Source organism: Trichosurus vulpecula, chromosome 6, assembly GCF_011100635.1.
Source record: "Trichosurus vulpecula isolate mTriVul1 chromosome 6, mTriVul1.pri, whole genome shotgun sequence".
Classification (NCBI taxonomy): domain Eukaryota; kingdom Metazoa; phylum Chordata; class Mammalia; order Diprotodontia; family Phalangeridae; genus Trichosurus; species Trichosurus vulpecula.
In genome coordinates this window covers 132,562,762-132,634,850 of record NC_050578.1, presented here as the reverse complement: position 1 = coordinate 132,634,850, position 72,089 = coordinate 132,562,762, and the positions used below count along the sequence as shown (strand labels likewise).

General features: G+C 41.9%; 1 protein-coding gene across 1 annotated transcript; it reads right to left on the bottom strand.

Annotated features, from left to right (window-relative positions):
* Nucleotides 1–32,421: 32,421 nt before the first annotated feature.
* LOC118852579 (sulfotransferase family cytosolic 1B member 1-like) lies at nt 32,422–62,848 on the bottom strand. The gene is made up of 7 exons (XM_036762225.1): nt 62,595–62,848; nt 59,008–59,136; nt 51,974–52,071; nt 49,655–49,781; nt 44,373–44,467; nt 36,317–36,497; nt 32,422–32,731 (listed from the first exon to the last, which is right to left on the bottom strand). The coding sequence occupies exons 1-7, from the start codon at nt 62,740–62,742 to the stop codon at nt 32,619–32,621; spliced, it is 891 nt and encodes a 296-aa protein (XP_036618120.1). The 5' UTR covers nt 62,743–62,848; the 3' UTR covers nt 32,422–32,618.
* Nucleotides 62,849–72,089: the final 9,241 nt, after the last annotated feature.

Sequence of the window (72,089 nt, the reverse complement as noted above, 5' to 3'; positions counted from 1 at the left end):
ACACTAGACATTTAATAAGCCTTTGTTGAGTTGAATTAAATCAAATCTGTAAGGTTCCTTCTAACTGCAAACCCAGCCTTCTTTGAAATTTCATTAATTCTACAATCAATACCACCCGTCCAATCCCCTAGGCTTACAACCTTGTGGTCCTCTTTGAATCCTGACTCTCTTACCCCACATATCCAGTCAGCTGCCACATCTTGTCAATTCTACCTCTTCATCATTTCTCAGACTGGTCCCTACTTCGGGTCATCCCCTCTTGGCAGGGCAGTTAGGTGGGCACAGTGGGTAGAATGAGGGACTTGGGGTGAGAAAAGCCTGAGTTTAACTCTTTCCTTACACAATGACTAGCTGTGTGATTCTGGGCAAGCTTTATCTGCCTCGGTTTTCTCATCTGTAAAATAGGGATGATAATAGCACTTACTTTATATAGAGTTGTGAGGATCAAATGATATAATATATGCAGAGCATTTTGCAAATCTTAAAGTGCTGTATAAATGTTAGCTATTAATAGGCTTTTAATTGGTCTTCCTCCCTCTCCAAATCGCCCTCCACATGGCAAACAAAGCAGTATCCCTAAAGGCCAGTTTCCCCCATTATCCATCTGCTCAAGAAGCCATAATAATTCCCTGTTGCTTTGAGGATCAACTATGAACTTCTCTGCATGGCCCTTTATTCTTGGACTTTATTCCATTTACACATCACCATTCCCATTCCAGATTTATGCGTTCCCCACCTTCACTCACTCTCCTTCCTAGGCAGACAGACTTTCTTGCTGTTCTTCACACTCAATGCTCCTGCTTCCATGCTTTGGAATAGAGAGTTCTGGATGCCTGGACCATACCTCTTCCTCACCTCTGCCTGTCTTAGTGATCCAAGGTTCCTTCAGATCTTACTATTAGCATCTTCTTCCACATGGGGTTTTTCTTGCTCCCCCTGGATGCTAGTCCCTTTCCCCACAATTACCTTGAGAAATGTAGGGGAGAAAGATAGAAAGGAGAGAAGAAGAGAAGAGAGGAAGGTAGGGAAAGAAGAATGGGGGAGAGAAAGGAGAGGAGAAGAGAGAGAGGAGAGGGAGGGTAGGAAGGAAGAGTAGAGGAAGAGAAAGGAGAGGAGAGAAGGAAGGGAAGGAAGAGTAGGGGAAGAGAAAGGACCCTAACCTCTCTGCTGGCCTCCAGTCTTACATCTCCAACTGCCTACCAGATATCTTGAATTATATGTCCAATAAACATCTTAAACTTACCATGTTCAGAAATGACTCCCTATCTTTCTCCTCAGTTCCTCCTCTTTTCCTAACTTTCCTCTAGTAATAAGGAAGGGTCCCACCAGGCTATCTTCCTAGGTCATTCTCACTTTCTCTCTCTCTCCCACTCCTGCATACAATCTTTTGCCAAGACCTATTGATTTGGCCTTTGTGACATCTGTCACACATGCCCTCTTCTCTCCTCTGACACCACCACCACTCTGGTGCAAGCCCTGGTCACCTCATACCTGGGCTACTGCAATAGTTTGTTCATTGCTCTGCCTGCCACAAGCCTCCTCCCACTCTGATCCTTCCACCACTCAGCTCTCAGTGATCTTCCTAAAGCTCAGGTCTGAACTTGTCACCCCTCCAGCACTCCCCACACTACTCGGTAAACACTGGTGGCTTCCTGTCCACTTACAGGATCAAATACAAAATCCTCTGAGGTTCAAAGGTCTTCATAACTCATCCCAACCCTTTCCAGTCTTCTTACACCTTACAACCCCTCTGCCCCATCTACTCTGCAATCAAGGAACACTGGCCTTGAACTTCATCTCTTAAGCTCTAGGCCTTCTCTCTGGCTGTCCCCCATGCCTGGAATACTCTCCCTCCACATCTTCTTCCCCTGGCTCCCCTGGCTTCCTTCAAGTCCCAACTAAAATCCCACTTTGAGAGGAAGCCTTTCCCAGGCTCTCTTAATTCCAGTGCCTTCCCCATCTTAATTACTTCCTATTTATCTTGTATATAGCTTGTTTGAACACAGTTATTTTCCTGTTAAATTGTAAACCTCTTTGAGGTCAGGGACTGTCTTTTGCCTTTCTTTGTATCCCCAGGGCTTAGCCCAGTGCCTGACACTTAGTAGGCTTAATAGATGTTTATTGACTCAGTGGCTATGGGTGGAGGAGGAGAGAAGAGACCTTTCAGTGACTGGGAGCTAAGTAGCAAACATTCCATTGGCTTTTTCATTATATCCATTCCTCTCATTCTTTCTTGACATTCTCACCACTTGCTCCATGTGGTGTCATCAGGCCTTTCCAGTGCAATCCCTTCATTTCACGGAGGCAGAAACTGAGGCTAGAGAGGGCAAGTGACTTAGCCAAAAGTCACACAGCAAGCAAGGAACAGAACCAAGACTCAAATTTGGTCCTTTGGTTACAAATTCAGAGTTGCTTCCTCATTCTTGCTCAGTCTCATGTTCATTCTTCTTCCATAGTAACCCATAGAAGCAATATTGTTGATGGATGGTCTTATCATCTCATAAACAGAGATTGATTTCCTCCCAGCAACTTGAGGAGCTACATGCTGGGAATATTAATTGGGAGATTCTTTGGGCACTAGCAGCTCCCAGATCCTTCTAACTCACATTGGTATTTGGGCTTGAATAAAAACCAGGCCCAGCATTTTCTGCCAAGAATATTCATTTTTACAAGTTGACTGAAAGTGCTCCGGTCTTATTTTCGTCATTTTATTGAAATATTATTTATGACCAGAATTCCACATGACATGAGCTAGGAAAAAGATGGTGATAGGCTCAGGTACAAAGTCTATCTATCCTTCATGGTCATTAATATTTTGGTAGAGATTCTTGTAAGTTCTTTAGATAATAGTCTACAAGCAACACAATGTAGTGTGTAAATGATGGAGAGTTGGACTCCTCTCCTTTCTATCTCTCTCTCCCACATCTCAAGAAGACTCGGATTCAAATCCTACCCCTGGCACATACTAGCTCTATTTTAATAGCCAAGTCACTTCTATTCTCTGACACTCAATTTCCAAGACCAGTAAGGACTGAGTGGCATAGTAGATAGTGCATTGGAGTCAGAAATGCTTGGGTTCAAATCTTGTCATTGATATTTACTGTAAGCATGACCTTGGTCAAGTCATTTAACCTGTACACCCTTCATAGGGTTGCAATATGGTTCGTTGGATGAAGTGTCCACACTGGGAGTCCTCTAAGCTAAAGAAAGAGATCTCATATTTTTTGGACGCTCTTGTATCCAAAGGATATGTATCTCTTTTTTTTGTTTTTGTTTTGTTTTGTTTTGTTTTTGGATATGTATCTCTTTATGGAAAACAAATCTTATCTTCAGGTATTTGGGCAAAATGGAAGCAATAAAATCTGTCGTTCTTACCTCATAGAGTTGTTTAGAGGTATCAGTGAGATTATTTATCTAACATGTTTTGCAAAGTGATATATAAATGTCGGAATTGAATAATTATAAACCTCCTTTCCATTTAGGGAACTTAGGGCGGCAACCAATGTGTCTCATTGATCTTTACACGATCTTATGAAGTGGGCCAAATCAGACTTATTGTCATTGCTGTTCAATCATTCTGTCAAGTCTGATTATTCGTGATCCCATAGACCATGGCCTGGAATGCTATGGCCCATGGGGTCACAAAGAGTCAGATGATAACAGGGTGGAAATGCAATAAGAGTAGAAATAAGATCTCAGAGATGCTTCTGTGGAATGAGTCCCTTGATTTCATGGCTAAGAACCTCCCATTTCACAGAGAATGGCCTGAAATTGCAGGGAGTGTTGAAAATCGAATGTCCCGTGACCAGGTGGACCAATCCCATCTTGAAGGTGCATTTTTCATTATGAGGACAGTAATAAGAAAACAAATATTCCATAGCAAATGGGGTGCACTCTCCCACAAGAATACTCCCAGATCATGATGAAGAGGGTAAGCAGAAACAAGTACAAGGTACTTGAGGAGCATATGGATGGAGTCCATGTGGGCAAGGCAGCTTAGAAGTCCAGAAATGCTGAGCCTCTATGGCCTGACTCTCTCCACAAAGTCTGTGTGGAAGTTCCATGTGGAGTTAGTGATGGACAACTGGCTCTGTTTCTCAGCTGGGCTGACTCTTTTCGGGGAACTGCATCTTAGCTGTGGATCCACCTAGTGTTGGGCTGGTCTAGGTTGGGCTAGGCAGGTCTCTTGGCTGTTTCACCCTTCACAGGATGCAGTGTCTCTGCTGGATGGGTCAAAAGATTCCACTAGACTTCCTGGGCAGCTGCAAATTTCGTCTCTGGCCTGTGGATTGGTTGGGTTTTTGGCTGGAAAGTTATTGTGCTCTTTCAGAAAGGTAGGTGATCATTAGCCTAGGACCGGTAGAAGTCCTTCCTCTTTGAAATGCTTGGGACCTCGGCTCTGTCTGGCAATAGCTTTCTGATGACAGAGAGGCCTGGCCAATGCCATCCAGCAGTCTCTAGTGACTGTTTGGTCCAGCACCATTCAGAACCCACTGCCCAGCAGGAGAGCAGAGCAGCTTGCCTGGTCCAGTCTAGCAAGAGTCAAGCCTGATGAGGACCCCACGCCTGTGAATAACCCACTAAATCTAGCTCAACAGTGGATCTGCAATCCAGCTGAGACATTGTACCCTATGAGGAGATGTCATGACTTGTGAGGAGCCAGTTCAGTTGAGATTGATTTCTCCATCACTGATCTCATTCCTTCCAGCAAACTTCATGAAGACCTTCCAGTGAAAGAATCATCACGGAGGCCTCATGCTTATGGAGTTGTGAGTTGATGTGGATACACGTGTACCTTACTACCATATTACTTTAAGTTCATGCCTGCCTTTCTCTCCACAAGCTTTGTGTGTATTTGTGAGGGAGTATATTCTCAATTTAGAGGGAAATGTTTTATAACTATGCTATTTGAGTAAATGTTTTTGTTAAAGAACTGAGTCTACTGGTTGTTGATGGCACGTGGGTTAGGGCTCATGAGCTAGTGTTAGGAGAATAGGCACCAATAGGATTACCCCTAAGTCTTGAAAATAGCAGCAGCCAGTCTTCTGAGGACCCAACCTGCCAATGCCATCCTGAGTTGGTTGAATGAGCCTGAGCATGGGGGCAGGGAGTCTTACATAATCTATCTCTGACATCACCCTACAGAAAATACAAACTGTGGCATCTTGAGATGCTTAGAGAAAAGGATTTTCCTTTAATGTAGAGCCTTCTGTGTGCAGGATGAAGTTTGCTGAGACTGATAAAGCAAAAGATTTCATAGGCAAGTTTCTACAGCAAGGGTGAAGGAAAGTGTTACTGAGTTAGGGGGGAGTAGGTGATAGGTGAGCAAACAGCACTGAGCCTCGTACAAGAGGTGGCACCTGATAAATGTTTGTTGTTTAAGTAGGGCTCGTGGCAGGGGTGGCAAATAAGGACAGAAATTCAGACCTACCAAAGGAAGAAATTTAGGCCTTGTGAAGGAAAGTCAAGAGATTTGGAGAGTTAGGGCGAATTTAGCGAGCTCTCTGCAGAACTTTGGTGCCCCAGGAATCTCTGGAAGGAGTACTTCTTCCCTTGGGCTTTCCCAGGCTAGGCCCAGGTTTGTCCTCCCTGTGTTCTGTGTGACCCCCATGTTGAGTGGCCAGTATAAAGGCTGCCTTCTCCCTATATATCCAGGGAGGAAGTATGTACTGGGCCACAATCAAGTTCTCAGCACCAAATTTGCTAATGGAAAAATTGAGGCACCAATAAATTAGATAATGTTGACTTCGAGATATTCAATAAGCTAGTAATGATAAAGAATAGTACAATCTACCCTGGGCATGTAGGGCACCAGACTATGCTATGTCTATAGTTCAGAATGATCAGATAGATCCTTTAAGCTATGCAATAGGATGACCAAAATAAGGAGCCCCAATACCCTTGAGGTGTTAAAGTGACGTGTTTGTGGCTATGACTGACTGACTTTTTCCGTCCTGTGTTTGTGCAGTGAGTTAGGCGTAGCTACAGGAATGTAAGGGGCAGCTAGGTGGCACAGTGGATGGAATGCCAGGCTAGAAATCAGGAAGACTTGAATTCAAATCTGGTCTCAGACACTTATTATGTCTGGGCAAGTTACTTATCCCCTTTTGCCTCAATTTTCTCATCTGTAAAATGAGCTGGGGAAGAAAATGGCCAACCACTCCAGTATCTCTGCCAAGCAAGCCCCAAATGGGACGATGACTAAAAGATAACAACAACTGCAGGGATGTAGAACAGAGGCCTTCCAGCTCTACCCCACCCCACCTCCTCCACTCTTGCAAAATTAAGCTCTAGGGTAATTTGTATGTCCCAGTGACATCATGGGGATTGAAAGGCACTCATTGCAAACCAACTGCTAGGACGGACTGAAGGAAATGCTGCTGGAGGAAGCAGTTGGACAAAGACAGATTAGATCTCCCAAAATGAGGTGAAATAGCCTCAAACTCTGGGTTATTCTGAAAAAAGAAACTTAGGGAAGAGATTATGGAGAATAGCAGCTCAACAGAGAGCCAGCAGAGGGCAGTCAATGGAGAAAGTAGACCAGTAGGCCAGAGAAGGCAGTTCAATTATGTCTGACTCTTTGTGATCCCACTGGTAGTTTTCTTGGCAAAAATACCAGAGTGGTTTGCCATTTCCTTCTCCAGCTTATTTTTAGATGAGGAAACTGAGGAAACAGGGTTAAGAGACTTAACCAGATTCACCTAGCTAGCAAGTGTCTGAAGGCAGATTTGAACTCACAAAGAGGAGTCTTTCTGACTCCAGGCCCAGAACTCTATTGGCCATGCCCCCTGAAGTAAGGATCAGCTTAAGACACAGAGATAATCTAGGTGGGATTCAGTCTTAGGAATGAAAGACTAGATGTATTCCCTTTTCTACGGGTTGCATGGGAACCTTTGGAAGAATGTACTTCCTTGTTTATGTCTAGATAGTTAATTAAATTAAATTAAATTTTGCTTTGAGTTAATGTTGCCTATGGTTTGACCAGGTCAGATGAAAACTGGGGATTTTGAGCAGTGGATTTCAATAGACGCCTACTCAAAGCATGCTTGGAACCTGGATGTGGCTTTGAGGCGCCCCTGATTGAGGATTTGTTGTGGTCATCATTACTAAAGTCCTCCCCCAATACCATGTTGCTGCAGGGAAATGACTAGACCAGTCTAGTTCAAACTCTGGTGGTCCAATGCCAGAAGGGCTCAATAACCAGCCCAGGGGTAGGTGGCCCGTCTGTCCTCTGCTGACAGTCCTAGCGAGGGGCAAATAGGTTCATTGCCAGAAGGCTAACTCACCTTTGGTGGATGGACATTTTTGGGGACAGCTCATGGAGAGTGAATAATAAGGCCTGGGATTTGCCTCGGTCAGGATCTAGAATCACAGAGCTTTTGAAATATGGCAGCTCTTGGCAGTGTCACAGGCTTTCATCACTGCAATTTGCCTGTGACTGTGTCATGTGATGTTTCAGACCTCCTATGGTATTCATGGTGTTCTTGGGAAGCTTCAGAATTCCTGCCAGCTTTGCTTGCTCTGAGGGAGAGAATCACAAATTCTAGCTATCCTGGGTTCAAATCTTGAATGAATAATGCATTTATGAAGCACTTACTATGTGCAAAGCACTGAGAATACAAAGTATATGAAGCTGTGTGACTTTGGATAAGTCACATACCTCTCCTGGGCCTCAGTTTCCTTATCTATGAAATGGGAGAGCTGGACTAGATGACCTCTAAGTTCCTTCTGACTCTGAATCTTTGATATCTGATCCAGTTGGGCATGACTGCAGGGGACAGCTGTGACATTTGATGGACTTTGAGGAATTTGAGTGGATGATCGGGGTAGGGAATGAGCAAATGATTGAATAAAGCATTTATTATTGGGCCCTAGAAAAGAAAGGCAGTGGAAAGAGCTCTCATTCTAATGGAGGAGACAACACATCTGGAGATTTCAGCTGCAAGTCACCTGGGAAGGTTCCAGGGTCCTAAAGCACATGGTTATATCTCCTTAATGGCATTTCCATTGACGCAAATTGTTTGTTTCTGATGGGGACAAGGACTTTGGGGACAAAATGTTCCTTTCTGGGTCTCAAGTAGCTGAGGCTTTAACACCTGCCCAAGCAGTGGCCGGGCTGCATCTCCACAGGCGTCGCTTCCTAGGATGATGGCTGAGGGCACTGGACTGGAAGCGCTGCTCTTGGGTGCAGGATCTGGGGCTGTCCATCGAGTCTGAGGGATGATGATGGTCAAGATGGTAGTGTCGTTTTCACTTGCCAGGCACATGCTGCCTCCCCTCTCTCCCTCTGGTTATCTTCCAGTTTCTGCCAGTCTAGTTGGTCTGCCCTCTGAGTGGAAATTGGTTGGCACTTGGTGAGAGTGACTGGCTGCTTCTCTTCTGTAATTATTGGCCATGTAACCTTGTTTAGGTCACTTACATTTCTTATTGATTTAAATTAGATTGTTACCTTTGGTTTCTACGGGTGGTCCCCCCACCCCCACCTCTGAACCCTTCCTTATAACAGGACAAGTGACCAGGTTGACCACGTTCCACATTTGCAGTCCCCACCTCTCCTAAGAGGAAGAATGTCTGTTTCCTTTTTGTTTCTTCGGGATGGGTTTATTCATTACGATTCCCCACAGTTCATAAGCAAACTGATTTCCCTGGCTTCAGTAACCTCATCTGTAATAACACACTCAGTGCCTGCTTCCCAGAGCAGTTGGGACATTTGGACCCTTACTCCAGATTTCTGATGTAGTCGCTGAGTGTAATCAGATGATGAGGAATTAAAGGATTCACCAGGTCTTAACACCATACTTTACAAGGATGGACACCTTTCTCTGAGAAAAGAAAAGAAGCCGGTCATGCCTTGGGGTTGGGGTGGGGTAGTTTGTTAATTAGCTTAGCCTTGGAGCAGAGAAGTTTATGAGACTAAGAGAAAGTCTAGGAGACAGTTCTTGAGGTAAGGGAAAGGGGATTTTAACTCTGCCCCTCCTCCCTATAGGCCACGGCCTCTAGCAGGGGAGATAAATTCCTGGAAGGAGACCCCCCTATCCAGCACTGGAAGAGTTGGTTCAGGAGAGTCCAGGTAGGAGACAACAGTCAAGCAGAGACACACATTCGGCTATGGCTATGGCTGGTCACTTGAGGCTGGAAGCAGTTTCAAGGGTCATTTCCCCTTAAAAATATACAGAACTACCACATTTTGTGTATTCATAAGGACCAAGCTTGGCCCAATGTACCTACTTCCCTTCTTTGCAAAGGTGGGGACCTATGGGTGTGAAACATTGCATATGCTGTTAGACTCGGCCGGTGTACCGCTTAGTTTTGCTGCAATTATGCCCCTTCCCTCCATTTTTATTCTGTTTCAATGCATGGGTCAGGGAGAGAAATATATTTGGAAATGAATGTGATGCAAAACCAAAAATATATCAATAACATATTTTTTAGAGTGAATTATTGAATGCTGACTTTAGTGAGAAGGGAGGAAGACTCTAATCCTTGGGACGGGGGCTCAAAGAGTACAGATGACGGGGATTTTATATTTTGGTCAGTTTTGAGGAGTATTCCAGATTATATCATCAGCCCTTTATTGGGGGAGGAGTGAGAGGGAGAAGCGATCAGTTCAGCTTCAGCACCGGCTCTTTCAGGATCCAGGAGGAAGAATCAGATTCTTGTGCGCTCAGAGCGCCATCTAGTGGCCAAACACGATACACGCCTTTAGGTTACTTAACGGTTCTCACCTCCATCACTGAAGCATCGCCTTACTTGGTGGCCCTGTCCCAGGTCTCTCCCCACTCGGTCCATCGCCCACACTGCTGTAGAGTGTAGAGCTGACCATGTGGCTCTCCTACTCAGTGAATTCTAGTGGCTCCTGCTGCCTCTAGGATAAAATATAAACTACTCTGGTTAGGTTTTAAAGCCTTTTTAAACCTATCTTGGGCAGCTGGGTGGTGCAACAGACAGAGGTCAACGCCTGGAGTCAGGAAGACCTGAGTTCAAATCTGGCCTCAGACATTTGCTAGCTGCGCGACCCTGGACAAGTTACATAACCGTGTTTGCCTCAGTTTCTTCATCTGTAAAATGAGCTGGAAGAGGAAATGGCAAACCCCTCCAGTATCTCTGCCAAGAAGAGTCGGACCTGACTGAACAATACAAACAGCAACTTATCTTTCCAGCCGCATTGCAGGCTTCTCCTGCCCTCTGCAATCTGGAGTAACCTCTGTACCCTCTACTGCACCTCCTAGTTTTGTGCCTGGCCATCCCGCATGCCTAGAATTCACTCCCAGAGTTGCTCTTTCCCTTTAAATGCAGCTCAGTGTCACGTTCTATATAAAGCCTTTCCTGATCTTTCCAAATGGAGAAGACACAGTGGGTGGGTTACAGCTTTGCACTTGAGTCAGGAAGACACCTACCTCTCAGGGTTGTTGTTAAGATTCAATGGCATAATATTTGTAAAATGTTCAGCACAGTGCCTGGAACATAGTAGACCCTATAAAAATGCTTATTCCCTTCCCTTCTCTAATTGCTAGTGCCCTCCTTTTCCGAATACCTTATTAACTACTTTGCATACACATATATATTTATATTTACGTATTATAAACTTTATATTTATGCTGTATACTCTTGAGTACGGATTATTTCATTCTTTGGATCTCCAGTGCCTAGGACAGTGCCTAGCATATAACAGCCATTATTAAATACTTATTGATCCATCGCCTAACTGGTCTTTATCAGCCATGGTTACATAACTTGCCCAGAGTCGCACAGCTAGCAAATGTCTGAGGTCAGATTTGAACTCAGGTCTTCCTGACTCCAGCTATCATATTCACCCACGTAATATCATTGTAATATTTTATTGTTGTTCAGTTGTTTCAATTTTTGTCGACTCTTCATGACCCCATTTGAAGTTTTCTTAGTAAAGATACTAGAGGGGTTTTCCATTTCCTTTTCCAGCTCATTTTACAGATGAGGAAACTGAGGCAAATGTAGTTAAGTGACTTGCCCATGTTCACACAGCTAGTGCATGTCTGAGGCCAGATTTGAACTCTGGAAGGTGAGTCTTCTTGACTTTAGGCCCAACACTCTATTCACTGTAGCGCCACCTAGTGGCCCCCATAGTAATATACTGTATTGGCGATCAAGATGGGCTCTTAGCACTTATTCAACCAAATGCCCTTGAAGGGTTTTGGCCTTTATCTCCTTGATTAAATTAGGTAACTAAGGTGGGGCTCCAGGTGGGGCCCATGAAGGGAGGTCTGATTGTATCTTCGCTCCCAAGTAGGCCCCAAACCCCTAGCTATTAGGTGCTAAGCCTATGTGGGTGTGAAGCCCTCAAGTTCCAAAGGGGAGGTGCTAACTCCAGAGCCAATAGTAAGAGCTTAAGTTCTGGTGGCTCAGATGACGTTTGATGACGGCTAAAGAGTGCAGAAAAAGAGAAGACAGAGCTATTTGCTTAGGGCTAGACTCTGGGCAGCTGTAGTTAAGAGCCCTCCAGCTTGTGGATGTTTGGACTTTGTTAAACTCTGGTAACATGAATTGAGATTTTGAATCAGACAAGGTCTGTCTGTTGATGTTTGTAATTTGTTTGTATTTACTCTGAAGTTCAGGGTGCTGGCTTTTTCCCCCTGAAATGAGTGAATGATATTTGTATGTTGGATTAAAGTAAGATTGTTAACCCTTTTATGTTGCTTTCCTTAGTAAAGCAGATCAAAAGAACCTGGGCTTGCAGCATTCTGTGAGCTGGTTGTTGTTAGTTTTACACCCCCACAGTGGCTGCTAGCTGGATTGTTGAAACATGTACCCACTCCAAGAATTACAATTCCTTGTTCATGGCTACTAAAAAACTAGACAATTGGAAGGCTAGTAAGAGGAGCCCAATATTCTCACCAGGCGGCTAGACATCTGAGTAGAAATCATGTAAAAATTACATTGTCATAATTCCAGCAAGATTCTCACAGAAGGAAGTGTCACCGTTGGTACCACCATGCTTCCCTTCTCTCAGTGTTGCAACTTCAGGGTGGTCTTAGACTTTCTACTCACCCTTGTCTCCCTTCCAATTGTCGCGCTGAAAAAAGCAAGCGAGACCCGGATATAAATTTAGATGTGGATTTATTGAAGCACGCGACTGTTCGGAGTAATTACTCAAATTGAACAGCAACAAGTAAAAGAAGAGAAAGTATTTAAAGGGAAAGAACACAATTAGATTTCCATGGAGATGGGGACACAAACAGTGGGACAAGCTGAGGCAGGATCATTTCTGTGGAGATGGGGACACAAACAGTGGGGTCCGTGGAGATGGGAGTACAGACAGTAGGGTGAGCTGAGGCAAGATGGAGAAACTGGAGGGAGGGGCAGGGCATAACACAATCACTTGTCAAATTGTGTTGATTCTCCCTTGTTAATTCAACATCTCTCCAGTCTCTCCCCTTCTTCCTACTTCTCCCCTCTCACATGTACAATGACAACACCCTTCTAACCACTTTCTATCTCCAGTCTCTCTTCTCTATTTCATATTCTATAGAACTGCCAAAGGGTAGGATGGATGGCTTCAAAAAGCCAGAATGTAGAAAAGCTAAATGGAGAAAAACAATTTTAACAAGATGAAACTGGAAGCCACATGTAACCCTATTAAAAATCCAACTAGATAGATCAAATTAGAACAGAGACATTCTAAATGGGGTGAAGTCTCTCTAGATCTAGCTGACTTGCTATGTTCACTAGGTGCATTGAAATCAGCTTAGAAGAGAAGGGAGCTTGAAGTTTGAGAATGAAAGTTCTGTCGACAGTGGGTCCAGTAGAGATGATTTCCAGAGGAAGTCCCTTGGGTAAGGTCACAGGGCAATAGCAGGTTATGATTTAGTTGAAGAGGTAGTTGACTTGTGGTATAGACATCTTAGCATTGTCCATATCTCTACCAGTCCTAGGTGGAAGGCCATCTTGACCTATGTCTTGCCACTGGACTCTGATGACACTGAAGGAGAGAGTGAGACTGATGACTTTGCACGGCTCTGTGTAACTCAAATCCAATTCACTTTCAAGTCAAGATGTCACTCTGCTGATATCTCTGGTCCTCTTTGAGAATGGAGGGCAAACAACAATTCTAGGTGTTTCCCATGGAAGGTGTGGCACATGATGTGATGATAGAGCTGGTTTTTGTGGTCTCACCAACAGAGGATGTATGCCATCTTTCAGAGTATCTGGACCTTACCTATAAACCCCACCAATAACCTGACTAGAGGTGGGAGGGAAGCAGAAGGAGGGTGAAGAAAGGTCCTGGGCATGGATTGTGCTATGTCAATGGGATCCTGGGGATGGTGACCAGGGACAAATGAGGAAGTGGGCATAGCCTTAAGGATTTGTAGGCCAGTTCTGGGCTGGTGAAGAATTATGAGGCGCAGGGGTGGATAACAGGTCAGGAGATTGCCCCAGGGAGGAAGCGCCTCATTGTCAAAGTCAAAAAACACTTATTAATACATGCCAGGCACTTTGCTAAGTGCTAGAGGTACAAATAAAGAAAAGAAAGACAGTTCCTGCCCTCAAGGAGCTTGCCATCTGATGAAGGAAGGTAATTCACAAAAGAAAGCCGAAGAGGGGGTAGGGAAGGTCCAGGGTATGACCGAGAAGGCAAAGAATCCAAAATGAGTGGAGTCAGGGGATCTCCAAGTCCCCATCACTGGTGGGACCCTTTCTGGTGCTTAAACCTTCTCTTTCCCCCAACATTTTCACTTGATCTCATCACTTTACACAATGTGACAGTTAATCCTGAAGCTTAAAATTCCCTTTGGATTTTCTGACTAGAAGAGCACACTCTTTCCCAGAGAGAGCCATGTGATGCATTGCTCAGAATTTGTGAATCTCCTTTTATCTGGGGAACACAAAGTGCTTTTATAAGATGGGTGAACATGCTCATGTCAACAGGAGGCAAAGAGAACAGCGAGAGAAGTTTATTACTTAATGTTGGCATGTCCAAGTTCACATTAAACAGCTCTATTTTCTATTTTTAAAAGTAAGTGTCTCCAGGAGACAGCCTTCATTCAAAACAATTTCCTTCTGTAGTGGCTCCAATTAATTAATCAATCAATCAATCAATTAATTAATTAAATTGTGTCCTTGATCTCTAGTTAGGTGAAGGAATGAAAACATTTATAAGCACTCAATATGTGCCACACACTATGCTATAGTGCTGGGGATTTGAATACAGGACTATAGTCCCTGCCCTCTAGATGCTTATATTCTAATGGGTGAGATAGCACTCATAGGGAAATGGTGGCCAGGGAATGATATTTTGGCCTGGAAAGTTCTAGAGATGGTTAGTGGAGCCGTAGGAGAGTAGAATGATATGCTCTATGCCATAGCAATGGTAGTATTGACTTGACTGTGTTTTTGGAACTGGGTAATGGGTGCGAGGGACAAGGGTACCCTTGTTGCAGCTAGGTGTCTGGTGCGAAGATAGCTGGGAAGTAAAGGGAAGAAGTATGACTGGGACCTCCTTGGCCTCCTAAGTTTTCCAGGGCATGGTCCCTATTCCAAGTGACAATATGGCTGGTGAGGAGCTGGTCTACAGGATGGGTCACCAGAGGTACTCACCAATCAGCATAGCAGGGCTTTAATGCTGCAGATCTGGAGCTGAAAGGGTTAAGTCCTCTAGGAAAGAGGTGTCAGACACCCAGCCCACCCCTGCATTCCAGCCAGCAACAGTCCAGAGTGCAGCTGAGCCAGATTAAAATGTAATGGGAATATTTAACAAAATAAATGAAAAACAAGAGGATATAGATAATGTTAATATGTGGTTTTCTAAGTTGATATGCTGCCTGTAGGAGTCACTTATGGCTTAGTGGCTCCTTTCTATTTAGGTTTGAAAACCACCCGCATGACTTCATCAGTGTTTGCTGCTTAGTACTCCTAAATAACTAACACATTGGAAGGTGGAATCGGAATCCAAAAAGATCTTGATGGCTTAGAACATCTGACAGAATAGGAAAGAAATGTGCTAGGTATAAATGTAAAGACAAACTTTGTCTCTAAAAACCAATGTCACAAATACAGAATGGGACCGTGGTAAGATAGCAGTCAGTCTGAAAAGGTTCTGTTTTTTGTTTTGTTTTGATTTTGGCAGAAGGTCAACGTGACAGGCAGCTAGGTGGTAAAGTGGATAGAGTGCCTGGCCTGGAGTCAAGAAGACTCATTTTCTTGAGTTCAAATCTGGCCTCAGGCACTTGCTAGCTATGTGACTCTGGGCAAGTCACTTAACCCTGTTTGCCTCAGTTCTTCATCTACAAAATGAGCTGGAGAAGGAAATAGGAAAGCTCTCCAGTCACTTTGCCAAGAAGATCCCAAATGGGGTCATGAAGAATCAGACATGATTGAAACACAACAAAGATCAGTGTAAGTCAACAGTGTTATATGGTGGCCAAAAAAGAGACCATGCTCTTAAACTGTATTAAGGGAAGCCCCATGTTCAAGAGTTAGGAAATGATTGTCCCATTGTTCTCCGCCCAGGTCAGACCAGATCTCAAGTATTGTGTTCAGTTCTGGGGGCCACATTTTAGACAGGAGGTTGGTTGCTGAGTAGCGGAGTATCTAGAGGAGAAGAGTCAAGGTAGCAGCATGGAGGATGAGTCAAAGGAATTGGAGCTTGGAGGTGGGCAGTTGGGGAGGGGTGATGGCTGTCATCATGTATTTGAAAGGTTGACCACAGAACGGGGGTTAGTCTTGCTTTCTTTGACCCAAAGGGCAGAGCCAGGAGTAATGGTTGGACATTGAAAAGAAATCAAATTAAAGTCTTGAAAAAACCTATCCTAACGAGTAGGGCTCTCCCAAACTGAAATGAGTTGTTTCTGGACTGGTGGGTTCTCCCTCCCAGGGGATCTTCAGTCAAAAGCTGGAGGACCATTTGTTAGGTATGTTACAGTGGCCTGTCCAAATTGGACTTAGAGGGTCACTGAGGTCCATTTCAGCTCCATGGCTGAGGGATTTTCTATAAGAACTATCAGGTTAAGCCCTTAAGAATGGCATCAAAAGAAACCGAAAGCCCTAGATTAGGGGCTCAAACTGAGGTCTATAGTCTCAAGGATCTGTTGCTAGCTTTCAGGGGGTTCATAAATTTGGATGGGAAATAGAAATTATATCTTTATTTCAACAAAATTGATTTCCTTTGCACTTAAAAACATGATTTTGGGAAAGGGTCCATGGGCTTTACCAGTCTTCTAAAGGTATCTACCACACACAAAAAAGTTAAAGTGTTGTCTGGGAACCCCCAGGGATCAAAATTATCTTAATAGTTAACATTTATGTAGTTATATTCTTATTTTTACCGTATTTTGAACTCAAGGAGCTCACAAGCTAATGGGAGAAGACAAGATATGAAAGGAAACTGAAAAGGGGAGAGTGTGTCTGCTCTGGGCCCTGCCGAGGATAAAGGATGTGATGGGAACTTTCCTAAGTCCACCCTCCACCCTTTCCAATCCCCAAGAAGCAGAGGGTACGGAGGAGATAGGATTTCAGAATTGATTTGATTTGATCTTAATGGAAGATTTGAATTGATTTGATTTTACTGGAAGATGAGTTTCTGGAATTACCTTAGTCCAGGCAGGAGCCAAGGTCGGAAGGGAAGGGAAATCAGTGGGAATGGGTGGGAGTTGGGATAATTGATCCTCTGGGAGTACTCTACCGCTATTAGCAGCACCAGAAGGGCCCAGGTAAATTCTCAGCCCTCTGGCTGTTTGCCCCTGCCCAGGAAATCTGGAAATACTATTATGTATCACTATTTCATCAGCTGTCAACAATTCCCCTTACAAGCACACTGTTCACAAAACTTGATGATGAAAAAGTTTATTTTCTGGTCAAAGAGAGTAAAAACAAAATCCCCCATCATGGGAAGCTTCAGCAACAATCCACCAATAAGCAAACAGCTCCCAGCAACTTGTGAAGCTTCCATCTCTTTATGGTGAATCTTAGATTGAGCTTCCAGCAGGTTTTACCTCTCATTCTATATGTGGCTGGATCCTCCTGCAGCTCTTTTCAGGTGATATCAATCTTAATTTTTTAAAAATTGTTTCTCTTCTTCAATGTTGGCTTCTGGTAGATGGTATCAATTGTCTGTAGTTTGCCAGTCATTCTCTGTGCTCCATTAATTTATCTCTCATTATTGATTCTTTCCAGCAGGTGGCATCACTAGCCCTTTTTATTCTAAGAGGAAACCCTCCTTAAGAGTCCAGACTCCATTCTGCAGGAGGAAGGGCATTTGAGTTTCCCTATCATGGTGGGATAACTTGGACTATATCCAGAGTGGTTGAGTTCATCACCATCCAGACAGTTAACTAGAGTGCACACAAAGCTAAAATTTTATCCAATTAGCCTCCTATGGTGACTGGCTTTCTTTCCTACTCTGAAGGAGTGGCAAGCCTCATTTTCCCTTTAAATTAAATCAAAAGAAATTAAATTTCCCTTTCTCATATCCATGAGAAGCCAAATTGAAACTAGGGCAGGCTTTGATAATTTAAAAGTTATTTTCAAAGTAAAAAAGATAATTTGAAAAAAAAAATCTCTGATTCTGGCTTGTTTTCATCTCTTATAATTTTCTCTGTGTAGGTACACCTCTTGGATGATCAACCATTGTCAGGGACAGGGACTAACCTCCCAGCATCTTCATTTACTTCCCAAGACTTGTCTTAGGGAAAGTAAAAATTTAAGGGATGAGTGCATGAACCTCATGCCTCAGTGGGACGGCTTCCTGATTCTCTAGCCAATACCTTGATTGAGACTAAGGACTTAAGGCTTCTTATCCTGAGACAAAATAAGCAGAGTCCCTCTTCTTCCTATTAGGCTACTGGGGCCTAACTAGGACTGAATGGGAGATTATATGTGTTCAACCAGTACTAGTCTAGAGTGTAAGAACAATTCCAGGACCCCGAGAGGGGAGGCTGAGGATGGCCTCTGCCTCATCTTTTCATATATTTCTGAGTCCTCTGAGAGATCTGAGGACAGTCTCTGGTTAACCTGAATCATAGGGCAGCTAAGTGTTTTCACTGGATAAACTGCCCTGGAGTCAGGAGGACCGGAGCTCAAAACCAGCTTCAGACACGTGATAGCTGTATGGTCCTGGACAAGTCATTTAACTCTGCTTGCCTTAGTTTCATCATCTGTAAAATGAGTTAGAAAGAAAATACCAAACCACTCTAATATGTTTGCCAAGAAAATTCCAAATAGGGTTATGAAAAGTCAGGCATGACTAAAAAGACAACAAAAACACAAAAACTCCCAGGTCAAACCTGAACCCAAAAGATGATAAATTCATCTCCCGATCTGTTCTGAGGTATTTAGGAATTCTTGGCTTAGCATGAGGATAGACTGAAGCTTCAGATACAGGAAGAGAAGCAAAAATTCCTGGGATTCCATTGGTAAAAATGAATGAAATATTTTTAAAGTTGGCTAGGGAAACTGCAGGATTCTCTTTTAAAGCCCTGATTTTTCTTTGCATTTCCTGAGTTGAAGAGATTATTTCTTGTTCACATTTTTTAAAATTTAATTTCAGTGCTTTCCCTCTGTCAATTATTTGGATTTAAGTGAGGCAGAGCTTTGCAAAATCGTCAGCCTCACTTTGTCTTCTAGACTCATCCAGGTCCAGCAGCGCCTTTGATGCCTGACCAAGCTCTGTGTGCTCCGCTGGGTCTACTTCGTGATGGTTGGAACAAATTGTTCTCATCTGCCCGTCTCACCAGGGGAAGTCTTCACAGGACTGGGGTAGACAGCCCGTCAATTTGCCGACAGGTCTGAGGCTTGTCATTTACCCACAACCTGGTTTAGTCCATCTGCAGAGCCAGTTTTACTGAAGTATGGCCACTGTACATGTATACTGAGTCTTGGAGCCACAGGTGAGAGTTGGGTGAATAGTTGGATATCAAAGGTGGATGGGCAGCCCTGAAAAGGGCTCAGAAAGCCCTCACACCAGAGGTGCAAGTGCCCCCTGCACCCCCCAAAAAAGTGTCTGAGCCTGGATTTGAACTCAGAGAGATGTCTTCCTGACTTCAGGCCTGACACTCTCTCTACTGCTACCTAGCTTCGGTAGGGGCAGCTATAAATGGGGAACCATGCTAATACTTCCTAAAACTGAAACATTTCTCTAGCTTAAAACCCTTTCTGGATTTTTCCCTTTTTGAAAATGGGTAGAACAAAAATGAAGGCCTTTCATATGTGTTAAAGGAGGTCACCACAATTTATAACAGCTTGCTACTAATCTAGATAAAAGAATTTCTCTCCACTCCAGAAGTGATCTGACTCTAGACATCTTTAAAGGCTTCTCAAATTCTTTATCTTGAAGGGATTAACCCAGGATCTACCCAAGGGGAGTACTCTCTGTCAAAGGGAGGCCCCACTGCTGCTTCTTATCTGGAAAGGACTCCCTAGGAGGGGTCCCATTGGTTCTTGGAGGAGAGGGGGGTCCAGGAAGAAATGGGATGATGGGGACCTTCTCATTCAACTCTTAATTTTGAATTAAATAAAATAAATAAGATATAAATGCAAAAAAAAGATCATGTATGTATGATCCACACAAAAAGGGAGTCATGTTTTTAGAGGTGCTTGAGACCCCAAGATACCAGCATGCCGGGTCCTGCTGAATGAATTAAGACTCAAGCTTTGTCACAGCCAAAGAAAAGCAAAGTTTATTACAGATACGCCATAATGGGTAGTCTTAAGAAATCTCGCCCTATATGACATTCATTTTCACAAGCGGGCCAGATCCCATCTGAGGTAGATGGAATCTGAGCCCCTTCATGGTGGCAAGATGAAACTTATATACAGAAAGACTGTGGGAGGGATCTAGGGAGGTCCTGGGATGATGGGAGGAGGGGTTTAGGGAGGGTCTTGAGGAGGAGTCTAAGGAGGAGCTTGATGGGACTGGGGTGAGGTCAGACTCCAGGACCCAAGAGAATGGGATTAAGGATGGGAAGTAGCTGAAGGCTATCTGGAGATGACAGACAATGTAGGGCTAGGCCAGTTTAAGGGTAACAGATTTGGGCATAAACACTTTGATAGGATCAACTGTGGAAACTGGCCAGACAGTGGAGGGCTAGGCTAGGTTGAGAGTAACCTAGCCTAGAGATGTGGGCCTAGCTATAGTGAAAGGCTTATGGTGTCAGGCAAACGCCTCATCTAGTGGGAAGATTTAAGGAAAGTTCAAGGGGGTTCCGAGATCCTGTACCCCATCACTTTCAGTTCTAAATCTATGATCTTACTGAATGGTCTGAGATCTGTGGAAAGACTATGATGCATTATTTATAACATTGATTAGTCCTGAAAAACTGAAGGTAATCTAAAGGGGGAAATCTGAAGGAAACATTCTAATTTAAAACTAACATGACTTCTAGCTACTTTGGCTAATACAAGGATGAGCAGATTCCCTCTTGGGTGCAGCTATACAATTTTTGAGTCACTAGATCAAGGGTGGGGGAGGGGAATCCTCCTGATGTGGATCCCTAAGGGTTAAAAATAATATTAAGGGTTGCTTTTTCAGCACCTTGTGAGGCCCCTCCGGAGCCTGAGGGCATCCTAGAGTCTCTTCCCCTAATCTTGAGTTACTTCGTAACTTCCCCCTTATCCTGGACCATGGAATTCCTTTTCTCCTCCCCCCCCCCCTCCCCCCCGCCCATAAAATTTCCAGTCTCCCTTATCTTGTGTCAATTGTTGTCCTCTACCTCCTGTGTCTTTATCTTGTAAGATTTATCCTATCCCTACATCTCCAACCCCCATGAGAAACCCTAAAATCATCCTACAGGCTGTATAGCTTTTGTCTATAAAAATCTGGTTCCTTCCCTACATCAGTGCCTTTGTTTAGCTCCTTGCTAAATCTCAGGTCTGCTGCTTTTCAGTCAATAAAGCTCCCAGTGGCTACAGAGAAAGTCTAAGTGAATTCTTTCACATTTGATGAACCAGCTCTCCCAACTCTGACCTCATCACTATGGTCTTCAGGCCACAGGTGGCCTTCTAGATCCTTAAGTGCAGCCTTTTGACCGAATCCAGATTTAATAGAACAATTCCCCACCCCAGCACCAGATTATTAAATGCAGACCATACCCTGTCAAAAATCCATGTTTGCAGAGAGGGGTTGAGAACAGGGCTATGTGGGCATTGCTTTCAAGAAACCAAAGATGACTCACCCACCATGATGGGGCCTTTGGAATAGAATTTAGTTGAGGGAGACACATTTCAGAGAAGTGTAAAACAAATTAGGATATGATGCATCAATTAGAGGAGTAGGCAGTGCTTTTGTAGGTGAAGCACCTAACAGCCTCGTGGGTGCTGGCCTTTTAAACCCAAACTGGCAAATGCCACACTTAGTATATAGTTGTTCATGATAGAATACTGGGGCAGGAGACAATCCAGTTCAGGGAGAAGAGAAGCAATGGTTTTTTTTTTTTTTTCCCAATCTCTTTATCCCTTTTCTTGGGCTTCCTGTATACTTTAATTACATCAAAAAGGACTCTGAACTAGATTATCTTATTATGTGAGTCTGGAAGTAATGATCTAGGTTGAAGTTTATTCTCAGTAGATAGCTGATGTGGAAAAATATCGATTGTATTATGTTGGAAATGTTGAGCTCTGATGGAGTGACTTTTAACATTTATCTCAACTGTGTGGGACAGAGACCACTACTCACATTAAAAATAGACAGAGACCATTCTTGAGAGAGGGCATAAAGGAATTGTATTGCTTTCTCATGAGAAAGGATACCACCCAAGCAGGGGCACTTTAATTATGGTTTACATTTACTGGGTCTGAATAAATGGGCACGTCTCCTGAACAGAGTACAGGAGAGTACGAAGGACTCAGATGGACCCCAGTCCTTTTATTGGCTTTCCCTTTGAATCTCCCGCCAGCCTCTTCATTGACCAGATACAACCCCCTGACTGCCTACGTCACGCCGTCCTCAAATGACTTGTTTAAGCATGTGTACAAGCCTCTAACCTTTCACCCCAGAGCTTTGATTAGAACTAGTTCTAACCAGTCACCTGACTTACATTCTGCTAAAGCTGGGGGGAGGGGGAGGAAGAGGAATGCTTTTAATTCCGTGGAAACAAAACTGTTCCCCCATCTCTTACATCAACCATTAGCAGTCTCCCCCAGATTTTACTCTAAGGAAAGACAGGAAGGAAGGAAGACCACCTGGGGCTGGGCAAGTTGAACCACCACCCACCCTTTTGACATCTCCTCTCAGATCTTGGTGGAGAGAGCCCAGAATCTTGACCCCAACAATAAGACTTCCAGCCCAGTGTCCATAGCCATCACCCTGGGAAGCAGCCCCTGTGGAGATGCAGTCTGAATGGTGGGTAATGAGATTGAATGCAACCCAGCTCCTGAACTTTCCCACACATTGCTACCTAGATACTCAATAATCCTTTTAAGTGGCTCTCCCACTCAGCCCAGACCATTTACCACTTTTCTTTTCTTGGTCTGCACCTGGGTTTTTCAGGCTATTTACCACTACTTAATCCAGGCTTCTCACAGCCTTTTTCTATATAAAAGTATCAGCTCCATCCTCAACTTCAACTGAAAGAAGGCTTGAGTGGTCGAATTTTTTTGAGGTGGACCCCACTATACCCTTACATTTTAGGGTTCCCAGAACCCCAAACCGCATCATGGTCACTGTGCAGCCATGGGGGGCCCTGAAAGGAACATTCTTGCCACCAAAGTCCCTGGCACAGTCAACTGATTGAACATCAGAAACTAATAGGGTTTTATCAGTAAAAATGACACGAAAGAAAATGCATTAGCATGTGTTTTCCTACTGTACCATAAGGACCATGACGTGGGATCTCTTCATCTGACTTACAGCTAAAACCTTCCCTCAATGTTGCATCCCAGAATTAGAATGTGAGGACCTCGACCTCTTCCTTTTCTATTTGAAAGCACTTAGCACTGTGCTTGGCTTAAAGTAAGTGCTTAATAAATGTTTTATTCCTTCATTCATTTAGGAAAGAGATCCTCTCTTTTGGGGTGGAAGCTGGCCCACAGCCAGGATGGATTTTTTGCATAGCTTTTGCAGAATGTTAAGGAAATCTAGTAATTACTTCCTGCAATTCAGAAAGCCCGGAGATATATCAACAATCTCAGATATGCAGATGATACCACTTTGCTGGCAGAAAGTGTAGGGGAGAAATATCAAGGATCTCAGATATGCAGATGATAGCACTCTGGGGGGCTGAAAGTGAAGAAGAATTAAGAAGCCTCTGGATAAGTGTGAAAGAGGAAGAGTTTAAAGCTGTCTTGAAGCTTAGCATAAAAAAAACAAACAAACAAAAGAAGAGCTCAATAGTTCTGCCTCCATTCTGAAGTCCATTATCACCGTGCCATCCACCCCAAGCTGGGATCCTATCTTCTCAGCAAGCTAAAAAAACAAAAACTAAATCCAAACCCAAAACATTCCTCTTTGTGATCTAGAACCCGGGCTCCTTTCATGTGGCAAAGAACCTGGTACTGATTCTATTCCAGCTGAGATTTACAAGCTAGGGGGTCCATTGCTCATACAAAAACTGACTAAAAATTTCCAGGTTATATAGCAAGAGGAGGTTATCCTCCAGGAGTTCTAGGGTGCTTCCATTATCCATCTCTATAAAGGTAAAGAAAATAGATCGTCCCATGACAATCCTAGGGGGGTCTCTGTGTTATTCATTGCTGGCAAGATTCTTGCCAGAGTCCTCCTTAATAGACTAATTCTTGACCTGGAAGATGCTCGTCTACATGAGAGACAGTGTGACTTCAGAAAGGGCCATGGGACAGTCAATACAGTATCTGCTGCCTTACGACTCCAGGAGAAATGCCAGGAGCAGAACAAAGGTCTGTATACAATGTTTGTAGATCTGACCAAGGTCTTTGATACTGTTAGTCGTTAGGGCATATGGAAAATTATGATGAAATTTGGCTGCCCAGAGAAGTTCATCAGCATTGTAGGTCAATTTCATGATGACACGCTTGCCTAGGTTCTAGATAATGAGTGGAGAATGCTCTCGTGCCTTCCCTTCCCAGTCCTCACCATATATGCCTAATTGTAAATTCGAATAGTCCAGTTCTTAGCATACAGTGCCTGTCGCATAGTAGGTGCTTAATAAACCTTTACTGACCGACTGACCAACACTCGACCACTTTATGGGGTTCAGCTGTACTTCACGATGCACTTTCCCCTTACTGGGGAGAACAAAGACCACAAAAGCAATTCCTACAGTTGATTCCTCCAGACTCAAAAGGATGAAATCATCATCGAGCCAAGCCAAGAAGCTGTTAGGTACTCTGCTTTTGGTAGAGCTCCAGCAGATGTCTGGTTAACGGAGGTCTTCCCCCATTGTGCCAGACTTAGGATCTGTTTCTCTAGATTCCTCATCTGTTCCTCTAGTTCGAGTGTCTGCCATATACTCCAATGACAAAATCACTTCCGTTTCTGTGTTCGTTGAGTTTCACATCAATGTTCTCCCTTCTCTCATTTTTGGATTTCTAATGAGCTCGTTTTCTTAATACATGATATTACCCACTCATCCTACCTCCTCCACACATGCAAACTTTTACTTTTCATGTTCCTTTTGAATAAAGTGCTCCCTTCTAGAACCATAATCTAGTGGTAGGTCTTATTCCACTAAATCTTAATTATAAAAATGGGGCCATATTTGAATTAGGACCTATGGATATGCATTATGCATTGATATAGAGGTATCTGAGGCCATGGCTTTTATTGCTGGCTACTTTCTTGGATTTTTCTCCTGTGAATTACTGGGCTTCCCTATTGACCTTTTTCTTCCTACTTTTCTTACTGGTTGTAGTTTCTAGATTGGTGGATATCTTGCATCAAGTTTTCTTTCTCATTTTTCCCTCCAATCTAAAGCACCTGTGGCAGAATGTGGTGGGACATACCTGTAATCCCAGCTACTGAGGATGGTGGATCTTTTGAGCTCAGGATTTTGAGTTATAGTGGGCTAAAGCTGATCCAATGTGCACATTAAAGTTAGCATTAATATGATGAGTCTCTGAGAGGCAGGGTATCTAGGGAAAGACAAACTGGTCCAGATTGAAAGCAGAGCAGGTGAAACTCCTAAGCTGATTGCAGTGGGATCTGGCTCTTGAGTATCCACTGTACTTCCAACCTGGGTTGACCCAGTCTTTTATTTATTTATTTATTTTTGCTTTTTTTGATAGGGCAATTGGGGTTAAGTGACTTGCCCAGGGTCACACAGCTAGTGTGTCAATTGTCTGAGGCTGGATTTAAACTTAGGTCCTCCTGACCCCAGGGCCAGTGCTCTACTCACTGCGCCACCTAGCTGCCCCCTATTTATTTATTTTTTTTAGGCAATTGGCATTAAGTGACTTGGCCAGGGTCACACAACTAGTAAGTATCTGAGATCAGATTTGAACTCACCTCCTCCTGACTCCAGGGCCAGTGCTTTACCCACTGTGCCACCTAGCTGCTCCATGACCAAATCTTTTTTTTTAAAAACCCTTTTGATTAGATTTGTATGACTCCAGACAAATGTCTTTTACAAAATTAAAATAGCTGCTGTCAATCTTGTTCCTTCTCTCTCCCAAAGTTTTGTCTTTTAAGTTGTGATCCAGAAATCCCAAACTCATTCTCAGACATCATCTTTTTATATAAGTCACTTGGCCATGGAAGAAATATAACCTGATATTCTAACACCCTACATTTCAGAACAGTTTCCTGTCTGCATTGGCAGAGCTAGTCTCTTCAATCCCAATACATTATACCAATAGAATCTCAAGTTCAAATTTAAAAAGAAAAGTGTATTTAGCAGGTGGTAATTCACAAGCCAAGCTATCAATTATCCACTGAGCCAGAGGTCGGATTAAGTCTGCCATACAATTCACTGCTACTCCTTTCATATGGATAGAGCCTTGCTAGAAGCTCATTTCTCTTCTGAGGCAGGATCTCTTCTTTCCAAGAAGTTCCCTTCCCTCTCCCTTTAGCTTGGTTTTCAAAGACCCATGTGGTGACTGGCCACCACCAGAAAAAAAGGGAAAGTGAAAGGTTCCCACTGCATTTCTCCTTTGCAGCCTGTGATCCTTACTAGCTCCCAGTTTCGTCTTTTGTCCAGGGGCTCTTAACCATGTTTGTGTCATGGACCCCTTGAGCAGTCTGGTAAAGCCTATGGACCTCTTCTCAGAAAAATGTTTTAAAATGTATGAAATAAAACACAAAGGAAACCAACAATAATGAAATACAGATATCAAAACAATAATAAAGAAAAGTTCATGGAGCCCAGGATAAGAACCCCTGCTCTCGGGATTATATGGATTCACAATTTGCCAGGCTTTTAACAGTTGAATACCAGTCTCCGACTTTGCCTGACTTTTCTAAACTATCTCTAAGTCCCCGTGCGAAGCCAAATTTCACTTCTCTGTCTCTCTATTTCTATCTCTGACTCTCTGTCTTTATCTCTCTGTCTCTGTTTCTAGGTCTCTCCCTCCCTCCCATTTTCCATGGTCCCATTGCTTATAGTGGCATCCCTTTCTTCCACCCTCTTGCTTGCTCCTTGTGTCTCACATACTCAGCTTTGGCTTCTTGCATCCACAAACCCCACCCTAAAGATCAAGATTGGCCTCTGAAGTTCCCTTGGGGCTTAGGGAAAAAAAGCTGTCCCCAATGAGAGACATCTTGGTTTAAGGCTTGGTCTTTGAGAAAGCAATCTAGCCAGTAAACCCTAAGTTAATGAGGCACATTTTAGCCAACAAAATGTACCTTCTTTTGGTCAGAGCACCCTCAGGTGGGGAGAGGGAGAAGGGAGAAGGGAGAAGGCAGGGGGAAAGGGGGAGACTACTGATAGATTGTGTTTCTCCTTCTCAAAGAAGACCATGACATCAGGGAAATGATGACATGACTTACCATTGACTTTGATTTGCATGAGGGAGGGCTGAGCAAGGTCACCAGCCTCACTTTCTCTTCCCAGAACTGTCTGGGTCCAGTGGCCTGATATTCATCAGGATGATTGGAGATGGCCCAGGATGCGTTGGGAGACCCTGGTGCTTTTAGGCTAAGGCCTTTTCAGGTTCTCACTTTGAGTGAGGTAATGCCTGTTTAGCGAATGGGCCTCTTTAAGAAGTGAGTCAAGGGATGGCCCCTTTAAAAAAAAAATCAAACTGGGAGAGGAAGACCCTCAGCTTGCAATTTACTCTGGAGCTCATAGATTGGACATCAATAGGTCTCTACCCTCCTAGCACAGAATGAATGCAAATACTGAATAGGAAATAGGAACTGTTTCTCTTTTAGCCAGCAACCCTGAGGGTCCTCCCCTCCCAGTTTGATTTTTTTGGGGGGTGGGGGCTAAAGGGGCCATCCCTCGACTCGCTTCTTAAAGAGGCCTGGACCCCCCTGCCTTGTAAATTTTAAAGAGGCCTGGGGTGTAGGGTGTGTTCAGGGAGGACTGGTACTTCTGGTGTGAGGGGTTGGGGAGTCCTTTTCAGGGCTGCTTTCCACCTTTGGTGTCCACCTGTTCTCACCTGTGGCTCCAAGAAGCTGGAGCATGCAAAGCAGCCACATCCCGTAAACGTTTTCTGCAGATGGGCTAAACCAGGTTGGGGGCAACCAAGGGGTTTCAAACCCATTGGCGAGTGGGGGGGTGTCTCCCCAAGCATGTGAAGACTTCCCCTGGTAGAATGGGCAGATGAGAACAATTTGTTCCAAAGGCCATGAAGACAGGTGAAGCAGGCACTACGGATTAGAGCTTGGTCAGACATCGAAGACTCCAAGGTCATCCACTGCATCTGGAGCCATCTCCACTTATCTTGATTCTGTTCTGCCACTGGACTGTGGAGACTCGGGAGGAGAGAGTGAGGATGGTGATTTCTTGCTTCTCCCTCCCCTCCTCCCCATCTGAGGGTGCTTTGGCTAAAAGCTGCCTCACTGACTTGGGGTTTACTGGCTACATTGCTTTCTCAAAGACCAAGCCTTAAACCCAATTCACTCTGGAGCTCATAGATTGGACAATAGGTCCTTGCCCTCTTAGCACGCAGTGAATGTAAATAGTAAATAGTAACTGGTTCTCTTTTAGCCAGCAACCCTGAGGGTTTTCCCTTCCCAGTTTGATTTTTTTTTCTTTTTTTTCTAATTAAAGGGGCCATTCTTTGACTCACTTCTTAAAGAGGCCTATTCACTGAATGGCTGTTACCTCACTCAAAGTGAGAACCCGGAAAGACCTTAGCCCAAAAGGGCCAGGGTCTACCATCACATCCTGGGCCATCTCTAGTCATCCTGATGAATATCAGGCCACTGGACCCAGATGGCCCTGGAGGAGAAAGTGAGGCTGGTGACCTTGCACAGCCCTCACTCAAATCAAAGTAAACTGCAAATCATGTCATCATTTTCCTGATGCCATGATTCTCTTGGAGAAGAAGGACAAACACAACCATCTTGGCCCACAGTGAAGCCTTTTGGTTGTGCTCCTAAAGTAGGTCACAAAAGTAAATACAAAAAAGAAAAAACAAACAAAATCCTAACAAATAAGGACCTGATATTTACACAATTTGGTAATCCCCAAAGGATTCAGGTTTCTCATTCTGAGTTGTCATTGCCAGAGATTTCAGGACCAGGTTTCTCTGGTAATTGGATGCATATTCTCAATGTGCTGCTTTATCCAAAGATTATAAGGATCAATTTCTATTTTGTTCTCAGTCACACATAAATAAAATGGCATGTTGTCCCGTACCTTTATCCCTATTCTAATTCTAGTATCTGAAAATTCCTCCTCTTATTTCAGTTTTTTCTGAAATGCATTGTATCCCAGTGATTTCAAGCACTGACTTCCCCCCTCCATACTCTTATATTAAACACAGGCCATAAAGAAAGTTCTGGTTCAAATGAACAGTATCTCACATTTGCTTGTTATCGTTGTTCAGTCATTTATCAGTCTCTGTGATGCCATTTAGGGTTTTCTCAGCAGAGACACTGGAGTGGTTTGTCATTTCCTTCTCCGGCTCATTTTATAGATGAGGAAACTGAGGCAAACAGGGTTAAGTGACCTGCCCAGGGTCACACAGCTAGTAAGTACCTGAGGTCAGATTTGATCTTAGGAAGATGAGTCTTCCTGATTCCAAGCCCAGTGCTTTATCCATTTTAGCGACATCTAGCTGTCCTTATTCCTCTTGAATGTCACCTTTTTCTATACTGCACAGTGCTTCAGTCCTTCAAGGTCTTTTCCAGTCTCCACTCTTATCCCGGATGTTAAGCTAGCCTTCCTAGCTTTGGGGAGATTTATTATCTGCTCTCCCTTTCCTCCAATAAGCAATCTTTGTCCTTTGTTAAGTCTCTGCCAAGGACAGCAGATAACGACCTGATGTTTACATAACTTGGTTGTTCCCAAAGGTTTCAGATTTCTAATTCTGAATTATCAGTCACTCAGCCAACAGAGGGAAAGGGAAAGGAACAACCATTTATATTAAGTGCTACTATATGCTGGGCACTGTGCTAATCCTTTTATATATATTATCTCATTTGATCCTTATGAGAATCCTGAGAAGTAAATACTATTGCTATCCCCATTTTATTTTAGAAATAAGGAAACTGAGGCAGACATAGGATAAGTGACTTGCCTAGAGTCACACAGCTAGTAAGTGTCTGAGGATGGATTTGAACTCAGGTCTTCCTGACTCCCTAGGGGCAGCTAGGTGTATAGAGTGCCAGACCCGGCATCCAGAAGACTCATCCTGCTGAGTTCAAATCTATTGTACTTTCCTAGAGACAGTTTCTATGTGGATGTTCTCCTTTTTAAAATATTATTTTATTTCCCACCCCCCAATTATATGTCAAGATACTTTTTAGCATTCATTTTTACAAGATTTTGAATTCCAAATTTTTCTCCCTCCCTCCCCTCTCCTCTTCCTAAAAATGGTAGGCAATCTGATATAGGCTATAAATGTGCAATTATGTAAAACATTTCTATATTAGTCACAGTTGTAAAAGAAGAAACAGATCAAAAGGGGAAAAAACCATGAAAAAAATAAAGTGAAAAAAGCATGCTTCAATCTGCATTCAGAGTCCAACACTTCTTTATCTGGATGTAGATAGCATTTTCCATTGTACGTGTCTCGGATCATTGTGTCGTTGAGAAGAGCTGAGTCTTTCGTAGTTGGTCATCATACAGTGTTGCTGATACTGTGTGTGATGTTTTCCTGGTTCTGCTCATTTCACTTTGCAGCAGTTCATACAAGTCCTTCCAGGTTCTTCTGAAATCTGCTTGCTCATCATTTCTTATTGCACAGTAGTATTCCATTACATTCATATGCTATAGCTTGTTTGGCCATTCCCCAATTGATGGGCATCACCTCAAATGTCTAATATCTTGCCACCAAAAAAAGGGCTTCTATAAATATTTTTGCACATGTAGATCCTTTCCCCTTTTTTTATGATGTCTTTGGGATACAGACTTGGTAGTGGTATTGCTGGATCAAAGGCTATGCACATTTTGGTTGCCCTTTGGGCATAGTTCCAAGTAGCTTTCCAGAATGGTTGGATCAGTTCACAACTCCACCAACAATGCACCAGTGTCCCAATTTTCCCACATTCTCACCAATATTTAACATTTTCCTTTTTTTTTCATATTAGCCAATCTAATAGGAGGCAGGAGGTATCTCTCTAATGAAAAGTGGTATACAGCACTTCTTCATATGACTATAGATAGCTTTGATTTCTTCCTCTGAAAATTGCCTGTTCATATCCTTTGACCACTTATAATTGGAAAATGGCTTGTATTCTTATAAATTTGACTCAGTTCTCTATATATTTGAGAAATGAGGCCTTTATCAGAGATACTTGCTGTAAAAATTGTTTCCCAGCTTTCTGTTTTCCTTCAATTCTTGGTTGCATTGGCTTTGTTTGTGCAAAAGCTTTTTAGTTTAATCAAAATTATGCATTTTACATTTTGTAATGCTTTCCATCTCTTGTTTGGTCATGAATTTTTCCCTTTTCCATAGACCTCACAGGTAGACAATTCCTTGCTCTTCTAATTTGCTTATGGTATCACCCTTTATGTCTAAATCTTATACCCATTTTGACCTTATCTTGGTATACGGTGTGAGATGTTGGTCTATACCTAGTTTGTGCCCTGTTGTTTTCCAGTTTTCCCAGAAGTTTTTGTAAAATAGTGAGTTCTTATTCCAAAGGATAGGGTCTTTGGATTTATCAAACACTAAGTCACTCTTGGTTTACTACTGGGTCTTGTGTACCTAATCTATTTCACTGATCCACTACTCTATTTCTTAGCTGGTACCAGATAGTTTTGATGGTTACTGCTTTATAATATAGTTTGAGATCTTGTATTGCTAGGCTACCTTCCTTTGTATTTTTTTTTATTAATTCCCTTGATATTCTTGACTTTTTGTTCTTCCAGATAAATTTTGTTGTTATTTTTTCCTAACCCTATCAAATAATTTTTTGGTAGTTTGATTGGTATGGCACTGAATAAGTAAATTAGTTAGATAGAATTGTCATTTTTATTATATTGGCTTAGCCCACCCATGAGCAATTAATATTTTCCCAGTTGTCTAGATCTGACTTTATTTGTGTGAAAAGCATTTTGTAATTGTGTTCATGTAGTTCCTGGGTTTGTCTTGGCAGATAGACTCCCAAGTACTTCATGTTGTTTACAATTATTTTAAATAGAATTTCTCTATCTTTTGCTGCTGGGCTTCATTGGTCATATGGTTGGTGGTTGTCCTTTGTCCTCAAAGAGGATCAAAATGACATAACTATGCTAGAGTTAAGTCACAGTGTGTCTGACTGTGGCTGATCAAACCAAAATGAGCTTGGGATGCTCTACCACAGGTCGGGCACAAATAGTCCATGCAAACATTTGGGGTGGATTCTCCAAATTTGCACATTGGTATGGGTGATGTCTTTTGATTTGTATGTAAATTGGATTTAAGTGAGGCAGAATTACATGAAGTCACCAGCCTCACTATCTCCTCCAGAATCACAGGCCAGTGGCAGGTCAGAGTCAAGGTGATTGGTGATGGCTCCAGATGCAATGGATGACCTCAGTGTCTTTAATGTCTGATCAAGCTCTAAGTGCTGCACAGTGCCTGCTTTAGTGGCAAAGATACTGGAGAGGTTTCACCATTCCCTTATCCAGGTCATTTTATAGATAGAAAACCAAGACAAACCGAATTAAGTAACTTGTCCAGGGTCACACAGCTAGTAAGTGTTTGAGGCTGGATTTGTTCTACGGCCAGCACTCTATCTGTTGCACCACCTAGCTGCCAGGTTCATTCTCCCTCTCCCTTTCCCTCCCCTCTCCTCTCCCTTTATTAGAAGAAGGAAGAGGAGGAGGAGAAAGAAGAAAGGACAAAGAGGAAAGGGAAAAATAAGGAAGAAAAGAAAGAGGAGGAGGAGAGAAGAGGAGGAGGAAGAAGAACAGAGGGCAGAGAAAAATAATTGTGGGGTGTATACCATTTTCAGAGCCATCAGGGCAAGAGACAAGTGAAAATTTATATTCTCCTTTCGTGAGAGGGACTTGACAAGGATATAAAAAGGGCATAAGAAACTGGTAGGAGGCACTGAAGACCCACCAAGTGCAGATGGGGTTGTGTTTAACCACAGGTGCCTTCAACTTATAATGCAGGAACACAAGTTTGAGAGTCAGGTCCCCTTAGACCTCTGTACAGAACTTTAGTGTGGTTCTGGCCATTTCCTTCTCATATATTGCATCAAATATTTCATTCTGGGCCACCGTGAAGTAATTCTTCCAGTCACCAACAATCCCTGGAAAATAGAAAAGAAAGGGAATGAAATTTCCAAGCCATTTCTGTCTTGACAATTGTTTGTGAGGTCTTAGAAAAGGAACAGGTTATGAACCAGTGTGGGTGGTATGCCTTGGAGCTTTGGAAAATCTCCCAATTTATTTTCATACCTCTGCACCATTCTCTCTTGTCTGACATAAGCAGGTGACCAACAACTCAAAAAGTCAACTCTCCAAGCACAGAATGGGGGCAGAATCAAGGGTTTATATAATGCTTTCATACGTTACTTCATTTGATCCTCACAACAACTCTGGGAGGTAGGTACTATTGTTAGTCCCATTAAATGGGTAAACTGAGGCAGACAAAATGCTTCGCTCAGGGACACACAATTAGGAAGCCCCTATATCCAGATTTGAACTCAGGTCTTCCTGACTCCAGGTCCAGCCCTCTCCCCACCGGGCCACCTAGCTGCCTCTATAAGAATCCTTGAGTTTTATCTCAAAAGGTCAAGATGGGTCTCTGGCCAGCTGGAGGCTCTGATTTGAATCACGAGCTTGTTTGAGAAAACGCTTTGAGAACAAGGTGTTGGAAGAGGTGACAAACAGAAGAAGCAAGAGAGTGAGCCCAGCCCAGGAGAGGTACAAGGGCTTCCCACTGAAAGTGCCACTGGTCAGTTTCTTTGCTGGGAATTTGCAAGAGACCTTCTGCTTTGCTGATTGACCGGAGAAGGACAGCTGCTGGAATCTATCAACAGTTTTCTAGCAACATCTACAGGCAGAGAAAGGGGAAGCCCATGCTGCCTTCTACTGCCCTCTTCCCTTGGACAGAGTGTTTTCTATGAGATCCTGCATAGGACTTTTGACGGGAGGAGAGAGTGAGGCTGGTGACTTTGCACAGCCCTGCCTTACTTAAATTCAATTCACTTGCAAGTCAAGACCTTTCTGATGTCCTTGATCCTCTTCAAGAATGAAGGACAGATGGGGCAACTAGGTGGTGCAGTGAGTAGAGCACCGGTCCTGGAGTCAGGAGGACCTGAGTTCAAATCTGGCCTCAGATACTTGGCACACTCACTATCTGTGTGACCTTAGACAAGTCACTTCACCCCAATTGCCCTGCCTTTCCCCCTCTGGAAAAAAAGAATGAAGGACAACCAACAATTCCATGAGATCCTACATATGGCTTTTGATGAGTTTTTTTTCATGAGATCCTTGTGATGGAGGAGATGTAGGGTACAATTAGATGGGTTCAGATTGAGTGCCTCAGTCCAAAGATTGGTGTTTATTAAAATGATATCAAGCTGGAGAAGGGGGTCTAGATGTTGAGTCTTTTCTATACAGTACCCTCTTCTGTTTGAAATCTTTATTAATTCCTTGGATGAAGTCATATATGGCTTGCTCATCAAACTTGTATGACAAAAAGCTGAGGAGAGCTAATCCATCAGATGGAAGGATTTGGATCCATGAAGATCCAGAATGGTGGACTGAAACTAAAGAGGTGGAATTTAATACAGGTAAAGGTAATGTTCTGCACAAAGATTTAAGAAGTTACTTGCCCATGGATGGAATCATGAAAGCAATTCATGTTAAAAGGAAAAAAAAAACCCCAACTGGAGGATCTTTATGGGCTGTAGTTTCAATATGAATCAACACTGTGATGTGGCGGCTCCCTGTCCCCCAAAAGCAGCAATATTAGGTGGAATCAACAGAAAGATGGTGACTGTCCTTCTGTACTTTGCCCTTGTCGGATCACTTCTGGAGTATTGTGGTCTGTCCGGGGTACCCCTCCCCCTCAGAAAGGAAATTGACAAATTGGAAGGTGTGTCCAGGGGAGAGTGACCAGGATGGTGACAGGATGGTGAACCTGTGGCATGTGAGAGCTTGGCTGAAGGAGATGAGAATGATTAGCCTGGAGAAGAGGACACTTGACTGTCATGGGGTTGGGGGACACACTAACAAATTTCAAATATTTAAAGCGTTGTCTGCTTAGCTCCTGATTTGGCATTAGGGACAATAGGTAGAAATTACACAGAGGGTCATTCAGGAGCCAGCTTGAACTGGCTTTTGAGATCCCATTGTTAAATTTTCAATATGAGCCCTTTCAGATGGGTCTGACTCTCCACAACCCCATCTGGGATTTCTTGGAAGACTACTGGAGTGGTTGCCATTTCCTTGTGCAGCTCATTTTATAGATGAGGAAAATTAGGCAAACAAGGTTAAGTGACTTGCCTAGGGTCACACAGCTAGTGTCAAATATCAGATTTGAACTCAGGCCTGACTCCAGGCAGGTCCTCCTCTATCCACTACATCACCCAGCTGCCCATATGAGCAGTTCCACCTCAGGAATGAAAATCACTACATATCAGGGCTTGATGTATTGTTTTATTAATTGCCTAGACTTAATAAATAGTTTATAATGTAGATTAAAGGTAAATGTTTGCTTGCCTACATTTCTTTACACTCCTCTCCTCTACTCCAGCTTGCTTATTTAACATTTCCTAGCATAACCTTGATATCCCAGGGAGACAGATTTTAGCCTAACAAAAAACCAAAACAGTTATAGAATCTGTTTTCCCTCAGCAGAGGTCTTGGAGTGGAGATTGGATGACTGTTTGTTGGGGATATACAAAGTAGGATTTATACCCTGGGGAAGGGTTTTACCATGCCACCATCTCTGAGGTTTGCTCCAAGTCTCTATTTCTATGGTTCCATGATTTCCCTATTACGTCAGAAAAACTACCAACCTTGAAAAGTTTAGTATAAATAAAGTTTTTGTAAATAAAAACATTTTGAAAATGCGCTAGGAGAGTTGCTATTTAAAAAATCCTCAGGTAAAGCAAATAATCAACCAATTTTAGTTGATTTGTCTTATAAATCCAGATTGTCATAGATTTGTCATCTATATGATGTGACTTAAACCAAAGTGTTTTAGTGAGGGAGAAATCTAGGTCAGAATGTATCAAAAGTCTCAATTTGCTATCTTTAAAAAACAAAACAAAACAACCCAAACAAATCCACCAAACATTAATCTGGCCACCACTTTGAATGGATCAGGGTTCCCCAACCTGGAATACATGTGCCCCCAGGGATATGAGAAGCTTAGTTTCTTTCTTATATGCATGGGTTCAATAAACTTTAGAATGGATTTCCTTTCATATTAAATTGAGGGTATGGTAAGATTTACTGAAAGCCAAAATGGAATAGGGACTGAATAAAAGCGTGGAATCCCTGACTTAGAAAAAAGAATAACTGTGTCTGGAGGCATCTGGGAGGGCAGAGGAGGAGAAGTTCAAATCCTCCCTCAGACATTTAATTAGTTGCCTGATCTTAGGAAAGACACCTAACTTCCATCTGCCTCAGTTTCCTCATCTATAAAATAGATGAGGAAAAATCACACCTTCCTCCCTGGGCTGTTGTGTGGATCAAGTGAGATAATATTTATAAAGCAGTTAGCACAGTGCCTGGCATGTGATGTGCGGTGGCATTATATAAATGCTAACCTCTATAATAATGATGATGAGGATGGTGACATTATTATTATCATTTCTTCCCCACACAACAAGCAATGAGAGCACAGAAAGGGTGATTGGAAATCTCAGGAAAATTGTTACCCTTCCGCAGGTGAGAAGAAACTTCATGATCCATCATTTTACTCGATATATTCGTGAAGTTCAACAAGGGATTATTTTTCATCATTTCAAATGAGGTATGATGGAGGATCTTCTCCAAGACCTCTTCATCCAGGTTCTTCCCTAGGAACTGCATCACCTTCTCAATTTCCTTCTTAGGGTTCTGTTAATGGGTAGAGAGAGATTTCAAGGAAGCTAGTATGCCAAGTAGTTTGGTGAATGTTTTTTTTCTGGAATATGTCAGGGAGAGATGATGGAAGAGAGGATTGGGGGTCAAGGAATACATTGGATCCCTAGGTGTCCTTCCCCTCCCCATTCCCTTGAAGACTTTTGTGGGGTTGCCTTTGCCAAATGGTGGTAATTGGAACTGATGGGATGTTGCTTGCTGGCCCTACCTTACCTCTGGCCAGGTATGGAGAATAGGGTTAGGGTTAGGGTTGGAGTTTTCTTGGCAAACAAGGTTAAGTGACTTGCCAAGGTCACACAGCTAGTGTCTGAATTTGAACCCAGGAAGATGAGCCTTCCTGGTGCTCTATCTACTGTGCCACCTAGCTGCCAAATCTACACAATGACTCTGAAAATATATCTTAAGTTGCCCCTCTAGTTTAGTACTTCTCTGCCAAGGTATGTTTATTAATTGTAGATTTCTCTGCATAGTTACCTCTTCCTTTCCTCCTTTCTCTTTCTCTTTCTTTTTTTTTGAAGCCTAACTCACAATTATTATATTTTTCAGTTTTGTAGTATTTTTGTTTCTTAAACTTTTTTTTGGTTTTCAGCATTGATTTTCACTACAGTTTGAATCACAAATTTTCTCCCCATTTCTACCCTCCCCCCCACTCCAAGATGGCTTATATTCTGGTTGCCCTGTTCCCCAGTCAGCCCTCCCCTCTATCACCCCCCTCCCCTCTCATCCCCTTTTCCCTTCCTTTCTTGTAGGGCAAGATAAATTTCTACGCCCCATTGCCTGTGTATCTTATATTTTAGTTGCATGCAATAACTTTTTTTTTTTGAACATCTGATTTTAAAACTTTGAGTTCCAAATTCTCTCCCCTCTTCCCTTCCCACCCACCCTCCCTAAGAAGTCGAGCAATTCAACCTAGGCCACACATGTATCATTATGTATAACCCTTCTACAATACTCATGTTGTGAAAGGCTAACTACATTTTGCTCCTTTTCAACCCATCCCGCTTTATTGAATTTTCTCCCTTGACCCTGTCCCCTTTCCAAAGTGTTTGTTTTGATTACCTCCACCCCCCTCTGTCCTCCCCTCCATCATCCCCCCCATCTTTTATTTTATTTTTTTATCTTCCTCTCTCTCCTTTCCTGTGGAGTAAGATACCCAACTGAGTATGTATGGTATTTCCCCTCAGGCCAAATCTCATGAGAGCAAGGTTCACTCATTCCCCCCTCACCTGCCCTCTCCCCTCCTCCCACAGAACTGCTTCCTCTTGCCACCTTTATGCGAGATAATCCACCCCATTCTATCTCTCCCTATCTCCCTCTCTCAGTATGTTGCTCTCTCATCCCTTAATTTCATTTTATTTCTTTTAGATATCTTCCCTTCATCTTCAACTCACCCTGTGTCTGCTCTCTCTCTTTTACATATATATGTATATATAAAACACACACATATATATATATGCACATACATACACATACATACATATACACATAGATATATACATACATACACATTCACTTATATATATACATAAACATATACATATATATATATACATATATATATATATGCATATTCCCTTCAACTACCCTAATACTGAGGTCTCATGAATCATACACATCATCTTTCCATGTAGGAATGTAAACAAAACAGTTCAACTTTACTAAGTCCCTTGCAATTTCCGTTTCTTGATTACCTTTTCATGCTTCTCTTGATTCTTGTGTTTGAAAGTCAAATTTTCTATTCAGTTCTGGTCTTTTCACTGAGAAAGCTTGAAAGTCCTCTATTTTATTGAAAGTCCATATTTTGCCTTGGAACATGATACTCAGTTTTGCTGGGTAGGTGATTCTAGGTTTTAATCCTAGCTCCATTGACCTTCGGAATATCGCATTCCAAGCCCTTCAATCTCTTAATGTAGAAGCTGCCAGGTCTTGGGTTATTCTGATTGGGTTTCCACAATACTCAAATTGTTTCTTTCTGGCTACTTGCAGTATTTTCTCCTTGATCTGGGAGCTCTGGAATTTGGTGACAATATTCCTAGGAGATTTCTTTTTGGGATCTATTTGAGGAGGTGATCGATGGATTCTTTCAATTTCTATTTTGCCCTGTGGCTCTAGAATATCAGGGCAGTTCTCCTTGATAATTTCTTGAAAGATGGTATCTAGGCTCTTTTTTTTGATCATGGCTTTCAGGTAGTCCAATAATTTTTAAATTTTCTCTCCTGGATCTATTTTCCAGGTCAGTGGTTTTTCCAATGAGATATTTCACATTGTCTTCCATTTTTTCATTCCTTTGGTTCTGTTTTATAATATCCTGATTTCTCATAAAGTCACTAGCTTCCACTTGCTCCAATCTAATTTTTAAAGTAGTATTTTCTTCAGTGGTCTTTTGGACCTCCTTTTCCATTTGGCTAATTCTGCCTTTCAAGGCATTCTTCTCCTCATTGGCTTTTTGGAGCTCTTTTGCCATTTGAGTTAGTCTGTTTTTTAAGGTGTTGTTTTCTTCAGTGTATTTTTCAGTATTTTTTTGGGTCTCCTTTAGCAAGTCATTGACTTGTTTTTCATGGTTTTCTCGCATCCTTCTCATTTCTCTTCCCAATTTTTCCTCTACTTCTCTAACTTGCTTTTCCAAATCCTTTTTGAGTTCTTCTATGACCTGGGGCCAGTTTATGTTTTTCTTGGAGGCTTTTGTTGTAGGCTCTATGACTTTGTTGTCTTCTTTAGGCTGTATGTTTTGGTCTTCTTTGTCACCAAAGAAAGAATCCAAAGTCTGAGACTGAATCTGGGCGCATTTTCGCTTCCTGGCCATATTCCCAACCAACTAACTTGGCCCTTGAGTTTTTCAGTGGGGTATGACTGCTTGTAGACTAACGAGTTCTATGTTCTACGTTTGGGGGAGAGGTGCCAGCTCTGTCAGACCCGCACTGCTCCTTCCCCAAGAACCCCCAACCCGAACTGGGCTTAGATCTTCGGCAGGCTCTTCACTCCTGCTCTGATCCGCCACTTAATTCCTCCCACCAGGTGGGCCTGGAGCCGGAAGTAACAACAGCTGTAGCTGCCCCACCTCTGCTGCCCCTGGGGCTGGAAGCCGAACCTCGAACTCCTTCCACTCCCGCAGCTTTTCCCACCAACCTTCTCCGAAGTCTTTGGTGTTTGTGGGTCGAGGGGTCTGGTAACTGCCGCAGCTCACATATTCAGGGCGCTAGGGGCCCCATCCGCCCGACTCCAAGTTTGGTTGTTCCATGCCGCTCAGGCTGGGCTCTGCTGCACTCCGTTCCCAGCTCCCAGCTCCCAGCTCCCAGCTCCGTGTGGAATAGACCTCACCCAGAGACCATACAGGCTGTCCTGGGCTGGAGCCCTGCTTCCCTCTGCTGTTCTGTGGGTTCTGCCATTCTAGAATTGGTTCAGAGCCATTTTTTATAGGTTTTTGGAGGGACTCGGTAACGGAGCTCACTCTAGTCCCTGCTTACCAGACGCCATCTTGGCCTCCTTTCTCTTTCTTTACCAAGAAGAAGGAAGTGGAGAAAGAGAAGGAATACGATCAGCCCTAGTGATTTATAATTGAAATGGTCTGTTCCTAGTCCTCTGCCCCTCCTCTCCTCACCAAGTCCAAATCTAAATAAATAATTGACTCTATTGTCGGGGCAAGGGCTTTGAATTTGTTCTTCTTCAAGGATGGAGGCTGGGTATGGAAAGCGGAGAGGACCCTGTGTGACTGCACTCAGGTGTTTGATTGTCTGGCAATTTGATCTTGTTGCATTTCTTAAAGACCAAGGGAAAGGACTGCAGTAGGAGCTTGATCAGAATGTGAGGAGGAAAATTGAATATGTTTATTTGTTTTCTCCACTTGAATTCTGAATTTTCTCTTTGTCTTTCTGCCCATCAGGCATGTAAAAAAGGAAAAGGTTAGATTACTCTCCACCTGGCACAGAAGCTGCTCACTGTCTACAGATGAGGAATGATTCAGACTTGTTTATACTTCCCTGGCAGTCATAACTACCCCACCCTCTGTGATCAAACAGGGTACAAAAGGCTCTCTATGGCCCACCTTCTATAGACTGAATCTGAGGGAGCATAATTAAGAATTGAAACTATTATAATATATGGCAAAGGTGGCTATGTTCACTGCAGTACTCATGATGGGCACAAAGGGGAATAAGAATTTATAAAACACCTACTATGTGCCAGGCACTATGCTAAGCACTATACAAATGTTACTGCATTTGATCCTTACAACAATGCTGAGAAGTAGGTGCCATTATTATCCCCATTTTGCATTTGAGGAAACTGAGGCAAACAGATTAAGTGACTTGCCTTGGGTCATGCAGCTGGTAAGTGTCTGAGGCTAGATTTGAACTCAGAGCTTCCTAACTCTAAGCTTTATACACTGTGCCACTAGCTACTTCTTAAAGAAAAAAAAAAGATCCATAATAATGTTCTTGAGTGGTGCCTTTCACTATTTAATTGGTCCCGAGTGGCTGTTGTTGAATTATTTTAGTCATGTCTGACACTCTGTGACCCCATTTGGGGTTTTCCTTGCAAAGATACTGGAGTGGTTTGCCATTTCCTTCTCCTGCTCCTTTTACAGGTGAGAAAACGGAGGCAAATAGGGTTAAGTGACTTGCCCAGGGTCTCACAGCTAGTAATTATTTGAGGTTAAATTTTAACTCAGGAACAGGAGTCTTCCTGAGTCCAGACCCAGTGTTTTCTCCATGGCGCCACCTAGTTGCCCTCCTAGGTGCCTACCAAAAAGGAATAGGAGAATTTGAGAAGTTTCTCAAAGTGAGGTTGAAGGATTTCCCTTGGACTACATCATTTTCATCCTTCAAGAAGAGGCTTATCCATGAGGAGCAGATGGACTTCATTATAGCCTGGAAAAACTTATATGAACTGATGCTGGGTGAGGGGAGCAGAACTGGGAGAACATTATACATGATAACAGACACTTGGTATCTGTAAGGACTAACTTTGATAGACTTGATTCCTCTCATCAATACAAAGTTCAAAGACAGCTCCAAAAGACTCATGATGGAAAAAGCTATGCACATCCAGAGAAAGAATCATGGAGTCTGAATGCAGACTGAGGCAAACTATTTGCTCTCTTTTTCTCCCTTCTTTTTTGGTTTTGTTCTTCTTTCTCATGATTCATTCCATTGGTTATAATTCTTCTTTACAACTTGACTATTGTGTAAATAACTTTAATGTGAAGGTATATGTAGAACATATATCAGATTACATCTGTTTTAGGGAGGAGGGGGGAGGAGAGGGAGTGAGAGAAAATTTGGAACTCAAAAACTTGTGGAACTGAGTGTTGTAAACTAAAAATAAAAAAATAAGTTTATAATTAAAAAAAGAAGAGGTTTATTCACCTCACTGACTTCAGATCTGGCTGTTAAAATTCCTTGGCTTAACAGTAAGAAACATAAAATGTAGAGAAGACTCCATCTATAGGTTTTGATGAATAATACATAAATTGTAAATTCTAGGATAAACCAGGACCAGGAGAAGATAACAGGACACTATGTAGGCCCGGGAAAAGGCTGGGAGGTCAGTCATGCTGTATTTAGCAGACTAACAGCTATCATTGTATGCTTTCACTCCCTTTTACAGGGACTTTGAATGTAATTAATTTTTTCTAAATTTTTTTTTAATGTGCAGTAAGCTAACTTGCTTTGGAGAAAAGTAACATGGTTTCAAGGCCAGAAAAAGGCAGAATGAGAAATAATACAACTAATATAATTTCTTCCATATTCTTACTATGGGAAATTAAAGGCATCAATATCTATGAATTTTGGAGTTTGGAAGAGAATATAAAAATTAGAAAGCACAGGTGAGGTTGGTTGGTTGAAAGATGATTTGTTGTCTTCCTCTTTTGACGTGGAGGAGCCTTCATTTTTTAGCATTTGCCTCAGACCTTTTTCTAAATCCCCAAAAGGATTTTCTTTTTCCCTGAAGCTAGCTTGGAAGAAATTCATACTTTCTCTGTCTAGTTTAGAGCTTTATTGTCCCTTATGGTTGACTTAATTATTATCTAGGGGCATATTCTTTCTGAGGACTGAGTAGCTTGGAGACACTGTTTTTCCTCTCATTTTACTTCTCTTTCTTCATATCCTCCTATGAATTCCCCCATCCCCTTTTGCCTAACGAGGAGTTTTGGTCTAACCGAGGTCCAACAGAATCCTGAAAAAGTACCTTTATTCTCCTATCTTTCTAGAAGTATCTTCCCTGTAGTTGCAGTCACCACTTCTATTATCAGTTTTCTTTATATGTATGTGGCATGCATAGTCTCCCTCTCTGAGTGAACCTATCTATCCATCCATGTACTTGCCTTCTTTATTTGACTAAACTTAATAAGTTACATGATTTTTAAAAATAGACCCCAATGTAAAAGCATGATCTAGTTGACCTAATTTTCCTTTATTTATCCATCCATCTCTCTATCCATCCATCCCTCTCTCTATTTGTCTATCTATTCCTCTCTCTCTCCTCATCTATCTATCTATCTATCCCCCCTCTCTCCACCCATCCGTTTATCTATCTCTTATCTCTCTCCATCTATTTATCTATCCCTCTCTCACTCTGTCTGTCTATCCCTATCTATCTATCTATCTATTTGTCTATCTCCCTCTCTCTGTCTACCCATCTATCTATCCTTCTCTCCCTCTCTCTATCTATCTATTCCCAGTGAATTCCCAGAGTACATCAGCATGCTTATGAAAATTTTCCTCCTGATGGAGAGGATAAAGAGTCTGCTTGTAGGAGAGACATGGTGATCTATAATGAAAGTGCCTAGGAGAGATTGTGGACTATATATAGACATTTTGAAACTGGTTCTGGTTGGACAACCACATGGTGAATAGGAGATTGTTTGGCTGTGGAATCATTCAAAAAGGCACCAGTCAGCCTCAGTTTCTTCTGCTCTAACCTTGCTTTGATGTCTTTGCTGATAGTAGCTGGTGAGAGCCAATAGTGTAAGGTGAGAAGCCTTGGACCCATCCTATTGAAGCAGCTATGTGACTGACTGAATATAGACCTGGATTCTTTGCCTCTCTTTCTTTGCAGGTAAAGGGAAGGGGTATCCTGGTGCCCCAACACCTGGACTTTGCAGCCAGATCAGTGTTGATAGCAAAGGAGCATGGAGTGACCTTTGGGACTCAGCCTAGAAGTAGGTGAGATGAGGACTCATCTGACAGTCATGCACATATAGATATGAACTTGGTGAGAATGAGGCTATATAAGAATTGAGCTAAGTGTGAGCCCTTTCTCCTCAGAGACTGAGGTGTGATAGCAGAGAGTGTGCCTCTGACATGTTGGGGGGAAATGTTTGTACTTTGTACTTTTATTCTTGGTGTATTTTAAGGCAAATGTTCAGATTAGCAAATTAGCAAAAGCTAAATGAGATTAAATAGAGTTTAGGCTTAAGTCACTGACACTGAACAGTGAGGGAAGTACAACCAGTGGGAATGTGACCTGAGAAGAAATTAGAGAAGAGATATCCACTAAACCCTTCAGAATGCCTCTAGAACCCTGAGGATGCCCAGGGTCTGACTCTGGGAGAACAGACTAGACCCTACATGCTACATTTAAACCCATATTGTGAGTATGAGTTGTTTCTTATAATCAGCTAAGATTTCCAACTGCCCAAGGCAAAACTTCATAAGTTCATAAAATAATTGGAATGTCTATAAGTGAAACATACGTATGCAAGAGGAAGCTTGGAAACAAATGATAGCTAGGCAGACCAGCACCCCAGTCAGTGAACGAGTGAAGAGAATGTAAGTATGTATTGATATGAACCTTCTTACCCCATGGTATAGAGGGGGAATCAGCCATAGTGTGGTGCATAATCTCTTTTACCTTTTTCATATCTTCATAGAATAGATAGAGCATGGGGTAGGTTTCCTTTTTATCCCACCAGCTCTTCACATGGGCAAACCAGGAACCATAGGACACTAAATCCAGAGAAAGGAAAAAGTGGTTTCTGTAAGAATCCATCTAACCAACCATGTTTCTATCTGATTAGCTTTTTTGATATTTGGTCACCAGGGCAACTGAAAACATTGAATTAGATACTTTTTGGCTTAGTATTTGTGTATGGGTGTACATTGTGGGGGGATTCTCTTGATCAAGAGGAATAGGACTCTTGGGAGAAGCTTATCCATCAGTGGAGTATCTTTGTGGGTCAAAGGTATGGCACCAAGTTGAAAGTAAAGAAATTAATTAGCACACTAAGGAAGACTGTTCTTGCTGATAACAGTTTTAGCTTCTTAAAATTTTTAAACCTTTTCAGGACTGCTTAGAGTCAATCAGATGCATTCCATGGTGCTTAGGATAGATATATAAAGCATTTCACAGGGGAAGGTGGAATGGGGAGGTGTCATTCAAGAAGGGGAGCATTGGGAATGTGACTGGAAGGATTTATTATCAGAATAAGAAAACATCCTCTGTTCAAAGGCAGGAGGCAAAGGGAAATGGCCAAGCAATTTCACAATTTTTAAATAAATCCAATTAAACAAAACTCAGGGTTGAGATAACCATTTAGACAAGATTACAGGTATCTCTTATATAAGGACCACAAATATTTACTACTACAGTGAATGAGACTATATGCTTTGCCATGTCCTTACATACTTTGCTATATCTTATTTCTTCTTCAATAGAGGATGGGGAATTTCCACTATTGGATCACCAGGTGATTGGGTGATTAGTCCATCAAAATGTCATGAAGTAATTATGGTTCCTATTCCTATTTTTCCCCATCACATTATTAACAGTAAGAAAAAATGGGAAGGATATTATAAAAATTTTAGAGTGAAAGGATAATATATATATGTATATATATATTCATTTAGGATTTCTTAGCATTGTTCTGAGAATAGTAATTATTTGTATTAAGACTAACTATGCAGGGAATATTTTTAGAAGCAGAGATGAAAAGAAATGTACAAAAATCACTTGTAGCTTTTCTAGCATGGACAGATCCCAAGTGAAGTAAACTTATTATTTTCCTGCATTTCCACTCTTTTTATTAAGCTCAGCAATAGCTTCTATGAGCAGTTGATCAGTTCCTGGAAGGCCAGAATATTTTCAGGATCTGGTTCAGTAGATTGTATTATTACTTCACATGCTTGTGCATAGAACTACAATTGGGATTTGTCACCAAATGATGCTTTGAAAAGAAAAGTCAGATGATTAAAAGTGAACAGAGACAAACATTATCAGTAGAAAAAAATAGGAGTAATGAACCGAATATGTGATTAGAAACTAGAAAACTAACAAATAAACAAACTCCAAATAAACATGAAAAAGGAACTCTCAACAATTGGAGAAAAACTGAGCAAATTGAAAAATAGAAAGACCATAAAGGTGATAAACAAAACTAAAAGCTGATACTTTGAAAAGAAAATTGAATTAAATTGATAAATTGAATTGAAAATTGATAAACCTCTAGCTAACTTGATTAAAAGGAAGAGGAAATCGAACTAACAAAATACAAATTAAAACTGAGAATTTAAGAAATAGAGAATTAGGTATAAAGATATATTAATAGAATGTCAGATAGGATCGTAATTTAATTTTAGAAAAGGAAATTGAAATTACCAAAGGGGTGAAAAATTACAATAATCTGGGTCCAGTAGGTTTACCAGGGAATTCTATCAGACCTTTAAAGAACAATTATTACCTATATTACACAAATTATTCTCAAAAATTGAACAAGATAACCAAATCCTTTTAAGAGACAAATGTAGTTTTAAAGATCAATGGGACCCTCTCCCCTCAACCACCCCAGATCCCATCTACCAGTTCCCCACTGAACTATGCATAGGCATTATAGGGCCTTTTAGAGGAGGATGATTTTTTTTCTTCCTATTCCAGAGACATTATCGGAGGCAGGATGTAAGAAGTACAATGATTCTGGAGCCAGAAGACCTGGGTTCAGATTCCATCTCTGCTACTTATTATCTCTGTGACACAATTAATCATATTAAAAATAAAGACATTCAAAGCCACATGATTCTATAAATAGAAGCAGAAAAAGCCTTTGTTGGGGGTACAATACTCATTTGTGCTAAAAACCATACGTACACCAAGAAGAACTTTTAAATATGATTTTAGAAATACCTAAAATCAAAAGCAAATGTTACGTGTAATGAGGAAGCATTGGAAACTTTTTGAATAAATAAAGGAATAAAGCAAGAATGTTCTCTTCATACTCTATTATTTAACATACTTTTAGAAATGTTAGCAATAGAAATAAGGCAAGAAAAATAATTTAAAAGGATAAAGATAGGCAAAAGGAGACAAAACAGTCCTATTTGCTGACAATATGATGATTTGCTTAGATAACCTTAGAGAATAAGCAAAGAAACTAATTGAGACAGTTAATAGCTTCAGTAGGATACACCCCCCCCAAAAAAAACCCGTCCCAAGACAATTTATGCATTGTAGTAATGAAATGTAAAAGGAAATAATAGAAAGGAAAGCCTTATTCAAAGTAATTACAAAATTCATAAAATATCTAGGAATCAATCTACCAAGGCACACTCAAGACCTATACTTTTATAGTTATAAAATGTTCCTCAATGAAATAAAGAATAACATGAGTAATTGGAGGGATATTAGGTGGCCGTGGATGGGCTTTGCCAATTTGGTAAAATGATACTATCTAAAGTTATTTACAGATTCAGTGATTTATCAATTAAACTATTAAGTGAATACTTTGTAGAGTTAGTCAAAAATAATAACAGAATTTGCTTGGAGGAATATAAGATCTTGAAACTCAAGGGAAATGACCAAAAACTAGCTATGAAGCATGAGTGGTATTACTGGATCTCAAACTAGATTATATAAAGCAGTAGTCATCAAAACTATTTTATATTAGTTAAAAAATAGAAATAAAAATCAGTGGTACAAGCTAGATAAGGAAGAATAAAAAACAATTGAACTAAATAATCCAATATTTGATTAACCTGAGATCACAAATTACTCAGGGAAGGTTGTTTCAACAATTCAGCTAGCAGCTGCTGTGGGGGTGAAAAACCAACACGAGCTCAACAACAAGAATGCTCGCTGCAAACCCAGGTTCTTTTGATCTGCTTTACTAAGGAAGGCAATGTTAAGGGGTTAACAATCTTACTTTAATGCTTCTATTTGTTCTAGGATCCATGGCCATTTAATTTAGATTTTTGTTAGGCCATGGAACCTGGAAGGGGTGGAGTGTAATATCAATTAAGTTGAGTATCTTTGATTGAGTCTTATTAGGTGCTAAGCCCCAGGCCCAAACCCATATCTATTAGGTGCTAAGCCTATATGAATGTGAAGCCCTCAGGGTCCTAATGGGAGTTGCTAAGACCAGAGCCAATAGTAAGAGCTTAAGTTCTTGTTGCTCAGATGACATTTGATGACGGCTAAAGAGTGCATAAAAAGAGGGCATTTAGGGTTTGCTTAGGGCTCTCACTCTTGGTGGAGTGCTGATGTGGAGACTCTGGGCAGCTGTAGTTAAGAGCCCTCCAGTTTGTAAACCTCGATGTTCGGACTTTGTTGAACTCTGGTAATTATGAATAGAGATTTGAATCAGACAAGATCTGTCTGTTGATGTTTGTAATTTGTTTGTGTTTGCTCTGAAGTTCAGGGTGCTGGCTTTTTCCCCTGAGCTGAGTGAATGATATTTGTATGCTGTATTAAAGTAAGATTGTTAACCCCTTAACATTGCTTTCCTTAGTAAAGCAGATCAAAAGAACTTGGGCTTGCAGCATTCTGTGTGCTGGTTGTCATTGGTTTTGTACAGTCATAGTAGCTGCTAGCAAGATTGTTGAAACAAAGGATTCTCTATTTGACAAAGATTGTTGGGAAAACTGAAAAGCATTTTGTCATAAATTAAGTTTATACCAACATTTTATACCATTTACTACAAAGAGCTAAGAATACACATATGACCTGAATATTAAAGTTTGTACCACAAAAAATTAGCAGAGAATCAGATCAAGAATCTTGCACAGATATGGCTAGAGAGACAATTCTTGCCAAGTAAGATATAGTTAGGCTTGCTACACCAAGCAAGGGACAAAGGCAACAAGAAAATGTAAAACAGATAATTTCGATTACATGAAAATAAAAACAAATTTAATATACCTAGGAAAAGAAGGGAAACAGTTGATTGGGAAAAATTTCTTTGCATCAAATATTTCTGATAATGGTCTGATATACAAGATACATAGGGAATTGACATAAATATACAACAACAAAAACTAATCTCCAGTGAATAAGTGGTCAAAGGTTATGAACAGCAGTGCTTAAATGAAGAATTGAGAACTATTAACAACCATGTAAAAAAAAGTCAAAATCACTAATAATAAGAGAAACAATTTTGAGGTTTTACTTCATATCCTGCAAATTGACAAAGATGGAAATAGTTGGGGCTATGGGGGTTATGGAAAGACAGATACACTAATATGCTGTTGGTAGAGCTATGAATTGGTCTCACTATTCAGGAAAGTCAGTTGGAATTATGCTAAAAAAAATGACTAAAATGTCCACATGCATTGACCTGGATATTCCACTGCTAGGCATATATACCCAGGAAATCAACATAAAAAAGAAAGGCTCCTAAGCATTTACAGCATAACTTTTTTTGTGGCTGCAAATACTTAGAAACTAAGTAGATTGAGGAATGATGAGATGAATTGTGGCATATGAATGGAACATTACCACAGTGTAAAAAATGACAGATGTGAAAGATACAAAGAAGCACAGGAAGACATATGAACTGATGCAAAGTGAAATAAACAAAATCAGCACAACAATATACATAAAGACTGCAACAGTGTAAATGAGAAGGACAATAATAAAACAATTAAAACTGAATGCTATGAAATGATCATGCCTAAACTTGGCCCCAAAGAAGATGTGTGAGAATGTCCCCTCTTCTCTTCTTTGCAGAGGTATGTGACTATGGGTATAGAATCCTGCATATAATGTGTTTGGCTAATATGTGGGGTAATTTCTTTGACCCTGCCCCTCTCTGGACTAGTGAGGGAGGATGGAACTCTTGGGAAATGTAAGTGAAATTAAAAATGAAAGATACTACAAACATATTAAAAAAAAGAACTAAGACAATTTTCAGCATAATTCCAACCTACCTTTCCCAGTCACGTACTTCTCCAGGTACTCTGCCCAGGAGTTGGGGTAAGGCTCCAATTTATTCATCAAGTCGAAATGGTAATATGAAACTGCAACGTCTTTGGCATTCCTTGCCATGTAAATTATCTGCAAGAAGTAGGAGAGGAGATTTAGTGGGAATCCCAAGAAGAGAATTGTAATCAGGAAAGTAATTGAGCTTCAGAGAAGCTAATAATTCATTAATAGAGTTGATTTTTAAAAAATTGGTAGCTCACACCTAGAGGCTGGCTTTGGAATTGCCTTGGTGGGGGGGGGGGAGGGTGAGGTTTACAATGTCACTATCCTGAGTCCCCCTGCTTTTCCACTTTGGGTAGATTTCCACCTTATCATGCCTCCATAAAATGTCCTTCCTGTCTCCTCCCCATGCTGCTGTTTCCTCCCCTCCTACCTTGTCCTTTAAAAGTTTTTAAATTATTCATTTTTTATTTTGTTGATGTTTTCTGTCTCTTACAGCACCATAGTATCCCATGTATACCTTCACTTTCCCTCCTTCAGAGCCACCCCATAAGACAAGTAGTACAATTTTATTTTAGAGAGAAAAAAAATCAGCGTAATTGATGGATGCATTGGAAAAGTCTAAAAACATGTGCAATGTGTAAAACCTTCCTACCTTGCCTTTTATATGTTGTCTTTTTCCTATTAGAACATCAACCTCTTGAAGGCAGAGACTGCCTTCTTTGCTTGTAATTGTATCCCTATCCCTTAGCACAGGGCCTAGCAAACAACTAGTGCTAAATAAATGAGTTGTCCATCTATCTCTTAGAGGTGGATAGAGTGGTGGGCCTTTGGAATCTGGAAGACCTGAATTCAAATCCAACCTCACACACCTATTAGCTGTGTGCTCCTGGGCATGTTACTTAACTTCTATTTGCCTCAGTTTCTTCATCTGTAAAATGAAGATAATAATATTGCCTACCTCTCTGAGTGACTGTGAGGACCAAATCAGAGATTTGTAAAGCTGAGCTGAGCACTATGCTTGGTACATAGTAGGCTCTCAATAAATGTTTATTCCTCCCTCCCACCTCTTTCTCCTTTCTTTTCCTCTTTTCCCAGATAGACAGGAGATGTGAGCCTGGGAAAATCACAATTGACCTATGAGGTCTTGTCCATGCTATTTCAGTCTCAGCTATCTAGAGAGGTCCTCAGAAGTAGACAATTCATTCTAGGCTTGCTTTGGTTGGTCTAGGACAAAAAGGTGCTAGTTTCCCCCAGAGTTCTGAACCATATCTTATAGCCAAGACCATATAATTCCTCGAGACACTAAGATTTTATTCTCTGCATACTCTGCAATCCTGGTGTGGCAAGGACTCCTTGTCTGAAGGGCACTTCATCCACTCATGTTATTTAAACCAGCATCTAGCTGGTACTATAGTCCAGTAATGATGTCTACTCTTTCCCACCTACCTCTTCTCCATCAATCAACGAGCCAGTATCAAGGTTTCCCATCCAAAAGACAGTTTTTCACCTTATGGAGCTTGTATTTTATTAAATCTCCCTGTATGTTCCATGCCTTCTCAAATAACCTTGTATTGACTTATCCCTATTTTGATTCCCATATGTCTTCCAGGAGAATGTAAACCCCTTGAAGGCAGGGATTGTTTTGGTTCTGTCTTACACCTCCAGAAACTCACATGTATTTAGCACTTAGTAAATATTTATTGAGTTGAATTGGATTGAATATCATTTTTATAGTTTAAGCCTCCCATTCAGTTTCCAGAGTAGGATAAAATACATTGAGAATACGTGGGGTCCCTGGAGTGATGCTTTATTGTGAAATGAATGAACATTTGCTTTAAATCTTTAAAGTAAATCCTTGCCCTGTGGAGTTGAGACAGTAACTTCTTGTGGAGACGAGTAATATAGATGACAACTTCAGACTGACAGAAGGAATTAATTATTCAGGCCCCTCGGTCTAGCTCTACCATCATTAAGAGCAAGCACTTAATGAGCATTAACTACTTTTCAGTGCAGCTAGGTGGTGCCATAGTGCATAGAATTCTAGGCCTGGAGTCAGGAAGACTCATCTTCCTGAATTCAAATCTGGCCTCAGACACTTAATAGCTGTATGACCCAGGCAAGTCACTTAACCCTGTTTGCCTCAGTTTCCTCATCTGTAAAATGAGCTAGAGAAGGAAATGGCAAACCACTCCAGTATCTTTGCCAAGAAAACTCTAAATGAGGTCATGAAGAGTCAGACACAATTGAAAAATGCTTGACCAACAGCAAGAACAACAATGACCATGCCTCAGTGGATTGGAGAGTTGCAACAAACATGTTACCTTGCAGTTGTTTTTCCAGCAATCCTTGGGAATGAGATCAACTGGCAGATGGGTCTTGATAAGGCGGGGCGATGGCATCTTTTCTAATGCCTCCGTGCCTAGGAAAAATCCATTTGGTACAGGGAGACGTTAGACTCTGCCAGGAAAATTTCCATGACACCAATTTCATAGTTTTTCTCCGCGTTTTTCGGAGTAGTTGCTGTTGAACTCTGAAACAGTTGCAGATTTCCTACTTGGGCTCTTCTGATATAACCTTCAATAAACATGGGGGGGGGGTTGAGGGGCAACCCAAGCAAATTAGATGCCAATTTACTCTTTAGCTTACAAAATTTGCTCCTATAGAGTATTTTCATCAGCTAGTTGGTGCAGTGGGTAGAGAGCTGGGCTTAAAGTCAGGAAGACTTTATTAGGAAGATACTTATTAGCTGTATAACCCTGGGCAAATCGCTTAATCGTGTTTGCCTCAGTTTCCTCATCTGAAAAATGAGTTGGAGAAGGAAATGGCAAACCACTCCAGTATCTTTGCTAAGGAAACCCCAAATGGAGTCATGAAGAGTTGGATGTGACTCGACAACAAGAAATATTTTCATCAGATCAACTCTGGACCAGTGTTATTCATCTAGAACTTCGAGGTGGAAGATACCTTAGAAATCATCTAAGCCAATCCCTTTTTTTATAGATAGAGACACCCAAGCCCAGAATGGGCTTTAGCCATTTTAAGTTTTCCATTAGTTCTAGCTGCTTGTCTTTTATGATCTATCTTGACTACAGTCACATCCATCCAGATAAGTGGATCAATGCAGATCCCTGCCTACTCTTAGGTTCTTAGAAAACTGCTTGGGCCACTGGGATATCAAAGGTCACTCTATGTTTCAGAGGCAAGATGTGCACCTAGATCTTCCTGACTCGGGGGTTGGCTTTCTATCTACTGTGCCTCAGTGGCTTTAAGAGTCCCCAGAGTCTTTCTATACGCAAGTCCTCTGTCACAGTTAAATGGCACTAGTTAGATAGCAAAGCCAGGGTAGGGACTCAAGTCCTCTTGTTCAAAGGCTCAGCGTGAGGGTTGCTGAGGAGAATTGCTGGGTCTGGATGATTACATTCCATGTTTGGCTCCACTGGAATTCTCACTCCGGAGCCCATGTGGGAGAAGGTACAGGAAAACCTGAAAGGAAGAAGGAATTATGGAGACTTAGAAGGCTTTGCAGATAAGAAGAAAATTGAAGTTGGGGAGGGAAAATTGGAGAATTTAAGGATCTGAGATAAAGGAGAATGATGGACCCAAGGAGGGAGACTTGGGCCTAGGTGAAGGAGAAGGAAGAACAGGAGAAGGAAGTTGGTAGGGCAAAGTCAATAAGATAAGGTAGGAGGAGAGAAGCTGGTGGGCCTAGGTAAGAGGTTAGCAAAACAAGGAAAAGGCATTTGGGTGTGGTTGTCAAAGTAAGGTGAGAAGGAAAATATTACCGGACAGCTGCAGAACAGGCAGGTTGACCTCTTTGCCTCCATTATATGCATTTGAGGTGAAATCTACCTCTGTCATTGAAACCTATTGCTTCTGGTTCTGCCCTCTTTGGCCAAACAGAACATGTCTAATCCCTCTCCCACAGGATAACCCTTCAGATGCTTGGAGACAGCTAGTAGAATCCTGCCTCCGCCATTTATGAGATGGGTAACCATGGCAAATGACTTCAACTGCTCTGAGCTTCATTTTCCACAACTAAAAATAAGGCAAGGACTTTGCTTCAAATCCCAAATCATTAGTCTGCCAGGGCCTCACCCCCACCCCTATTCCCTATGCCACTCAATCAGGGCACTAAAGGTCTTTAAGAAGAAGCTGAATGACCTCTTGTTGGGAATAGAGTAAAGGGAATTCTCATACATGTTCAGTTTGGATTGGATGCCGCTGAGCTCCTTTTCCATAGAACTTTTGCATAGAAAGACGATGGGGACTCTTAAAGGGGAATCGAATCAAAGATTTGAGGCCATGGAGGCACCATAGATAGAAAGCCAACCTCAGAGTCAGGAAAATCTAGGTTCACATCTTGCCTCTGAAACATAGAGTGACCTTTGATATCCCCAGTGGCTCAAGCAGCTTTCCAAGAACCTGAGAGTAGGCAGGGATATACACTGGTGATTAGAGAGTTGCCTCACTTGGGATTCCCCATGCCAAGGAAAACACAAGTCTGGTTCAACGGACAAAGAAATAAAAACAAAAATAATTTAAACTAGTAGCTTGGAAGTGAGGTTGAGGGGGGATAAATTGCAGGGATATTTGAGATTATATAACAGGTCTTCTAGACAAATTTAGAACTCTTGTCTCTCTATATCTTATCACATATGTCCATTTTAAAGTGAATGTCAGATCAACTCACATAAAAGCAATCAACTTGAAAAATATTGTAAAATAAATTTGGATATTTCTCCTATTCCAGTTTTGTGTGCATGTGATGGGTGTGATGTGATATGTGTGATTCTGGCAGAAAGCTCTGCACATTACATAAATAATGCAATGGACAATTTTCTTTTATATGTATAGATTTATGGATATTTCAGAATAAGGTTTTCTGTTTTGTGGTCTGTGATTGTGCAAGCATCTGGAGATGGAATGTTGTTTACCATAATAATGAGCACAGTTTTCTTTTATTACACTTGAAAATGTACCCAGTACTCTAAAAATGACAATCATGAGTGATAAACATGAGTCAAGTCTGTCAAATAACCATTTCTGTGTTATAACAAGAGGAGGCTCAGAAACATAAAAATTGTTCTGAAGCAACCTCTTGCTCTTTGCTCAAAGGAAAGCTGGAGAAGGGCTGCTGGAATCTGTCTCACTTCAGCAGCTCAATTTCCAGATGCAAACTTCCTTCAAACCATTTGGCAGAACAAATAAATAAATAAAAATGCTAGTGTGGATTGAGCCTTGGCCATTTCAATGTGTGTCTGTGATATGTTGGTTGCAAATTGCTAAGTGGCACAGTGGGTAGAAGTTAGACTTGGGAGTCAGGGAGACCTGAGTTTAAATCCTGCCTTAGACAATAACTAGCTGTGTGACCCTGGGCAAGTTGGTTCACCTCTGTTTGCCTCAGTTTCCTCATCTGTATCCATCCATAGCAGGTGTTGTGAATTAAACCTTTGTCACATATATGTGTGGTCCAAGTTTAAGCTTATTCCCTCCCATGGATGCTGCATATATTTGAGGGAAGGAGTGAACTAGGTTTTAGGAGAATATTTTGTATTAACTGTCTTTACCATGTTATCTGAGCAAATGCCTTTGGTAAAAACTAATTGAGACTACTGGATGAATGTCAATGGGAACTATTGCTTTTGGCCAACAATAGGAGAAGCCTCCTCCTCTTCCTCTTCCTCCTCCTCCTCTTCCTCTTCCTCCTCCTCCTCTTCCTCTCCTTCCTCCTCCCCCTCCCCCCCTCCTCCCCCTCCTTCTTTTCTTCCTTGTCCTTCACCTTCCTTACCACTTGTGGCCCCTCTCTCCACTTGGGGCACCATATCCTTACATGTGGGTCCTCTGTTCATAGTAATATAAGTTTTCATTGCTTGTATTTTGTAAGCTATTTTGAGGCTTGGGAGCTAGCTTTTAAAAACATTTATTTATCCATCATTCAATCAATCAATCATTATTATTTTTCAAAAACCCGGGACAATTTATTTATTGTCTGCAGTTTTCATTTATGATTTCTTGAAATATAGTTCTAGGAAAATAGGCTTTAAAAAAGCCCAAAGTGTTTCAAATGGAGCTGATGGGAGTACAGTCTCTAGGAACCCCCTTGAACCTGATGGGGCACACTCTCTGGGAACCCCCTTGAACTCTCCTTGAATCTTCCCACTAGATCTGGCCTTTGCCTGAGGCCATAAGCCTTTCCTTATCGCTAGGCCCAAATCTCTGTTACTCTTTGTAGCAACAATCTGCTAGCAGCTACTGTGGCTGTGTAAAACCAACAACAACCAGCACACAGAAGGCCGCTAACCCACATTCTTTCATCTGCTTTTATAAGGAAAGCAACTTTAAGGGGTTAACAATCTCAGTTTAACCAAACATTCATACATCATATAGTTCAGGGGGAAAAGATCAGCCCCCTGAACTTCAAGGCAAATACAAATAGAAATTACAAACTTCAACAGACAGACCTTGTCTGATTCAAATCACAATTCATAGTTACCAAAGAATCAATGGGTCTGGGTTAGCAAAGCCAGGGGTCAGTCACAATGGCTTGCCTGGGGTCTCAATACTCTTTCCATGAGAGAGCCCCAAAAGTCAAACACCAAGCTCCCCTAAATTATATCCTGTTCAGAGCCCTGAGGGCTCTGACCTCACTCAAGCTGGGTGTGTGAAAGTTCCCCAACCCCAGTATCACATCATATACAAGTCAGTGACTCCTGATTGCTTCAGTGCTGAGAAATAGCTGACAAATATTCCAAAACAAAGACAGCAAAAGGTTTCCCACCAATCTAAATAAAGGGGAGATTTGATAGTCTTAGCATCCCAAAAGGGAAGAACAGGGAAAAGTCTGATTGACTCAACACCCTTAAACTATCCTAGCCTAATATTGTCCATCATCTTCAGGTGGCCTTCAGCTATTTCCCACCCTTAATCTCACTCCTGGAGTCTTGACCTCTAGTCACCCCACCATCAAGATCCCCCTTAGAGTCCTTCTCAAGACCCTCCCTAAACCCTTCCTCTGGTCACCCCCAGACTACTTGACCATCCTTCAATCACTCCCACAATCTTTCTGTATATAAGTTTCATCTTATCTCCACCAGGGCTCTCAGATTCAATCTAGCTCAGTAGATTGAATGTGGCCCGCTTGTGAAAAGGAGCGTCACAAATGCTCAGGTTCCGTAAGAATCTACCCACTATGGCAAATCTTTAATAAACTTTGTTTTACCTTGGCTGAGAAGGCTTGAGTCGAGTTCATTCAGCAGGACCCGGCGTGCTGGTATTTTGGGGTCTTGAGCACGCCTAAAAACCTATGGCTCCCTACTCTCATCATTTTCATTAACCTCATCAGAGCTACTTGACTACACCTTTAAACCCAAATCACCCTGGCTTTCATTGAATGGCCAGTAATAGCCCCCAGACCAAAGTTCTGTGGCTCATTGTTTAGGTCTTAATGGTTTAGAACTGGGCTGTCCAACCTTAGGTTATCTTAGGGCCGCATTAAAATAAAATAATTATTCGAGGGCTGCACCCAGAATAAAAAATACAGTACACTAAGAGAAAGTGGAGGAACATGCGTCATCAATATGCCAGGCAAACGGAAGCACAAAAGCAAACACAAAACAACAAAGTGAGAACACAACAGTATAAAGGTAGATGCATACTGACTAGTCTGCATTGTACAGACTGAACACATCCCACAGATGGATTGAAAATTCCATGCGATATGTTCCCTCTGTAATTCTGCTTAAAAACAGCAAAGAAAATTAACATCAATGAGATTATTTATTAGTGTTGGAATTAAAAAAATCTAATATGCATTCCATGCAAATTATTATTTTATCTTTTCGCTCAAGAAAATTAAAACCCCCAGGTGGGCTGAATGTGACCCGCGGTTTGTATTTTGAACAGCCCTGGTTTAGAAGGAATGTAAATAGTAACTATTTTATGGAGAACTCAGACATGGCAAGCGTTTACATGGTGGTCAGAAGAAGCAATACAGGACACTCTCAAGGTCTCTTTTAAGAACTTTGGAATTGATTGTGTAACACGGGAGACACTGGCACAGGACTGCTCAGCATGGCGTGCCCACATCAGACAAGATGCTATGCTCTATGAGCAAAGCAGAATTCAAAATTCAAAGGCAACACAGGATGAGCAAATTTAGAGACTCCACCCCAAATGTTCATAGGGATTATTTGTGTCTGACCTGTGGTAGAGCATTCCGAGCTTGTATTGGTCTGATTGTCCACAGTGGGACACACTGAAACTTGACTCTAGCATAATGATGTCAGTTTTTGGTTCTTTTCAAGAATGAAAGACAACAGCCAACCAAACAGTAACTGTTTTCTGTTCTGGCCAGAACCTTTGAGGTTTTTCCCCTGATATTTTTGTGGTGGTAAATTAGGCCATCTTTTTTCCCAATTATTTTGCCCTTTGCCATTGAATGGGTGTTACTTTAGACAAACGAGACCTGAGAAAGACCTTAATGTAGAAAGGCCAAGGTCACCCATCGCATCCCAGGCCATCACCAGTTGTCTTGACTTTTGTCTTGCTGTTGGACTTTAATGACTCTGGAGAAGGGAGTGAGGCTGATGATTTTGTGTGGCTCTGCCTCACTTAAATACAATACATGCGATCCAAGCCGCCCTTGTGATGTCATTGGTCCCCGTAGAGAAGGAAGACTGAACAACAACTTCATCTGTGAATATGGGGATAATAACAGCACTTTTCTCATGTAAAGTGCTTTGCAAATATTAAAACATTATGTAAGTGCTAATGATTGTTATTTCATTTGCAGGGAGATGCTAGGACTCTATTTACTGCTAGGTGATGGAGTGGGTAGAGAGCTTCACCCAGAGTGAGGAGAACCTGAGCTCAAATCCATCCTCAGATACTTACTGGCTGTGAGACCCTGAGCGAATCACCTAAACTTTGCCTCAGTTTCCTCCTCTGTAAAATGAGTATCGTAATAGTACCTATGTCCTTTGGTTGTTGTGATGATCGGATAAGATAATAATTGTAAAATGCTTAGCACAGGACCTGGCACATAGTAAGAGCTATATAAATGTTAGCTATCATCATCATCACCATCACCATCATCATCACCATCATCACCACCACCATCATCACCATCACCATCATCATCATCATCATCATCATCATCATCATCATCATCACCATCATCACCATCGTCATCAACATCATCACCATCATCATCACTATCACCATCATCATCATCATCCATATTTGGGTTGAAGGACAATTGCAAATACTGTTCTGTCCATATTAATTCAGCATGGCATGCATCGGAAGGACAGAGTAATAAAAACATGCAATTAAACAAAGAAAGCAAAGAAGGTACCTGTAATCCTCAGTCCTGGGACAAACAATTCCAACATCGGAACTTTTTCAGTGATGGCATCTCGACTACATTTTTCAATGTCACCATCATTTTGAATCATATCCACAACTTCGGAAATCCAGGTGGTACCTGAAGCAGAGGGTCAAGGATATGATATCTATCAAATGAAGCTACCTAAGCTATTCAGCGAACTGATGATACTCCCAATTTCTTAATTATTCCATTTGAGCTTTGTTGTACTGAGTTCTTTTTGTTGTACTGAGTACAGTAACCTCCATCATGTCCATTTAGTGTTTCATCAAGAATTCCCAGGTTCACTGTACAGTCCCGTCAAGTTCTCTGCCCCACAATCAATCAAATTACAAAGCGTTTACATTGTTTGGAATGGGGGGACCCGGAGACAAAACCAAAACTCTCTCTCTAGCTCTGCATTCAAGGACATGGCATCATGTTGAGGAGACAACATGTACACATATTAGTCCACACTTAAAGAGATGAAATAAATACAAGTCAGTTGTGGGTGGGGGCATTGGCAATTCAAGAAAGGTCTTCTGTGGGAGGTAGTATCTGAACTGGAGACAGTATATTCTAGGCATGGAAAAGACAGCCTGTGCGAAGGTGAAGGGTTGGAATGTTGGATGTTTGTGGACTGTCACCTTCCAACTTCAATCATTTAATATCCCCATCTGTTGTTGTTGGTTGTTGTTGTTGTGTTTGTCCTTCATTTTCAAAGAGGACCATGACATCAAGGAGATGATGACCTGAATTGCAGTTGACTTCGATTTGAGTAAGGGAGGGCTGTGCAAAGTCACTAGCCTCACTTTCTTCTCCAGGGCCATCTGGGTCCAGTGGCCTGATATTCATCAGGATGACTAGAGATGGCCCAGGATGCAATGGTAGACCCTGGCCCTTTTAGGCTAAGGCCTTTTCAGGTTCTCATTTTGAGTGAGGTAATGCCCATTCAGTGAATAGGCCTCTTTAAGAAGTTAATCAATGGATGGCCCCTTTAATCAAAACTCCCCCCCCAAAAAAAATCAAACTGGGAGGGGAACACCCTCAGGGCTCCTGGCCAAAAGAGAAACAGTTACTATTTAGTATTTACATTCACTCTGTTCTAGGAGGGCAGGGACCTATTGTCTAATCTGGTTTAAGGCTTGGTATTTGAGAAAGAAATCTAGACAGTAAACTTGGAAGTTAAGGAGGCAGACTTCAGCCATCGAAAAGTATCTTCCTTTGGGCAGAGGAGGGAGAGGGAGAGGGAGAGGAAGAGGGAGATGTGTGTGACCCTGGGCAAGTCACTGAACACTGTCTGCCTCAGTTTCCTCACCTGTAAAATGAACTAGAGAAGGAAATGGCAAACCACTACAGTATCTTTGCTAAGAAAATCTCACACGGGGTCATGAAAAGTTGGACGTGACTAAACAACAACAAAGGAGTTGCTCAAGTAGGGAGGGTGATGTGGGCTACACTTTAGGAAAATCACTTTGGCAGTTGAGTATCAGATGGATCAGAGTAAGGTGATGTGTGTGGGAGGAAGTGCTGAGGACCTGATGAGGATGACTGTGGGAGTGAAGTGAGAGGGATGTATGCGACAACTGGGGAAAAGTAGAAATGACAATATTTGCAATGGATTGGACCTGTGAGGCGACCAGGATAATTATAATGCAGTTAGGACGGACACGTGAAGAACACCAAGAAACCTGGAAAGAGCCATATGAAATAATGCAAAATAAAAAAACCAGAATTAGAGGAATGGCAATGATGGGGTGCTTGGGTGCCTGTGCTTGGACCCTAATTCTAACGTCACATTTCTCCTTAGCTTCTGATTGGGTGCCTGTGCCTAGACCCCAGTTCCAAAACCACATCCAACTCTAAAATCACATCTCTCCCTAGCTTCAAAATACTGTCTCAGGCAGTTCCTCTCTAGTTCAAGGGCAGCATGCTCTAGCAAAATACTTATCTCTCCTCCCAACACAGTAGCCAGATGCACCTACCCATAGAATTTACAGGTCTGACTCTGTGTGTACATGCTAAATTGGCTGTGCACTTGGCCATAATGATATTTACTACTTACTGACCTTACTGATATGTATCCTAGACATAGTCAAATGTAAACTCCCTTACATTCATCTTGTCTAACAAGACATTAATGGGAGCAACTTGGATATTTCCAGTCAGCCCTGACCATTAGTTGACTTAGTGGTGTTTCAGACCTAGAACCATACCTTCATATAGCCCTGCCTTGGGCTATTTCCCAGTGAACTCTGGGTAAAACACCTGCACAGTAGATACTAATTGTGCATGTTCCTTTAAGAACTAACCACTCCTTAACCACTCCTTAATCCCACCCCAAAACAACTAATTAACACACTTGGCACATGTTTTACTCCAAAATGTCCTATATAAGATATACTTGTATCCCCTTCTAGATTGCAGGTTAGCATAATAAATCTTTGCCACCTTGACTTAAAGAAAGCTTGAATCTGCGAAGTCATTCCAGACGGCCCTAGTACTTGGGTCCTTGAGGGGTACTCCCCCTCAACTACCCTGGCTGGGAACTCCAGTTTTGGGGTTCATGGACTTTGTCCCTCAACCCTCAACAGCATCTATGCCACCAACTGCAATCAGATGAAGGAAAGTGAGTGAGAATTAATCAGCCAGCAGATGATGGGGACCTAAAGAAGGTCTAGTGACTAAAAAAGTTATAATGATCCTCAAAACATGTAAATGAACTCAAAGCCAGTCTTAAAGCAACTTTAGTTATTTGTCTTAATGTTTAATATTGCTTCAGATAAAATAATTAAAAGAAAATACCAGCCAAGGAAGGGGCAGAAGATTGTGCCAAACCACAGCTTTATTGGACAATCTGACTCACACTGGACAACTGGAATCCTTACCACACCTATGAACTCCCTGCCTAGATTTGGCCAACAAAATCCTCCAAGAAGTTGGGGGCAATTTTTTTTTAAAGTCTGATGGTTAGAATTGAGGTAGATATGTCATTGTGCATTTAAACACAAGGCATGCATTTTATAAAACTAGGTGGTGCAGTGGATAGAGCACTGGGAATGGAATAAGTAAGACTCATCTTCGCAAGTTCAAACCTTGTGCCAGAAACTTACTAGCTGTGTGACCTTGGGAAAGTCACTTAACTCTGTTTGCCTCAGTTTCTTATCTGTGAAATGAGCAGAAGGAAATGGGAAAACGCTCCAGGATCTTTGCCAAGAAAACTCCAAAATGGGGTCACAAAGAGTCAGACATGACTGAAATGACTCAACAATAACAAAACAACAACAACCAGTAACATGAATAAACCAAGTGTGTGAATAATTCCAAACCTTTCCCTTTCTCTAGTATTTAACAACACTCAGCTTTTAGCCCTACTCACATGATTGCAAGGGAAGGTGTTACAAGTCCATAAAATGTTTTTTTTTTCTCCGCTTGCTAAAATATCTATCTCTTCCAGGAAACATGAACCATGGGATAAGATCAGCTATGTTATCTGAGGAGGGCAAGGGCTTGATAAAACTGGAGAGTTTCTAGGAGATCTCTTGGTCAGTGGACTTTCCAAAGGTTGCCAGACTCACCAGATTTGGGGTAAGTGGCAATCACAATGTCATCTGGTCTCCACTGGAACTTCTCTATTCTCTCCCAGTTGTGTGAAAAGGCATAGACCATGGGGTACCCATGGATAGTCTTCGGCTCCTTCCTGATGAAATCTTCCAGAGTGAGCATTCTAGGAGGGGTGCAGAGAGATGAAATGAAGAAAAATCAGAGCTGTTGGTAGACAGTTGGCACAGAAACACGAATTTGAAGTTACCACATGCACACTAACAGAATACAAAGGGCGAGTGGGAATATAGGCAGGTTGTAAACACAGCTAGAGCCATGTGACAAATTGAACAAAGGTCTCTGGGAGGGGAAGGATTAGAATGAAATCAAAGAAATGTTTCCTTTGAAATTCTTATTGAAATTTCAGAGCAAAAGTCAAGCAGGGGGTAGAGTATCTTTAAGGGATCAAGTGCATCCTCAACTGAGCCCTCCAACTCACTGCCAGTTTAGAGGTCTTCTTGAAAATCTTTTTAGGAAAAGACCTTGCCATAGGAGCAGCTAGGTGGCGTAGTGGATACAGCACCGGACCTAAAGTCCAGAAGATCTGAGTTCAAATCCAGCCTCAGACACCTACTAGCTGGGTGACCTTGGGCAAGTCACCTAACCCTGATTGACTCAGTTTCCTCATATATAAAATGAGCTGGAGAAGGAAATGGCGAACCACTCCAGCATCTTGCCAAGAAAAGCCCAAATGGGATGGTGAAGATTTGGACACAACAGAAATGACTGAACAACGACTTGTCATTGAAATAACCTTTTCCCACCAAATTCTACTACAATTTCAGACTGTTCATCTTCATTCTGATATCTTGTTTATGTGTAATTTCCTTATACATAATTTGTCCACAAAGGAAAATGAAATGTGATAATATCTATTATTTTCTAAGGTTAAAGTCACAGAACAGATGCTGCTGTGCATTGATAAATAATAGCATGTATACGGTAACTCTACGTATATGACAAGCTTACACATGTTGCCTCTTTCAATCCTTGAGACATCTCTAGGAGGATTTCTCCCCTGCTAGACTGTGAGCTCCCAGAGACCAGGGACTGGTTTTTTTCTTTTGTGTGTGTGTGTGTTTTTAGTTTTCCCTTTCATTTCATCCATCATCCTGTGGCCGGGAGTCATCAAATCCAACCCCCTCATTTTACAGGTGATGAAATGGAGGCCCGGAGAAAAGTTGATTTGTCCAAGATATCACAAGTAGGAAGTGACAGATGCAGAATTTGAACCCAGATCTTCTGAATCCAGTAGCCAGTCAGTGTTCTCTCCACTGTACTCAGGAACAGGTTAACTTCCCATGTCAGGTCAACACTCAGCTATTGGATGCAATTTCCTCTTGCCAACTTGCTTGAAGTCAAGGCTTTGGTCATGGAGAGGAGGAAGAAAACAGCAGCTCTCTCAGAATTTGGCTTTTTTGTTTTCCCAATGAATACAAACACTCTTGACAAAAAGTTTCATGCCAGTAACAGAGGGGAGAACAGCCTTCTCTGAAGGTTGGGCATACATTCCTTTGCTGACACATTCACATTAACAACCACACACCCAGGCTGGAAGGACTTGGGACTCCAGCTGGCTCTACCCCACACAAAAGGTCTCAGGTTAGGACCACAGGTTCCATTTCATTCCCATGCAGCTCGAGATTTTCTTGGCAACAAAGGTTTCTGAAAATGCCTCTTTAATAAGGAGCCGTCGAGATGCTGAAAATCTCCATCTTCTCACCAGAAAGGTGTTTCTTTCTAATGTAAATACCTGAGGAGTAGCAATCATTGCTAAATGTGGGTGCCTGAAGGCTCTTGGGAAAGCTCAACCTATACACACCTCATTTTTCTGGGTGACAGTTCAATGAAAAGGCTCCCAAATGGAGGGAAAATCAGTTTCAACTCATCTAAGTCCAGATTAAAGGATACTTTGCAAGAAATGCAAGCCTATTACTTTCAAACAATGACTGGGATTCAGCTACCAAGGTATTTCTATAGGTCTAGAGCCTGTCTAGTTCTACCCCCATATTTTACAGATAAGGAAAATTGAGATAAGCACAGGTTAAATGTCTTGCCCAAGATCACACAAATAGAAAGTGGCAGAGTCCTCTTTCACACTGAAGTACTACTTGTGTGGCATTCTTTCCACTGGGTCAGGGCAGCTAGGTGGTGCAGTGGAGAGAGCACTGAGCTTGCAATCAGGAAGACCCACCCTCCTGAGTTCAAACCTGGACTCAGCCACTTGCTAGCTGTGTGACCCTGGGCAAGTCACTTAACCCTGTTGGTCTCAATTTCTTCATCTGTAAAATGAGCTGGAGAAAGAAAACCCCAAATGGGGTCATGGAGAGTTGAACACAATTGAAATGACTCAACAACAATTCTTATGGGTCAAAGTAGAGACTTCCAGTAAAGCTGCCTTAATGAAACTATAGAAGAAGGGGAGAAGGAAGGAAAGAAGCATTTATAAATGCCTACTACATGCTAGGCACTGTGCTAAGGGCTTTACAAATGTCATCTCATTTGAGCGACATTTCATTTGAGTAACTCTGTGAGTTAGGTGCTACGTGTTCTCATTTTATAGTTGAAACTGTGGTAGGCAGAGGTTAAGTGATTTGCTCAGGGTCACACAGCTAGTCAGTGTCCAAAGGTAACATTTGAACTCAGGTCCTGGTGCTCTATACGCTGCCAACAAACTGCTTCAATGCATAATATAATTGGCATCTTCATGGCTTTTAAATAGATGGAGTAGTTGAAGTCATGAGAGACAGTGTGTTATAATGGACAGACAGATTCAAATCTACAGTCCTGCCTCTGGCCCATGATAGCGCAGTGACTCTGGGTGAGTCAATGAACCTAAACTTGCATTGGTAGAAGGACTTTCACAGGATTTCCTTAAACCAGTGAAATCCCAAGTCTGGCCCCTATCCCGATCCCTGTTCCTATGTCTGTCCCTATCCTGCCCTTCTCCTTATACCCTGTTCTTTAAAGTCACATGAGTCATAGATTCAGAGCTTAAAAATTAACTCAGGAAGGGATGAGAAAAGCCAGGGGCTCATTAACACCTTCAGATGATCCAGAAACATCACTGGTGATACCAATAATTTCTTAGATGATTTTGTTTTCTTTGGCTAAGAAAGAGTTCCCACTCCCAGATGCCTTAAGCTTCCGCTATGTTAAGCACGGAATTAGTAATGAGCAGATGATATTGAAGCTCAGTCTGAGTACATAGGTACACTAAAATAGAAGCCTCTGTGAACATTATTAAGAGATCGCACCCCAGACAGTCCACAAACATTTATTGAGACTTACTATGTGCCAGGCACTGTGCTAAGAGTTAGAGAGAAAAAAAAGGCAAAAAATAGTCCCTGTCCTCAAAGAGCACATGACTGAGTCCAATACAGCCATCAGAGGAATTGGGGATTGATTCACTGACAACTGAAAATATCTGTGTAGAGAGAAAGAATTCCATTTTAATGGATACTTGTTAATAACAGATAATAATAATAATAATAATAAATAGTTGTTCCAGATCATATATTTAAAGTTCTCAGGGATAACAGAAGCCATTTAGTCTGACTCCATCACTTTACAAAGGAGGCAACTATGACCTAAGGTGGTTACTCAACTTGTCCAAATTCACACAGCTGTATGTAGCTGAGATAGGATTTGAAACCAGGTCTCCTGACTTCAAATCCAGTACTCTTTCCCCTAATCTCAAGGCAAACAGAAATAGAATTTATTTAAAAAATTTTTTTTGGTGGGGGGAGGCAATTGGAATTAAGTGACTTGCCCAGGGTCACACAGCTAGTATATATCAAGTGTCTGAGGCCAGATTTGAACTCAGGTCCTCCTGACTCCAGAGCGTTTGCTTTATCCATTGTACCACCTAGCTGCTCTAGAAATAGAATTTAGAGAATTTACAGGGGAATTAGTATATTTACCATCAGGTGTAGGAGAAACTTAGAAGAATGCTATAAGTTTGTACAAACAATAGATAAGCTTTGCTTTGGCTCAGTCAAAAAGTTGTTGTTCTGTCATTTTTCAGTTGTGTCTGACTCTCTGTGACCATTTGGGGTTTTCTTGGCAAAGTGACTGGAGTGGTTTGGCATTTCCTTCTCCAGCTCATTTTATAGATGAGGAAACTGAGGCAAACTGGGTTAAGTGACTTGCCCACGGTCACACAACTAGTAAGTGTCTGAGGCCAGATTTGAGCTCAGGTAAACGAGTCTTCCTGACTCCGGGTCTGACTCTCTATCCAATGCAGCACCACCTAGCTGCCATACAAAAACAAATGTAGGGCATATATACATACATATATGTGTACCTATCCATCCATCTATCCATCTATTTATCTGTCTATCTGTCCATTCATCTATCTGTCTACCCATCTATCCATCTATCCATCTCTCTCTCTCATCTACCTCTATCTCTCTATTTCTTTCTCTCTCTCCATTTTATTTCCTACCAGCCCTATGGTTTCACCAGTGTAGGGAATTCCCTTTGAGGACCCTTCTTCCCTCGGTGCACACTGGCCCTGGCACCTGCCTTGTAACATATAACAAAGAGAGGTGCATGGGCCATGGAGAAATCATGTGACTTGCCCAGAGTCACAGAGTTGTCTATGTCAGGAGCAGGAATTAAACTCATCTGAATATGGGTGTATGTGCCCACATTTGTGTGTATGTGTATATATTTATATAGGTCATCTAGGTCACACAGTGGTTAGAGCACTGGGCCTGGAGTCAGGAAGACTCATCTTCCCCAATTCAAATCTGACCTCAGACACTAGCTGTGTGACCCTAGGCAAGTCACTTAGCCTCAGTTTCCTCATCTGTAAAATGAGCCGGAGAAGGAAATGGCAAAAACCACTCCAGGATCTTTGCCAAGAAAACCCCAAATGGGGTCATGGAGAGACCCCCATGAGGTCATGAAATAACTGAACAATGGCAACAACAACCACAAAATATTTTCTGTATCTATAGATCTGTGATTTCATGAAGACTTTAGCAGACTTTAGGGAAAGATCGATGCGATGAATGAATTAAATACAAGAATCATACCTCTAAAAGAGAAGAGGACTTAGCATAATGCAAAATGTAGTGTAACGTTTCATTGCACAATGTTGCTGATCCTGTGTACATATTTTCCTGGTTCTGTTCTCACTTGGCATCTGTTGTAGTATAACTCTTAAAAAGGAAAACTCGGTTTTCTGCCTCTTCTCTCCCTGCTCCCTACCCCACCCTACTATGTGCTGCTCTGCCCTGAACCCACATTCACACACACACACACACACACACACACACACACACACACTCACACAGCAGCTGTTGATATAAATTTCACAGTCAGTCTCCGGGAAAGGGCAGAGTAGGGGTTGGGAGTTAGTTAACAAATCTGGGCTGTCTACAAAAAGGGCCTTGAGATGCCCAGAAGTAAGACACAGTGGGAGAATGCTAGACACGGAGGACCCAAAATCAAATCATTGACTCCTCAGTTTCTTTATTTGACGTGTGGTTGGATTGGCTTACAGGGGCCACTCCAGGGATTGCGTGAATAGGGCTCCCTAGGAAAATTCCTGTTACTCCAGGGACATGTGTGACTCAGTCCTGAAAGGTGATGAAAAACCTGAGTGGTCTCCTAATCCTTTCCCCCACCCTTTGACATCATTAGTGTGGTTAGGTATTGCATCAGTAACAAAGAAGAGACAGCTTCTGATTAGATTCCTTCCTTTGACTCGCCTGTGTGGTGAATGGTTCTCTCTGTGACTAGACTTTTAGTAAAGGATTAGGGGAGATTAGTGATATTCTTTGCTAGGAGTGTGGCCACTCCTAGGATCATGGCTCAAGCAGCCAGGAGAGTTTATGTGTGGGCCTCTGGCTGTCTTTTCCTCTTCATGTTTCCTTTCCAGAATAGGCGAGTAAACGTTGTTCTCAGAATGGATGTGTCTAGTCCTGGAGATGACCTCGTGAGCTTGAGAGGTGCTGGGTCCATTGGGTAAAGCTGATTGGCCCAAGGGAGTTTCTCCATCAGAGAAGATGACCACTGGCAGTAAGATGTTTTGGGAATTGTTTGGACAGTGCAGAAACAAGGTAAAATGCCTCTTCAGTGATTCAAATGGCTTCATGTTCCTGTGTTTGTAACTCAACCTCCCAGTAGAGAATAATAGCACAGTTATCCTTTCCACATCATGACTTTCCCCATTGTGGTTTCTATACATCACGGGTCAGCAAAAGAAATTACATGGGAATTTTTTGGAAGTTTTGTGGAAGCTGCAGATGACACAGAGCCTGTGACCAAATACTTGTAATGTTAATGGAATATAAAGATCTTCTCCATTCACTAGTAGGCCTAGGTGACCTGCTTTGAGCTCTGGCCCAGCTCACAGAACCCATTGAGGGAGGAGCTTGCTTAGGGGAGGCTTGGTGTAGGAAGGCTTTCACATGTTTTGGTAGTCAGCTAATTAGGCACTGAGTCAAGAGGATTGTGATGCCTTTTGGCTCTAAGCCTATTAACCAAAAGTGTGTATGTATATATATATATATACATATACATACATATATATACACACACACACACACACACACACATATACATATATATACATATACACACACACACACATATATATATACATATATATAAACACTATGTATATATTTTGAAGTGAGGTTTTGCTTTGGGGGTTCGCTTATGAGAAGAACCTTGTGGTTCTTGGGTTGAGACTCTGAGTAGCCATATGTTCAGACCCCCACCCCCACCCCTGCCCTGACTGCTCAGATGTACAGGCTCTTTCAATCCAGTGGTGTATGTAAAGTGTATAGCAATATTGCTTTGGTTCAGGCAGTCTGTGCTAATTTCTCTGCTTATACTTTCTCTGATGTTCAGGGTGCTGACCTTTCCCCTGAACTAGTGAATGTAATTAAAAGTAGGATTGTTAACCCCTTTTTGATCAGTCTTTCCTAGAATAGAAGATCTAAGAACCTGTGCTAGCAGGCCATCCTGGCTGTGTCAGTGTGGTTGCTGCTACAATACTAAACCCAAATTTTACAATAAGATACTATAAACACACCATAAAAGAAAAAGTTCAGACTTCTCTGGTACAAAGGGAGGGCCAAAAAATTTTACTTGGATTTTCCATATCCCCAGGGGTGTCATGCCCTAAGTGACTGAAGTCTTATTAATGTGAATCTCTTTGTGTCTTTTAGTATTTACATTTTTTGTGAGTAGGAAAGAACTACTTGTCCCATAATTGATTATTATTGTAAATTGAATATCTTTTTACCTCCCCTTTTGGATAGACCATAGATATGAACTGCAACACAAGGTCTGAATAATTATTCCCAGGAGCATGAGGGTGGAGCTTTAACAAGCTGAATAATTTAAGGAAGAAAAAAGCCAAACCGCCCTCTCGTTAGAGGGCCAGCTCCCCAAGAATTCAATCCAGCTGGGTCCAGAGTAGACAGGCCCTTTAGTGGAAGGCAATAGGAAAGGAGGAATCACTGTTCCTTAATGCTAACTGCAAAACAAAGAAGCTGGAGCCAAAGAACTTTATTGTCACTTTCAGCTTTAAATATATAATTCAAAATTTCTGGAGATGCTTTGTGCCTATCAAGAATCACAATTAGAGAGAGAGAGAGAGAGAGAGAGAGAGAGAGACAGACAGAGACAGAGACAGAGAGAGCCTGAGAGATCCCAGTCAGTAGAATAGTTCTGAATTCTACAAGGGCTAATTTGAGGTCACTTGAGGTCACATGAAGTACAGACTCATTTGTAAAAAGAAAATCCATTTAACTAGCTCTGGACACACAGCAGGAAACACCAAGAAAACAGAAGAGTTGACAAACCTTGGTGGAGATTTCCTTGTTCTCTTTCTCAGGCAGTCATCAATAAGGGAGCAGGGGTTATAGCCTGGGGTCAGCAGTCAGAGGATGAATTCCGTAGGGCATGGTGTCCAACTGAGCAGCTTCACTATGTTAACTAGAAAAGAATAAGCTTTGGGGATCTTTGGTGTTAAAAAAACCCCAAAAAACTAAAGAGTTTGGCAAGCAATGTGTGTTATTCAGTGAGGGAGGCGGGCCCTGCTATTTCAACATCTGGCAGAGTGAAGAAGGAAGGAGGAGGAAATGAGGCTGGGAGGTGGCCAGTGGCAAGAAAGGCACAGAACGTTCAGATTGGAGTTATGGGGGCTCAGAGAGCCTTGGCAGAAAACTGCAGGGATTATTGGCCGGAACTGCTATTGGAAATGCAAGGCTTCTTCATAACTGATTCTTTTTCTTTTTTTTTTTAGGCAATTAGGGGTAAGTGACTTGCCTAGGGTTACACAGCTAATAAGTATCTGAGGTTGGATTTGAACTCAGGTCCTCTTGACTTCAAGGCCAGTGCTCTATCCACTGAGCCACTTAGCTGCCCTGTAGCTAAATCTCAAGCCTCTCCTTTTGCATGGGGCTCATCTAAACCTTCTTTTCTTTAAGAGGCAATAGGGGACATGGGTTCAAATCTTTCCTCTGATACCGTGCCACCTTGGGCAGGTGACTTAATCTCCCAGGCCCTAATTGTTTGTCTGTTCAATGAGAAGATAAGAGCAGATGGGCCTTCAGCTTCCTGCTAATTCTATATTTATGATGCTTAAATTTTCTTCACCACCACTTTCTCTGTCCCCTTTAAATGATGACCTCTTCCTATACTTTATCATTTTTATTGGGCTTTAAGGTTTGCAAAGCACTTTACAAATATCTAGTTTGATCTTCGCAACTAACCACTCCTATGCTATCTTACCACCATTTTAGAGATGAAGAAACCAAGGATGGCAGATTTTAAATGACTTACCCAGGGTCACACAGCTAGTAAGGGTCTGTGGCAGTGGATAAAGCAGTGGGCCTGGAGTCAGGAAGACTCATCTTCCCAAGTTCAAATCTGGCCTCAGATACTAGTTGCATGACCCTGGCCAAGTCACTTTACCCTGTTTGCCTCAGTTTCCTCATCTGTAAAATGAGCTGGAGAAAGAAACGGCAAACCCCTCCAGTGTCTTTGCCAAGAAAGCCCCAAATGGGGTCACAAAGAGTTGGAAATGATTGAAATGACTCAACAACAACAGGAATTTCCCAACTTCAGGCCTAGCTCTCTGTCCATTGGGTTACCTCAGTGATAGAATAGGGACCATTGGTAAGGAGTTCCCTCTTCTCTCCTTGTCAATGTTTCGAAACCCCTGGAGATCATCCTTCATCCTCTTATATATCAGTGTCTGATGAAGATACTGGTCTCCTGGCGGCCTGCCCTAATACCCTTGACTTCCCATCTCCTTTGCCAGATCACTCCCATAATCAACCCTCCTCTCTCTAATCTTCAATCTATTTCCCTCTACTGGCTCTTTTTCTGCTCTCTACAATCGTGCCCAGGTCTGCTCCATCCTTATTTAAAAAGGGTTTGACAACCGCCTGGTGTCTTGGGATTTGTAGTTCACAGGGAGAAGCATTCCTGACCAGGCTCCT

What these genes read in the sequence shown, in the direction of transcription:
- LOC118852579 (XM_036762225.1), bottom strand. Translation starts at nt 62,742, where the DNA reads ATGCTCACTCTGGAAGATTTCATCAGGAAGGAGCCGAAGACTATCCAT. An exon ending in TGCCACTTACCCCAAATCTG is followed by an intron (nt 59,137 to 62,594) that starts GTGAGTCTGGCA and finishes CCTCTGCTTCAG; the next exon opens with GTACCACCTGGATTTCCGAA. An exon ending in GAAGTACGTGACTGGGAAAG is followed by an intron (nt 44,468 to 49,654) that starts GTAGGTTGGAAT and finishes CTCTGGATTTAG; the next exon opens with TGTCCTATGGTTCCTGGTTT.